The sequence below is a fragment of the Entelurus aequoreus genome, linkage group LG08, assembly GCF_033978785.1.
Source record: "Entelurus aequoreus isolate RoL-2023_Sb linkage group LG08, RoL_Eaeq_v1.1, whole genome shotgun sequence".
NCBI lineage: Eukaryota > Metazoa > Chordata > Actinopteri > Syngnathiformes > Syngnathidae > Entelurus > Entelurus aequoreus.
In genome coordinates, this window is record NC_084738.1 from 12711076 (window position 1) to 12772724 (window position 61649).

The following is a 61649-nucleotide window of genomic DNA, read 5'->3' on the forward strand; positions in this document are numbered from 1 at the left end:
TAAAGCTCTGCCCCTTTAATTAGTGCATACTAAATAATTTAACTTTAGCCTACTACTACAACCATATTATTTACCAGCAACATAAAGTGAAACAGAGGCAGAGGTGTCCTGCCACAGTCAGTAACAAATAAACAGAAAACAGTAGTTGGTCAAATACAAATAAGGCAACAAGAGAAGTATCCTACACTTCTCTTTTTTAAAGTAAATCTGAACAGCCTATATGGGCATCTACATCAACTATATGATTTGCCTGAGAAGCTGGACAAGACAACAACAAAAATTGTTTTTATTTTATTTTATTTTATTTGCGGCGGACGTAATTCTTTCGTGGCGGGCCGCCACAAATAAAGGAATGTGTGGGAAACACTGCACTTTCTAAAAAAAATATCCCACTAAAATGATCAGGAATCCAAAAGGGCTCCACTAATAAAAGTGCTAAAAATAAGTTATACTTTTTTTTTTTTAAACTTTCAACACTAAATCTCTAGATCAACTTCAGATCTATGTTTTTTGTTTGTTCATTTAGTGCCCTTTTTGTCAAAGAAAACTTTGTTTTTTTAGGGCAAACAGGCAAAATATGCAATATTTTCCCCAAAAATATTCCATAGTGGAATAATTGAGTAATTGTAGCCTTTAATATGTCAATAACTCAAAACAACATGTATTTTGATTAAGTGTTAGTTTTCATTTATGTAATTATAATATTTTTAGAATGTTTCACAGGCTGTTAAAAATGTTGCTGCCGGCTGCAAATGGTCCCAGGGCCGCACTTTGGACACCCCTGGTCTAGAACTATAACAATACGATTTTACGATCTTAAACTAATGTAGAAAGATATAATTTGATTTAAGGACCATATTTGGCTCATTTAAAATGTTCTTGAATTGAATTATTCCAATCTTTGGATCATCAAGAGTGTTGAAATTGAATGTAAGATCTTTGTTTAACGTTCGATTTAAGGACAATATTAAGCTCATCTGGCATGTTACAATTCCATTCAAGAACAATCTTCCCAGCAGGCACAAGACATTAAAACAACGTTGAGAACTTGTTGAATTAGCTCCTGACGTTGAGCAATTCGAACATAACGTTGGAACAACATGCTTTTTGACGACGTTTAAACAATGTTGAGTTCTGAAGTTGATATGACCATTGAATTTTAGTCATATCCCAACCAATATTCTACAACACAAATTCAACGTTGAAACAACATGCTTTTTGACAACGTTTATTCAATGTCAGGTTGTGACGTTGATTTAACCTTTGAAATTTGGTCATTTTCCAACCAACAACGTGGATCCAATGTTGGACATCAACGTTGTCTCAATTTAAAAATACAACTATTGTGCAACGTTGTACCAAAGTCAGTTTTAAAGGACATGTGTGGATAATCAACAATGTATCAATGTCTTGTGCCTGCTGGGTTAGGATCACTAAGAGCGAAAAATAAGTGAAATATAAGATCAATATTTGGCTCATCTCGACCAGGGGTCGGCAACCCATAATGTTGAAAGAGCCATAATAGACCGAAAATACAAAATAATTTTTTGTCTGTCGCCGCAAAAAATTAAAAGCCTTGTATGAGTGTTATAATAAAGACAACACATTATGTAAGTGCGTCTATATAAGCTATATTAGCCTACTATCAAAATGACTATGTGTCATAGGCTGACGCAAATCTTGGTTGACAGAAATGTTGAAATGTAATATTTATTCTACACATTTTTACAACATTCGAAATCATTAGTAAAATGGAGGCTTCTCAGAGGGCGAGATAACTCCTGGAAATTACTGGCTTAGAATGGCCAAAGGTGTAGATGTGTGTGTCCAAGTTTAAGGAAACGGCAGGCTATCTTCTTCTAATGGTATTATTACAATCTTTGCAAGTTGTGTAGCATTTGCTGTGGTCTGGAACAACATGGCATACTAACAACTATCAGAAATGCAGCCAATATTACATACAGATAATGTGTCATGAGACATGCAAATATAAATTGAATTAAAGCTGCAAGCAGCGATAGACGGGACCGAGTATTTACGCTGATGTTTCCTGCTTTCACCCATTTAACATATCTTTACCTGCTCATTACCTATCTTCTCTGCATCCTGGGGTCACACTGGTGCTTCCTGCCTTTACCCATTCAACATATTTTTACCTGCACATTACCTACCTTCTCTGCATAGTGTGGTCACGCTGGTGCTTTCTGCCTTTACCCATTCAACATATCTTTACCTGCACATTACCTACCTTCCCTGCATCCTGGGGTCACACTGGTGCTTCTTTCTTTCACCCATACAACATATCTTTACCTGCACATTACCTACCTTCTCTGCATAGTAAGGTCACGCTGGTGCTTCCTGCCTTTACCCATTCAACCTATTTTCACTCGCACATTACCTACCTTCTCTGCATAGTGGGGTCACGCTGGTGCTTTCTGCCTTTACCCATGCAACATATCTTCAAGTTAAATGAGCAGAAATATACCTACAAGTGAGGCATAATGATGCAATATGTACATACAACTAGCCTAAATAGCATGTTAGCATTGATTAGCTTGCAGTAATGCACTGACCAAATATGCCTGATTAGCACTGCACACAAGTCATTAATATCAACAAAGCTCACCTTTGTGCATTCGTGCACAACATTAAAAGTTTGGTGGACAAAATGAGACAAAGAAAGGAGTGGCATAAAACATGTCTTAGAAAGTCGGACAAAGTTGTACATGCAAACAAACTACGGTGAGTTCAAGGACTGCCAAAATTAGTAGGACAAAACGGCGCTCTCTATATAGTCTCTAATCACTGAAGCATGTTTAATACAAACAGTGTGATTTCTAACAATAAGGGAGGTTTTTGTCATGTTTTGCCCTCCTACAGAAAACATATTAAAACCAAAAAAATATTTTTCCCCTCATTTCTTTCCATTTTTCCATACATTTTTGAAAAAGCTCCAGAGAGCCACACTGCAAAAACTGAAATCTAGGTAAGATGAAATATCTCAAATAAGGGTGATATTTGCTTATTTTCTGTCTAATAAGATAATTCTTCTCACTAAGCAGATTTTATGTTAGAGTGTTTTACTTGTTTTAAGTGTTTTGGTCCTAAATGATCTCAGTAAAATATTACAGCTTGTTGCTGAGATTTTATGACCTATATTGAGTAAAACATGCTTGAAACTAGAATATCAACTGTTGCAAAGCTGTGTCGTCAACACTCACAAGTATAAAACTACCTTTTTAAAGTAATAATTTCTTATTTCAAGCATGAACAAAAAAATCATGATTTTGACACAATTGTGTCTCATAATTAAACCATACAACAGCCAAATGGACTTTGCTGTTGTATTTTCAATGAAACAATAGAAAACACATACTCATATAGTAGTACAGTTGGCACAGTACTGTAAACTGACAGTTAATATTTCAACATTTAACATTTGAAACAATTTTGAACAGAGATAGTTCATGCACATTCAGATAAATTCTTCAAAATGACAATTTAAAAACATTTTGTCCGGGGGCCGGGCTGTATATATGCGCACTAATTGACTGAAAGAGCACGCACTTGGCGCGATGATGTCATGTTGTCGATGGGAAAATGCATTTTTAGACCATATGATTTGCCTGAGCGGCTAAGAGACCCCGAGAGTAACAAGCGGTTGCCTTGTTGCCCTTCCATTAAGAACAATAAATTAGTTTTTAGTATAAGTTTGCATGGTTTGAAGAAATGTAATGCCGAGCGCATATCATTATGTCAAGATAATGGCACTAGCATTTACTTCATTTAAGAATATTTTTCAACATATTGAGCAAAAAGATCTCTTTTTTTTTTCTACCAAGAAAAGTGCACTTGTTATTAGTGAGAAAATACTTATTTTAAGGTATTTTTGGGTTCATTGAAGTTAGCTCATTTTACTTGTTTTGGAAAGTCTTGACAAGCCAAATGTTCTTGTTCTATTGGCAGATAATTTTGCTTAGTTCAAATAAAATACCCCTCATTTTTTTTTTTTTTTTTTTCTTTTTGCAGTGCACTAGGCCAGCGCTAAAGAGCCGCGCGCAGCTTTCGAGCCACGGGTTGCCGACCCCCGATCTAGACAATACAATTCGATTTTAGAACGATTTCAACAATACGGCATTACTCAAAAACAATATTTTACTCAAATCATCTCCATCGGGTACAACACGAGTGGCATAAAGCACGTTATTTAGCCCATCTAGAAAGATGCCAGTGACGATGGGTTCGTAGGTTTTGTCCTAGTGGGCAAAAAGGTGTGCAGGACGGGGCTGAGTGATGGGAGTGCTGGGAAGTAAGTTTGCAGAGCACATGTATTAACACGTTCATTGAGTGATTACGTTTCCTTCACACATGTTCATTTGGCCGCAGGCTGATTAATGTGACGTGACCATCCCAATTTGTTGTTCATCACAACAACTGGGTTAAAAGTAATTTCCAGCATTGCCGCTTTTTTTTTTCTCCCACTAGCTGTGTGCAGGTGTGTGTGTGTGCATGTGTGTGTGTGTGGGGATGATGATGAGACTATGTGGCTGTCTATCTGCACACATGGAGGTATGCACATAGACAAACACACACACTCGTCATCATCATCATCCCCGCTGGCACTATGGGGGGAAAAAGTAAGCCCCCCTCTTACCACTTTCATTTATCTGCCCCCACTTGCCCCCCTACGCCCCTAAGCCTCCCCCTCCTACTCCCACCCATGGCAGCCGATGTCTTTCGCAGCGTGGCGCACCATCTGTTGTGCCCCCCCCCCCACCCCTCTTCTCACAAACACACACATCTTACAATCTTACTACCCTTCTTCACCAAAATCAAATCTGCCTTTATAGTGTAGGCAGGAAAATTGCATTTTATGTACGCTAGTGGTCCATACTGTAACAAAAAAAAAAACATATCTGTTTTCATCTTCAGAGGTGATAATAATCCATCCATCCATTTTCTACCACTTGTCCCATTCGGGGTCGCGGTGGGTGCTGGAGCCTATCTCAGCCACAATCGGGCGGAAGGCGGGGTACACCCTGGACAAGTCGCCACCTCATCGCAGGGCCAACACAGATAGACAGACAACATTCACACTCCCCTTCACACACTAATAGATTTTATTTGTAAAAAGCACTTTACATTGAGTAAACAACCTCAAAGTGCTACAGTGTATTAAAATAAAAAGATAATAAAATATTTTAAAAACTAAAAACTAAAACAGCCAAATAGCTAAAACTAGTATGCATATATCTAAAAAAAAAAAAAAGGCTTTTTTAAAAAGAAGGGTTTTTAAGCCTTTTTTAAAAGCATCCACAGTCTGTGGTGCCCTCAGGTGGTCAGGGAGAGCGTTCCACAGACGTTCCTACAAATCACGCAGATCCTACAAAACAGCCGCGTCAGTGACGTAACACCATACAGCCTGCCTTTATACCCTTTTTACTTTCATACAGAATCCACTCTTACACGAAACATCCGGTATTTATTCAGTTGTGCCTTTTACACATGATAAATTGAACTGGAAATCTCATGTAAAAAATATACAACATAAAGTAGCGAGAAACACATCAATTATGAATACAGCAAAACATGTTCTAGACCAAAAATCACTTCATATTCTCTACTGCTCGCTAGTGTTACCATATCTGAGCTACTGTGTAGAAATATGGGGAAATAACTACAAAAGTACACTTCGTTCACTAACGGTGTTACAAAAAAGATCAGTTAGAATAATACATAATGTTGGATATAGAGAACATACAAATCCTTTATTTATTGAATCAAAAATACTGAAATTCCACGACATAGTGAATTTGCAAAAAATTATGCACAAAGCAAACTATAATCTGCTACCCAAGAATATACAACAATTCTTCTCAAAAAAAGAGGAGAAATATAATCTTAGAGAAAAACGTAATTTAAAACATTTGTTTGCACGTACAACACTTAAGACCTTCAGTATATCAGTATGTGGAATTAAATTATGGAATGGATTAAGCAAAGCAATCAAACTATATACTAATATGATCCACTTCAAGAAACTCTTCAAACTTAAAGTGTTTACAAAGTACAAAGAAGAAGAACCATGACAAACATTCTCAATTTATTTCATCCATCCATTCATTCATTCTTAAAGTAATCTTACTTATCTCATCATATGAAATATGACTTACTTCACCAATTATTATTATTCAATTCTTACTATTATTTATTTATTTATTTTTATTGTGATTACTTATGGAGTTTATTGTGAATAAATTGTGAACAGGAAGTGAACAAAGAGTTTTAGCAACTGTTATGTAAAGAAAAGGGGTAGGATTAAATAAGCTCTGCTTCTTCCTACTCCTTTTCGAACATGTTGAAAAGAGAAACTGGAAATTGTGATGTATCATGTTGTATGCTTGCATGTTCGAAATAAACTCAAACTCAACTCAACACAGAAACCAGAAAAGCGACAATTTTCTGCCTTCGGGGGTATCACAAGCCTCTTAGACATCGTGCAAAAAATGTGCAAAGCTGGACAGACAGTGACCATCTAAATGTCCTCCAATAAGCACGCCAGCTTGATCTTTTCTTGTATTTTAGTCAAGTCATTTAATAACATGTAAACGTGGTAGGCTACAGGGCACTCTGAGCTCGCAGCTACACAACAGCTAAGCCCACAACAGCACACAAGCGAGACATGCATAATAAGTATCCTCAATTAAACAGTATTACAGTGTCAATATAAACAAGTATTAAATAATTATAGTTGTATATTACAAAGTCTCTAAGGCAAAAACGTATTGGAAAGAATCCAGTAACAAACGTGTCCGCATCATTTAACTTCGTGTGCCATGCCCTTAATTGTATTACTATTTGTGACCACCAGGTGTCGCCAAAATACCAAATAACACTCCATTAAAGGGGCTTTTTGCAACTTGCTCACAGGTACATTTTTCAAACCAAAAATTGTAACAAGAACACCATTGGCGAGCTTAGGTTACCATTAGTGGTTTAACAGAACACTTTTTTTTAAACTCTCTATATTTTTCACAATTACTAAGCTTACGTAATAAAAAAATAAATCCTGCCCGAGCATGAATAATCGGTGTTTACGGCTGTCACTCACCCAATCAGGCACACTTCAATGTTCACTCAAAACAGACGTCGTAATTTTATTTTCTATCTATACATATTATAGAGCAATACGTACTATTTATTACTATTCTTTTGTTTTTAATTATGCTATACTTCTGTTACTGTATGTAAAAACCTGCACTGCAACAACGTAATTTCCCCATTGTGGGGTAAATAAAAGCCTATCCTATCCTATCCTATCCTGTCCTGGCCTGTCCTAATGTATCTTTAAGCATTCACACACAGCACCAATATTTGGGAACCAAGATGAAAAATCTATTTGTGGCAGCATCGGACAAATTATGTTTAGGTTTCACCTTTGCTTCTCATAGTACATACATGTGGTGCGTTCATTGACCTTGATTAAAGTTCGAAACAGAGGCGTCACTTGTTTTTAAAGACAGGGGAGGCTTAACCGCTAGTAGATGCACTAGTAATAGTAATTTCAGTAATGATGTATAATTATGATCCTTAACATCCACTAATGATAGTCCTACACAAATCAGATCATTTCTAACTCACACTATGAAGAAAAGGGACACTTGACAGATATATAATGTTGTAGAATTATTAAAACGTACATTCTGGTTTCGTCATGTTAAATTTTTTTGTCATTATATTGTAGAAAAAATACTTTTTAAAAATTAAAACAACACCAAATAATTTAAGGCAGGGGTCACCAACCTTTTTGAAACCAAGAGCTACTTCTTGGGTACTGATTAATGCGAAGGGCTACCAGTTTGATACACACTTCAATAAATTACCAGAAATAGCCAATTTGCTCAATTTACCTTTAACTCTATGTTATTATTAATAATTAATGATATTTACACTTAGTTGAACGGTTTAAAAGAGGAGAAAACACAAAAAAATGACAATTACATTTTGAAACATAGTTTATCTTCAATTTCGACTCTTTAAAATTCAAAATTCAACCGAAACAAAGAAGAGAAAAACTAGCTAATTCGAATCTTTTTGAAAAAATTAAAAAAAATAATTTATGGAACATCATTAGTAATTTTTCCTGATTAAGATTAATTTTAGAATTTTGATGACATGTTTTAAATAGGTTAAAATCCAATCTGCACTTTGTTAGAATATATAACAAATTGGACCAAGCTATATTTCTAACAAAGACAAATCATTATTTCTTCTAGATTTTCCAGAAATTTTTTTTTTCAAAGAAATGAAAAAGACTTTGAAATAAGATTTAAATTTGATTCTACAGATTTTCTAGATTTGCCAGAACAATTTTTTTTTAATTTTAATCATAATAAGTTTGAAGAAATATTTCACAAATATTCTTCGTCGAAAAAACAGAAGCTAAAATGAGGAATTAAATTAAAATGTATTTATTATTCTTTACAATAAAAAATAAATTTACTTGAACATTGATTTAAATTGTCAGGAAAGAAGAGGAAGGAATTTAAAAGGTAAAAAGGTATATGTGTTTAAAAATCCTGAAATCATTTTTAAGGTTGTATTTTTTTTCTCTAAAATTGTCTTTCTGAAAGTTATAAGAAGCAAAGTAAAAAAATAATGAATTTATTTAAACAAGTGAAGACCAAGTCTTTAAAATATTTTCTTGTATTTTCAAATTCTATTTGAGTTTTGTCTCTCTTAGAATTAAAAATGTCGAGCAAAGCAAGACAAGCTTGCTAGTAGATAAATAAAATTAAAAAAATAGAAGCAGCTCACTGGTAAGTGTTGCTATTTGAGCTATTTTTAGAACAGGCCAGCGGGCTACTCATCTGGTCCTTACGGGCTACCTGGTGCCCGCGGGCACCGCGTTGGTGACCCCTGATTTAAGGGGTTTGAGAATATTTAATGTAGCCTTTTGCACCCGTAAAAAAATCATTATTAATAAAACTAAAACATAAACATGTAAATATTATGAGTTTTCTGATGATGGAGTGCGCCATTTACTGTGCTTCCAGGTTATCACGTTGGGAAGAACGCCAGACACAATGATCGACCAATGAGTGTATACATGCGAAAGAGAACTGGTTTACAATCACATCATCTAGATATATTATTCCCGTTTTATTTAAAAGTCAAAAACCTTATAAAAGTTTTTTCCATACAAAATCTTGGAGACATTACAAGATGCATGCTGCATGCAAACATGTTGTTTAAAAAGCTGTTGTTAACTAAATTAAGTCAATAATTGGTTTGACGTGCATATAAACCAGGGTTGTCCGAAGTGTGGGGCAATTGGTGGCCCGAAGCTAATTTTTTCTTGGCCCGTGACACCTTCTACAGACAAAATAAACAAGTTTTTGATTATAAAACATACAAACAAATAAGGAAAAATGGAACTAGCCCAGGATCCCCCAAAATGGAACCTGAAAACCTAAATGGCCGTTGACCTGTGCGTCTTCTACTTGGTGTTTGATGACCATATGTACACATTTCTTGTAAGATACGGTAAGATTTTGAGTGTGCTCAAGCTATAATGTAATAATAATACTAACATACTACAAAACGCAAAACCAGTGAAGTTGGCACGTTGTGTACATCGTAATTAAAGACAGAATACAATGATTTGCAAATCCTTTTCAACATACTGTACGTTCAATTGAATAGACTGCAAAGACAAGATATTTTATGTTCAAACTGAGAAACTAAATATTTTTGGAAATCATTAACTTTGAATTTAATGGCAGCAGCACATTGCAAAAAAGTTGGCACAGGGGCATTTTTACCACTGTGTTACATGGCCTTTCCTTTCAACAACACTCAGTAAACAGTTGGGAACTCAGGAGACCAATTTTTGAAGCTTTTCAGGTGGAATTTTTTCCCATTCTTGCTTGATGTACAGCTTAAGTTGTTCAACAGTCCGGGGGTCTCCCTTGTGGTATTTTACGCTTCATATTGCGCCACACATTTTCCATGGGAGACAGGTCTGGACTACAGGCAGGCCAGTCTAGTACACACACTTTTTTACTTTGAAGCCACGCTGTTGTAACACGTGGCTTGGCATTGTCTTGCTGAAATAAGCAGGGGCGTCCATGGTAACGTTACTTGGATGGCAACATATGTTGCTCCAAAACTTGTATGTACCTTTCAGCATTAATGGTGCCTTCACAGATGTGTAAGTTACCCATGTCTTGGGCACTAATACACCCCCATACCATCACAGATGCTGGCTTTTCAACTTTGCGCCTATAACAATCCTAATGGTTCTTTTCCTCTTTGTTCCGGAGACACAACGTCCACAGTTTCCAAAAAAATTTTTTAAATGTGGACTCATCAGACCACAGAACACTTTTACACTTTGCATCAGTCCATCTTACATTAGCTCGGGCCAAGCCAAGTCGGCGGCGTTTCTGGGTGTTGTTGATAGATGGCTTTCGCTTTGCATAGTAGAGTTTTAACTTGCACTTACAGATGTACCGACAAACTGTAGTTACTGACAGTGGTTTTCTGAAGTGTTCCTGAGCCCATGTGGCGATATCCTTTACACACTGATGTCGGTTTTTGATGCAGTACCGCCTGAGTGATCGAAGGTTTGTAATATCATCGCTTACGTGCAGTGATTTCTCCAGATTCTCTGAACCTTTTCATGATATTATGACCGTAGATGGTCAAATCTCTAAATTCCTTGCAATAGCTGTTTGAGAAATGTTGTTCTTAAACTGTTTGACAATTTGCTCATGCATTTGTTGACAAAGTGGTGACCCTCGCCCCATCCTTGTTTGTGAATGACTGAGCATTTCATGGAAGCTGCTTTTATACCCAATTATGGCACCCACCTGTTCCCAAATAGTCTGTTCACCTGTGGGATGTTCCAAATAAGTGTTTGATGAGCATTCCTCAACTTTCTCAGTCTTTTTTGCCACTTGTGCCAGCTATTTTGAAACATGTTGCAGGCATCAAATTCCAAATGAGCTAATATTTGCCAAAAAATAACAACGTTTACCAGTTAAGTAGCTTGTCTTTGCAGTCTATTCAATTGAATATAGGTTGAAAAGGATTTGCAAATCTTTGTATTCTGTTTTTATTTACCATTTACATAACATGCCAACTTCACTGGTTTTGGGTTTTGTACAAAAAAGTACAAAGTGGCCCTTACAGCCTTCAACTTTTCTGTATGTGGTCCTCTCTGGAAAAATGTTTGGACACCACTGAAGTAATAATACCCGTGTGTGTATGTGGAGTGGTGACTATGTCAAGGGTGGGGTTGGGACCCTAAATAGGTAATAATAAACAAAACAAAATCCACAGAAAGTCTAAGTATATATTTGCATTGAAAAAACGTAATCTAACACACTCTTGGTACCTGAGAAGGCGAGAAGTTGTCCCCTCATTTTGTCAGTGCCTTTTAGCGGGATGGAAAGAGGGTGAGGGAGTACAGTTCTGGCTGTGTGAAAAGGGCTGTAGCGGGAACAGAGGAGGGACACGGCCTGTGTGTAACGTGGCTGGAAGACGGTGTTAAGATGAGAAAGAGCGCGCGAGATGGGAAGTGGCAGCAAGGCAGGCAGCAACACAGCAGCTGTCCACCTAATTCCTCCTGAACACAGAGCTTGTGTTTTGATTAAGAAGGCGATCTGGCCTTTAATTTCCTCATGACACCAGCTAATGCTTCATGTGTGTCTCAATCACCTTTCCTGTACGCACTCCGGGCTCGGCCAGTCAGAGCGTGGAGCGGCCGCACGTGTGAAAAACAAACACCAGACCCCTAATGGGGAGTTTTGCTCATAACTAGAAGGAGAAAGTGACGGAAAAACAAACATGAAATTGCTGATTGAGACAGTTACGGTTAAATGAAGCAATCTCTAATGAGACAGCACAAGATTTTTGTCCTTATGTATCCTTGTATCATAAAATATTTCATAACACACAGCGGATGCCTGAGACAGAATCAAACATGGAAGATTTCTGTCTCATTTGGAACTATATAATCACAAAACCCCAAACCAGTGAAGTTGGCACGTTGTGTAAATGGTAAATAAAAACAGAATACAATGATTTGCAAATCCTTTTCAACTTATATTCAATTGAATAGACTGCAAAGACAAGATATTTAATGTTCGAACTGGTAAACGTTGTTATTTTTTGCAAATATTAGCTCTTTTGGAATTTGATGCCTGCAATATGTTTCAAAAAGCTGGCACAAGTGGCAAAAAAGACTGAGAAAGTTGAAGAATGCTCATCAAACACTTATTTGGATCATCCCACAGGTGAACTAATTGGGAAGAGGTTGGTGCCATGATTGGGTATAAAAGCAGCTTACAAGAAATGCTCAGTCATTCACAAACAAGGATGGGGCGAGGGTCACCATTTTGTGAACAAATGCGTGAGCAAATTGTCAAACAGTTTAAGAACAACATTTCTCAACGAGCTATTGCAAGGAATTTAGGGATTTCACCATCTACGGTCCGTAATATCATCAAAAGGTTCAGAGTATCTAGAGAAATCCCTGCATGTAAGCGGCAATGCCCGAGACCTTCGATCCCTCAGGCGGTACTGCATCAAAGAGCGACTTCAGTGTGTAAAGGATATCACCACATAGCTCAGGAACACTTCAGAAAACCACTGTCAGTAACTACAGTTGGTCGCTACATCTGTAAGTGCAAGTTAAAACTCTACTATGCAAAGCCAAAGCCATTTATCAACAACACCCACTAACGCCGCTGGGCCCAAGCTCATCTAAGATGGACTGATGCAAAGTGGAAAACTGTTCTGTGGTCTGACGAGTCCACATTTCAAATTGAAAAGAACCATCCGGACGGTTCTAGGCGCAAAGTTGAAAAGCCAGCATCTGTGATGGTATGGGGGTGTATTAGTGCCCAAGACATGGGTAACTTACACATCTGTGAAGGCACCATTAATGCTGAAAGGTACATACAGGTTTTGGAGCAACATATGTTGCCATCCAAGCAACGTTATCATGGACGCCCCTGCTTATTTCAGCAAGACAATGCCAAGCCACGTGTTACAACAGCGTGGCTTCATAGTAAAAGAGTGCGGGTACTAGACTGCACTCTGTAGTCCAGACCTGTCTCCCATTGAAAATGTGTGGCGCCTTATAAATCAATCAATGTTTATTTATATAGCATGAAGAGTAAAATACGACAACGAAGACCCCGGACTGTTGAACAACTTAAGCTGTACATCAAGCAAGAATGGGAAAGAATTCCACCTGAAAAGCTTCAAAAATTGGTCTCCTCAGTTTCCAAATGTTTACTGGGTGTTATTAAAAGAAAAGGCCATGTAACACAGTGGTAAAAATGCCCCTGTGCCAACTTTTTAAAAATGTATTGCTCCCATTAAATTCTAAGTTAATGATTATTTGCTAAAAAATGTTTTAAAAATTCTCTGTTCAAACATTAAATATCTTGTCTTTGCAGTCTATTCAATTGAATATAAGTTGAAAAGGATTTGAAAATCATTGTATTTAGTTTTTATTTACAATTTACACAATGTGCCAACTTCACTGGTTTTAGGTTTTGTAAAATGATATGAATTTTATTCAAAAACAATATTTTGCTGATTTACTATGATTATATTAAATAATTATGCTTGGGCTCATTTTCAAACAATATGATTCGTTCCAAGAATAATATTTGTCTAATTTAGAATGGAATGATTCGATTCAAGTGCAATTTAATCTATGTGAATGCGATACCATACGACATAATACAATATTTTACTAATTTAGAGTAATACAATTTAATTCATGGACAGCATCTCTTCTAGAGCAATACGATTTGATATAAAGTTGATATTTGTTCAATTCAATTTCAGAATAATATTTGGCTCATTAAAAGCGGTAACTTTTAATTCAAGGACAAAATGTTCCAATATAATTTGATTCAAGGACTAGAAACCCGTACAACTTGCTTTTTTCATAGTTTTTTTGTTTTTTCCGTGTAAAATGCTTGGATGCTGTCGAGGGGAGAACAGAGTTAGTTTTCATAATGTTATTTACATGGGATTTTTATTTTTTTAAATAAATCAAATCAATCAATCAATCAATGTTTATTTATATAGCCCTAAATCCCAAGTGTCTCAAAGGGCTGTACAAGCCACAACGACATCCTCGGTACAGAGCCCACATACGGGCAAGGAAAACTCACCCCAGTGGGACGTCAATGAGAATGACTATGAGAAACCTTGGAGAGGACCGCATATGTGGGTAAACCCCCCCCCCCACCCCCCAATTAAGTGGAACTAAATGTTTAGGTTTAATTGCTCTGACAAGTTGACAAATACATAACTTAATGCACCCTAACGCAAAATCAGCATGGATCATTAACAGTAAACAGCATATAAATGCCGTTGGAATACTCTCTGTACCTTGCAGTTTTTAGAATAAAAACATTAAACAATCATATTATTAGCTCTCAATTTGCGGACTAGTTGTCTGCTACCTATTAGCGCTCTATTTGCCAGCTGGTGATTAACACTCTAGTTGTCAGCTAACGATTAGTGCGCCAGTTGCCAGCTAGCGATTGGAGTAGGTTTGAATATATTAGTATTGCACATTAATAAGGTACTTTTATGACCAGTTTAATATAAAACACAATTTTTTCCAAGATAGGTAAGTAGGGGGTCCCCACTCCATCAGTTTGGGAATCCTTGACCTCGATGAAGTTTAAGACCACCGATCTAAACTACAACTTCCCTTTGACATGTTTTAAGTTTTAAAACTGTTTTGAGCCTAGACTAAAATCTAAATGAAAATGTACAATTTGACATAAAACACAAAAATTCCTCTCACCTCGAGTTCAGTCGTCTTACTCTAGAGTAAGGGGTCCTCAACCTTTTTTCCACCAGTGTCCGGTTTAAAGGCCTACTGAAAGCCACTACTACCGACCACGCAGTCTGATAGTTTATATATCAATGATGAAATCTTAACATTGCAACACATGCCAATACGGCCGGGTTAACTTATAAAGTGCAACTTTAAATTTCCCGCGAAGCTTCCGGTTGAAAACGTCTATGTACGATGACGTACGCGCGTGACGTCAATGGTTGAAACGGAAGTATTCGGACACATTGTATCCCAATACAAAAAGCTCTGTTTTCATCGCAAAATTCCACAGTATTCTGGACATCTGTGTTGGTGAATCTTTTGCAATTTGTTTAATGAACAATGAAGACTGCAAAGAAGAAAGCTGTAGGTGGGATCGGTGTATTAGCGGCTGGCTGCAGCAACACAACCAGGAGGACTTTGACTTAAATAGCAGACGCGCTATCCGACGCTAGCCGCCGACCGCATCGATCGGGTGAAGTCCTTCGTGGCTCCGTCGATCGCTGGAACGCAGGTGAGCACGGGTGTTGATGAGCAAATGAGGGCTGGCTGGCGTAGGTGGATAGCTAATGTTTTTAGCATAACTCTGTGAGGTCCCGTAGCTAAGTTAGCTTTAATGGTGTTGTTAGCAACAGCATTGTTAAGCTTCGCCAGGCTGGAAAGCATTAACCGTGTAGTTACATGTCCATGGTTTAATAGTATTGTTGATTTTCTGTCTATCCTTCCAGTCAGGGGTTTATTTCTTTTGTTTCTATCTGCAGTTAAGCCCGATGCTATCACGTTAGCTCCGTAGCTAAAGTGCTTCGCCGATGTATTGTCGTGGAGATAAAAGTCACTGTGAATGTCCATTTCGCGTTCTCGACTCTCATTTTCAAGAGGATATAGTATCCGAGGTGGTTTAAAATATAAGTCCGTGATCCACAATAGAAAAAGGAGAAAGTGTGGAATCCAATGAGCCCTTATACCTAAGTTACGGTCAGAGCAAAAAAAGATACGTCCTGCACTGCACTCTAGTCCTTCACTCTCACGTTCCTCATCCACAAATCTTTCATCCTCGCTCAAATTAATGGGGTAATCGTCGCTTTCTCGGTCTGAATCGCTCTCGCTGCTGGTGTAAACAATGGGTAAATATGAGGAGCCTTTCAACCTGCGACGTCACGCTACTTCCGGTACAGGCAAGGCTTTTTTTATCAGCGACCAAAAGTTGCGAACTTTATCGTCGATGTTCTCTACTAAATCCTTTCAGCAAAAATATGGCAATATCGCGAAATGATCAAATATGACACATAGAATGGATCTGCTATCCCTGTTTAAATTAAAAAAAATCATTTCAGTAGGCCTTTAATGTATGCATTATTTTCACGGACCGGCTTTCCACGTGTGGCAGAAGAAAACAGCAAAAAATTTAGCATGAAAAATCAACTCCCCATAAGTCGTGGGAGCACGAGGCGTGTTTCTTTGCGAATTGATGGTCCCCGGCACATTGATGGCATATGCTACATACTATTGTTTCTTAACCATAGAGCTGCGAGCGCCCCTTAAAATGTAATTGTAGAGGTTGCCCCCTAGTGGGTTCCTCGGACCCCCACATACTGCCTCAGAGAGCCCGGATCAGGGGTACAACACTGTTTTATTTTCATAAAATAGTGCAAGTGTTTTGCTTTCCAGCAAAATGTCTTTTCTGCGTCTGTGTCCCTCTCTCTCTCTCTCTCTGGCTCCCACTCCAGCTCCAACCACGTGTCTCGTCCCAGCTGCTGCTAATAAAGGCGACAGGTGATTAGATAACAAGGCCCACCTGGGCCATCCACTCACTTGTCGCTGTCGTTCTGCGGCAGGCCCGCAGGCCACGCCCCCCTCCACAGTAATATATCTGTTTTTCAGCTGTGGTCCGTATAGGTCGCAATGGTACTTAGTTGTAATACACCTTTCCACCCCTTGTGGCAGTAATGACAATACAAAACAAACAGAAGTCTGGCGCTAACGTCATATAGAAATTTCTTAAGCGCAAAAATTATGACTAAAGTGGTGAAGCTGTATTTTCATTTACACTTTAATTTAATTGACTGTTTAGTTAAGAAACATATTTATCATTAATTTAGGTTATTTATTTTAGCACAACATAATACATATTGTATGTAAATTAATTGTTTATTTGATTAGTACTTATTTTTCTAATCTGCCTGACCTGAGCCTAGTGTTTATTTGTTAAATTAATGATACTCTTTGTGATTGACACATGCTTTTATATTATTTGACAAGGTAGTAAACTGTAAGTAGGTTAAATATAATTTTTGAATATGATCAAAATCAAGAGTAAGATTACTCATTCAGTGTTAATGTTGGATTGGCACCCGGGAAAAAAGGTTAAGAGCCCCTGCTATAAACAATGACCCTGCTGGGAACTGCAGATGGAAATTAGCCTTTGGCTACAAGCTGGCACATTAACATTTTATATGTTGTTCATTAATGTATTATAACAAATGTTGACTTTCTATGAGGAGTTGTAATATACATCTATAAACAAACTATTGGTGTGTTTAGTGGGACAAGCGAAAGTTAAATTGGAGAAAATGCGGTAGGTAATAATTATTTAAAGTTTCTGTGCGGCCCGGTAGCAAATTTGTCACAGGACCGGTACCGGTCCCCGGGCCGATGGTTGGGAACCACTGCTCTAGAGCAGTGATTCCTAACCATAGGAGACAATGCCCCATACAGAGCTTCTAAAAAATATCTGTTTCTCAGCTGTGGTCCGTATGGACCTAGGCCAGCGGTCGGCAACCCGCGGCTCCAGAGCCGCATGCGGCTCTTTAGCGCCGCCCTAGTGGCTCTCTGGAGATTTTTCATAAATGTATGAAAAATTGAAATAGATGAGGGGAAAAATTGTTTTTTTGTTGTTTTAATATGGTTTCAGTAGGAGGACAAACATGACACAAACCTCCCTAATTGTTATAAAGCACACTGTTTATATTAAACATGCTTCACTGATTCGAGTATTTGGCGAGCACCATTTTGTCCCACTAATTTTGGCGGTCCTTGAACTCACCGCAGTTTGTTTACATGTATAACTTTCTCCGACTTTCGAGGACGTGTTTTATGCCACTTTTTTCTGTCTCATTTTGTCCACCAAACTTTTAACGTTGTGCATGAATGCACAAAGGTGAGTTTTGTTGATGTTATTGACTTGTGTGGAGTGCTAATCAGGCATATTTGGTCACTGCATGACTGCAAGCTAATCGATGCTAACATGCTATTTAGGCTAGCTATATGTACATATTGCATCATTATGCCTCATTTGTAGGTATATTTGAGGTCATTTAGTTTCCTTTAAGTCATCTTAATTCAATTTATATGTAAATGACAGCAAATTTTGTTCATGAGAAAAATGCAGTTCTGTCATGTTACGTTTTTTTTTTGTGCCTTTATTTTGAAGAGCCCACTCTTATTCTGTTACTTCCTTTATTACTGGTGCTTGACTTCCTGCTGCCGTTCCGTCTGACAACAGCATACTCACGTTACTCCAGGACTGGTAAAACATGCTGACAAAGATATATTTCTCATATTCTGTGTGAAGTGTGAACATTAGTGAGAGGTTATTTTATTGTGCCTCGTGTTTGTGTTGTTTATATGTCACATTTAAGGAGAGTCACTACGAGCTGTGTGTGGAAGCTAGGCTAACTAGCTGAGCAAACTTAGCGCCCTTGGAAGCGGAAGGAGGTACTAATGGTTTATTTATTGTAAAACAAGTGGTTCATTTCATTGAAAACAAACGGAAAATGTCATTATTTTTATTTAAATAAGAGCTGTAACTTGTAATTAAGCTTAATTCATGTGAACATTCATTATTTAAGTTTACTAAAAAGATTTGTTTATAAGTTTAAAAATGTAAACATGATTTATGCATTGTTTGTGGAAATATGGTACGATGGCCTTTGTATTTTCTGTCCATCTTCATAGTTTTCACGGTGTCAAAATTGTGAGGACAAAAGGAGGAGAGAATTAAAGTTGCACCAGTCGAAGCTCTCTGCATCTTGTGTCATTAATCCAAGTGGGCCGCTACATTATATCTCATGACACACTATCTGTATGTAATATGGCTTTTAACTTTTTGCGGCTCCAGACAGATTCGTTTTTGTATTTTTGGTCCAATATGGCTCTTTCAACATTTTGGGTTGCCGACCCCTGGCCTAGGCGGTACTCGGTTGTTAGACACTTTTCCACCACTTGTGGCAGTAATGACACTGTCAAACAAACAGAAGAAGTCTGTAGCTAAAGTCCTGGAGAAATTTCTTTAGCGCAAAAATTATAACTGAAGTGTTGAAGCTGTATTTCCATTTTCACTTTAACTTTACCGACAGTTTAGTTAAGAAACATATTCATTATTAATTTAGTTTACCGTATTTTCCGGACCATAGGGCGCACTGCCGATGAATGGTCCATTTTCGATCGTTTTTCATATAAAAGGTGCACCAGATTATAGGGCGCATTAAAGAAGTCATATTATTTGTATTTTTTTTCTAAATTGAAAACACTTCCTTGTGGTCTACATAATATGTTCTTTAGTCAAAATGTTGCATAGATTATGTTTTACAGATCATCTTCAAGCCGCTTTCTGACAGTCGCTTCCGGATGCGCCGTTTAGTGAGCGGTCTTATTTACGTGGAGCAGCATCTCCTCATCCGTAAACAACAACTAGGCCGGAAATGTGTCCCGTGAAAAAAACGTCCGACCGGAACTCTCTAATAACTAAAGTTCCTTGGGTGAATAATGTAAACTCACTACACCGGTATGTTTTAGCGCTTTCATGGTGAGTTCACTGACAGAGATATGTAAGAACTTTACACTACTTTATATTAGAAATGGCAACAGCGGAGGATGAATGTCCCATAACAAGAAGATAGAGAAAAAGAAGCATCTTATCGACTACGCTGTGGCACGGATTACAAAGGCGGATGCACGCATTTTTTCCGGATTTATGCAGATGCCAAATACATTTCAGCAGGTACCAGAAGGTAAGAAAAGTTGCTTTTGCATAATATTGCGAAACAAAACGCCAGATAATGTCTTACCTTATACACACACCATTATAATAATAATAATAATAATAATACCTGGGATTTATATAGCGCTTTTCTAAGTACCCAAAGTCGCTTTACATGTACATGATACTCGTATGTTTAATGTGCAGACAGTCCATCAAGCGGTGCGACTTCATAGCTTACCGAAGTCGTACTAAAACATGTTGATAGATTTTTGAGCGCTGTGTGTAATGTTCTATATTTTCAATCAATCATCAATGGAACATATAAAATGTTGGTGTTGTTTACTTGAGCCATATTGCCATCATAGTGCAGTCTACTCAGTGGCCTAGTGATTAGCGTGTCCGCCCTGAGATCGTTAGGTTGTGAGTTCAAACCCCGGCCGAGTCATACCAAAGACTATAAAAATGGGAGCCATTACCTCCCTGCTTGGCACTTTGCATCAAGGGTTGGAATTGGGGGTTAAATCACCAAAACTTATTCCCGGGCGCGGCACCGCTGCTGCCCACTGCTCCCCTCACCTCCCAGGGGGTGAACAAGGGGATGGGTCAAATGCAGAGGATACATTTCACCACACCTAGTGTGTGTGTGACAATCATTGGTACTTTAACTTTAACTTGACACGTATCTCTTATGTTTGACTGCCATCTACTGGTCACACTTATCATTACACCATGTACCAAATAAAATGGCTTCGAAGTCGGTAAGCAAAACCAGAATTATTTCGTACAATCGGCGCACCGGGTTATAAGGCACACTGTCGAGTTTTGAGGGGAAAAAATTATTTTAAAGGCCTACTGAAATGATTTTTTTTTTATTTAAACGGGAATAGCAGATCCATTCTATGTGTCATACTTGATCATTTCGCGATATTGCCATATTTTTGCTGAAAGGATTTAGTAGAGAAAATCGACGATAAAGTTCGCAACTTCTGCTCGCTGATAAAAAAAGCCTTGCCTGTACCGGAAGTAGCGTGACGTCACAGGAGCTAGTATTCCTCACAATTCCCCGTTGTTTACAATGGAGCGAGAGATTCGGAGCGACAAAGCGACGATTACCCCTTTAATTTGAGCGAGGATGAAAGATTCGTAGATGAGGAACGTTACAGTGAAGGACTCGAGAGGCAGTGATGGACGTATCTTTTTTCGCTCTGACCGTAACTTAGGTACAAGCTGACTCATTGGATTCCACACTCTCCTTTTTCTATTGTGGATCACGGATTTGTATTTTAAACCACCTCGGATACTATATCCTCTTGAAAATGAGAGCCGAGCACGCGAAATGGACATTTAAAGTGACTTTTATCTCCACGACAATACATCGGTGACACACTTAGCTACTGAGCTAACGTGATAGCATCGTTCTCAAATGAAGATAGAAACAAAAGAAATAAACCCCTGACTGGAAGGATAGACAGAAGATCAACAATACTATTAAACCATGTACATGTAACTACACGGTTAAAAATTCTCAGCCTGGTAAGGCTTAACAATGCTGTTGCTAACGACGCTAAGGCTAATTTAGCAACTTAGCAACCGGACCTCACAGAACAATGATAAAAACATTAGCACTCCACCTACGCCAGCCAGCCCTCATCTTCCCATCAACAGCCGTGCTCACCTGCGTTCCAGCGATCGACGGCGCGACGAAGGACTTAATCCTTGGGTTTGGCGGCAAGCATCGGCTAGGCGTAGTAAGTAGTCCTTGTTGTGTTGCTGTAAGTATTGTACTTAGCCGCTAATACACCGATCGATCCCACCTACAACGTTCTTCTTTGCAGCCTCCATTGTTCATTAAACAAATTGCAAAAGATTCACCAACACAGATGTCCAGAATACTGTGGAATTTTGTCGAAGAAAACAAGAGGTTTTTATATCGGGTCAGATGGGGTACAACCACTTCCGTGGATTTTGTGACGTCACGCGCATAAATCACATCCAAAGGAGTTTTTCAACCGGAAGTGTGGCGGGAATTTTAAAATTGCACTTTATAAGTTAACCCGGCCGTATTGGCATGTGTTGCAATGTTAAGATTTCATCATTGATATATAAACTATCAGACTGCGTGGTCGGTAGTAGTGGCTTTCAGTAGGCCTTTAAGTGCGCCTTATAGTCCGGAAAATACGGTACTTATTTTGGCACAACCTCATTTGTATGTCAAATTTTTGACAGGGTTGCACACTGTGAGTAGGTTAGATATAATTATTGAATCTGATAAAAATCAGGGGTACGATTACTAATTTTGTGTTAATATTTAAGTGGGTCCGAGACCCCTTTATAGTGGAAAAGTTGGGCCCCGAGGTCAAAAAGGTAACGAATCCCTGCTCTAGAGGACTCTATGTAGGTGAGCTGATATCCTAATGCCATACATTTCCAACTTGAGAGACAATGCCCTCTGGTGGCATGATATAACGAGCCTGACAACGAACCCCGTTTTTTTCACCCCCTTCTTGTTAGAATATTGCGATACATTTTACAGCATAGAGGAATAACGGCTCCGATACACTCTCACGATAGAGTCGAGGCCGATTTTGACATTCTTCTTTTTGTTTTCCTTCCTAAGTCACACTCATGGTGCAGGGTTAGCACAGGCGCCGCCAATAAAGCCACAGTAAACACTGCGCGTGCGTGTACGTGCGCACGCCATTCGGGCGGCCATGTGGAGGGCGCGTGCGTGCGCGTGTGTGTGTGTGTGTGAGTGAGTGAGCGAGGTGGCGTTGCTAGGAGCGCCAGGTTGCGTGTAGACAGCGGGCCACAGTTAGACATGGCTGCCTGGCTGGCGTTGGAGAAGAAAGGAGTGGAGCAATGCCAAGAAGACCCCCCACACCCTGTACACCCCCCACCCCACACCCCACCCCGCCCCTTGGGAGTTGGGGCGGAGGAAACGATCATGTGGCCTCCATCGGAAGGGACATCCATGCTATAGGCCAGGGGTGCTCTAAAGTCAGGGTAGTGGTGGAATCCGTCTTGAGCACACCTCACTTTCACTTTTCTTCCCCTTATATTGTTTTTTACACTCTTTTCCGCTCATTCAAATCAGCCCCCCCCCACTTCACACACACACACACGCTCACACACACACTCCCCTGCTGCCTGTGTCTTTAAACGTGGCGTCGTGTGAACAGGCTATGCAAATGAGATGGTTATTACCCCACTGCTCATCAAGCCGCGCAGAGGAGGACATTAATAGGCTGATGAATATGCATGCGGATTTGTTAATTAACTTAATTATTCTGCTGAAAATGCATTCGTCTTCCAAGGACATCTTCCCCAGGATTTCAACCTGCTCCACTCATTAGTCATGCGATGTTTCATGCGGGAGGGAGGCAGACACTGGGAGGGGAGGAGACGGATAGAAAAAGGGGATGCTGTTTTGGGGGGGGAAAGTGAACAATTGAGCGTGGATGTTTTCATCACAACAGGATGCACTCCAACTGTCCATGAAGGCATCCTGTTCGCCCCCAAATATGTTCCTTAAAACACTACCCTTGTGTTATGTGTGTGTGTGCGTATGCGCGCTTCCTTTCTACCTCGCCGCCTTCCACTTCTCCCTAATTGCATATTAAAACCCTGTTAAATGAACTTTTCGTGCCAACTTTCCAACACATTAATTAATTGTTTTAGCCAATTAAGTGCCGCCGTGCAAATGAGCCTCATCACAAATGGTCCTGCCGGGGCCCCAGCCCCTCCCACCTTTCTCTCTCTCTCTCTCGCTCTATCTCGGCCTCTTCCCTCACAGCTTCCTCTCTTCCCAGCTGCCCTTACACTTCAAGGCACACGGCGCCAGGGAAGCAGAAAGTGTGCCCCCCCCGACCCCCCAACCCCTTCCCAATCTGCACCCGAGTAATGCTGCACTGTTTTCTGGACCGTGCCCAGCCTCCAGGCGTACCGGTCTCAAACTTGTAGGAGAGGTGAACACAATGGGGTTTTTTATGGTACTAGTCACCCCCTAGTCATGATTTATGGAATGCACCTATCAGCAAAAGTTGCCATTGTAGTTGTTGTTGTTCTAATGCACATGACATAACCATAGAATAACACTAAGTTGTGTTTGTGTGCCCATCTGTTTGTTCGCTGCCAGGCTACTTCCTGCTTCGTGGAGCATCACTAACAGATGGGCGGTGCCGTTATGATTCTGGAAAGGGTAAAAGGTTCCCTGGATCGTCCATCCACTGTGACTTGGAAGGTGACTTTGAATTCTGCATGATTCCATTCCAGGACAATATTTGGCTCGGCTCATCGATATCGAAACAATTCAATTTAAAGGACAATATTGACTTAGAGACTTCCTTTTATTGTCATTCAAATTTGAACTTTACAGTACAGATAAGAACGACATTTTGTTGCATTAACTCGTTGTAGTGCAGGATAAAAGAGAAATAAGGTGCAGATATAATAAATAGATTACTGTACAGATAAATATATTGCGCTTTTGCAAATGCATCCACGTTTATGGATGTATGTCATATTTAGAGATGTCCGATATCGGCCGATAAATGCTTTAAAATGTAATATCGGAAATTATCGTTATCGTTTTTTTTATTATCAGTATCGTTTTTTTTGTCTTTTTAAAAAAAATTAAATCAGCATAAAAAACACAATATACACTTACAATTAGTGCACCAACCCAAAAAACCTCCCTCCCCCATTTACACTCATTCACACTCATTCACACAAAAGGGTTGTTTCTTTCTGTTATTAATATTCTGGTTCCTACATTATACACTACCGTTCAAAAGTTTGGGGTCACCCAAACAATTTTGTGGAATAGCCTTCATTTCTAAGAACAAGAATAGACTGTCGAGTTTCAGATGAAAGTTATCTTTTTCTGGCCATTTTGAGCGTTTAATTGACCCCACAAACGTGATGCTCCAGAAACTCAATCTGCTCAAAGGAAGGTCAGTTTTGTAGCTTCTGTAACGAGCTAAACTGTTTTCAGATGTGTGAACATGATTGCACAAGGGTTTTCTAATCATCAATTAGCCTTCTGAGCCAATGAGCAAACACATTGTACCATTAGAACACTGGAGTGATAGTTGCTGGAAATGGGCCTCTATACACCTATGTAGATATTGCACCAAAAACCAGACATTTGCAGCTAGAATAGTCATTTACCACATTAGCAATGTGTATTTCTTTAAAGTTAAGACTAGTTTAAAGTGATCTTCATTGAAAAGTACAGTGCTTTTCCTTCAAAAATAAGGACATTTCAATGTGACCCCAAACTTTTGAACGGTAGTGTATATCAATATATATCAATACAGTCTGCAAGGGATACAGTCCGTAAGCACACATGATTGTGTGTGCTGCTGGTCCACTAATAGTACTAACCTTTAACAGTTAATGTTACTCATTTTCATTAATTACTAGTTTCTATGTAACTGTTTTATATTGTTTTACTTTCTTTTTTATTCAAGAAAATGTTTTAAATGTATTTATCTTATTTTATTTATTTATTTTTTTTTAAAAGGACCTTACCTTCACCATACCTGGTTGTCCAAATTAGGCATAATAATGTGTTAATTCGACGACTGTATATATCGGTATCGGTTGATATCGGTATCTGTAATTAAGAGTTGGACAATATCGGAATATCGGATATCGGCAAAAAAGCCATTATCGGACATCCCTAGTTATATTGTTTTTATTTTCCAGCGAGTTAATCCATTTTTGGGGGGGAATTGAGGGGATTGTTATGATGCGTTCAAGAGTTTTATGGCCTGAGGGAAGAAGCTGTTACAGAACCTGGAGGTTCTGCTACGGAGGCCGCTGAACCTCTTTCTAGAGTGCAGCAGTGAAAACAGTCCTTGGTGGGGGTGGGGCTGCAGATTTTCTGAGCCCTGGTCAGGCAGCGGCTTTTTGAGCTCATTTACTGTAGAATGATCTCATTCAAGAACGATATTGTTTATTGTTTATTGAATGGATCCCCATTAGCTGACGCCAAGGCGACTGCTAGTCTTCCTGGGGTCCATATAGGAGCATACAAAATTAAAATACAAAGAATACATGCATTACCAAACATTATACAATGGAAAAATAAAACATGAGATAAAAAAGCTAGTTAAAACCAGTATTAAAAATTCACGTCATGTGGGCCGCTGCAATAGGTGTATCTTCAAAGCTGTCTTGAATGACAATTTACTTTGTGAGAGATTAATGTGAGATGGCAACCCATTCCTGAATGATATACATCTATACATGACTGTATGTTTGAGGAGATTGGTCCTGGGAGCAGGAAGTGTCAAATAGCCATTGCTGGCATTCCTAGTGTCATGAATATGTGTGTTAGTTGATTTTAAAAAACTGTTTGTAAAAGTAATCTGGTGATTGATCTAAAATGATAGTTCTAAAGAACATAAGGAGACTACAATGCATCTTTTGTTCAACAGACAACCAGGACAGGCGTGAATGCGTAAATGAAATAGTGCGCAAAGAACATTTAAGTACCAGTCTAGCCGCTCTGTTCTGAACAAGTTGCAGTTTGTTCAGATCAGACTTAGTTGTAGCGGACCATATTATAGGACAGTAATGAAGATGACAGAAAACCAAGGACTGTATGACTTGACCCATTGTTGAGGATTCATTGAAATACCATCAATATGATCGGACCATGACAGTTGACTGTCTAATGGCACACCAAGCAGTTTTGCTTTTTTGAACTGCTCAATAGGTATGTCTGACATTGAAATATGAAGCTGTGGGTCATCAACAAGCATATGCCTGGATCCAAAAAGAATGCTTTTTGTTTTGTCAATATTCACAACAAGTTTACTATCATTTACCCAGCGTGACACTCTCTCCAGGTCCTGATTTAAGTTAATTTCTAGGTCATTTAAGGTAGAGGCAGTACTGTATAGAGTTGTGTCATCTGCATACGTAACCATATTGGTGTTTGTTGTAACATATATGGCTGATCTAGAATGATATTCGAATCAAGAACGATATATGGCTGACCTAGATTGATATTCAAATTTCAAGCAATATCATTAAATTCAAGAAGAATAATCATTTGCTATATCATCCCCCTAAAGTGGTATGATTCAATTTAGAAATTATATTTGCCTCAAGAATAATATTTAATTTGAGAACGTTATTTGATATAATTCTGTTCAAGGATTCTACTGTATAATGATTGGATTTAAGAATGATGTTTGGCTCATCTAAAACAGTGTGATTTGTTCCAAAAATATTTTGGGGCTGATCTATCAACCAATCAATCAATCTAGAATGATATCGATTATATATATATATATATATACGTACAGTATATACAGTACAGGCCAAATGTTTCTTATTCAATGTGTTTTCTTTATTTTCATGACTATTTACATTGTAGATTGTCACTGAAGGCATCAAAACTATGAATGAACACATGTGGAGTTATGTACTTAACAACAAAAGGTGAAATAACTGAAAACATGTTTTATATTCTAGTTTCTTCAAAATAGCCACCCTTTGCATAGATTACTGTTTTGCACACTCTTGGCATTCTCTCGATGAGCTTCAAGAGGTAGTCACCTGAAAGGGTTTTCACTTCACAGGTGTCATAGTTTTGATGCCTTCAGTGACAATCTACAATGTAAATAGTCATGAAAATAAAGAAAACACATTGAAATGACAAGGTATGTCCAAACTTTTGGCATGTTCTCTCTCTCTCTCTCTCTCTCTCTCTCTCTCTTTCTCTCTTTCTCTCTCTCTCTCAATATATATATATATATATATATATATATATATATATATATATATATATATATATATATATATATATATATATATATATATGTAATTTCAAGTAATGTCATTGAATTCAAGAAGAATATTTACCTCATGTAGATTTGATTCAAGGATGTATCGTGCATTTAGAGTGGTACGATCAAATTTCGAAACTATACTTGCCTTATCAACTACATGAACAATATTTGATTCAAAAACAATATTTGTTTAATCTAGAACACCGGTGTCAAACTCAAGGCCCGGGGGCCAGATCTGGCCCGCCACATCATTTTGAATGGCCTGTGAAAGCGTGGAAATAATACGCATCAATAAAGTAGTTTATCTTTCTGTCTTTTTTTATTTTGACAGGAACAAAAACGCCATGGGACCCATTACCTCCCTGCTTGGCACTTAGTATCAAGGGTTGGAATTGGGGGTTGGTTAAATCACCAAAATGATTCCCGAGTGTGGCCACCGCTGCTGCTCACTGCTCCCCTCACCTCCCAGGGGGTGGAACAAGGGGATGGGTCAAATGCAGAGGTTAATTTCACCACACCTAGTGTGTGTGTGACTATCAGTGGTATTTTAAGTTTTACTTTAAATTTATGTTGGACTTACCCATAACTGTGCGATTTGATCGTTTCAAAGGCGATATTTGACTTGTTTAGTATGGAACATAATGTATTTGACTCATCTAGAATTATTTGATTTAAAGATGATCATCGGTTAATCTAGAACAGTAAATTGTATTGAAGGGTGATATTTTACTCTTCTAGAACAATTACAATTTGATTAGTCGGACAATATTTAGATCATCTATAACCATATCTGCACCTCTATCCAGCCCCTCCCCAAACACTACTCTTATTTACAGTGGTGTCCCAGTTTTGGTATGCCCTGGATTTTTCAACAAAAATGTTTGCAAAAAATATGTCTCGGCCAATTATCGCACTTGACAAACTAGCCTGTTTACCTGCGCGGAATCAAGTATCTCAGCAAGGGATGTCAACATCCTTTTGGCTCAGAGGCCACATGGAGAAAAATCTATTCCAAAGTGGGCCGGACTGGTAAAGTCATTGCAAATTAACTTGAAAATGAAGACAACTTCAGATTGTTTTCTTTGTTTAAAAATAGACCAATTACATTTTAAAAATGTACAAATCATAATGTTGTTTTATTACAAATACATGTTGCGGTTAATAGTAATCTACAGTATCTTCATTTGTCGATATTCATATTTTCTGAATAAATAATGTAACAATGTTCATCAGTCAAATAGGTGGAATTGAGTCTGGCAACTCTAAAAATGCTCTCATTAGTGTTAATTTTTAATCAATCAGAAGATTAAATAAATAATACTAAAATCAAATTACAGAATGTTATTAATGTAATTTACTAATTTTCCTCAACTGGTGTACTAACAGCATGTGGTTTATTCTGTACATCATCTACAGCAGAACTTGTGAATTTAAACTTATTTCATTAAGCACACATGAACAGGGCCAGCCCGTGGCATAGGCCGTATAGGCAAATGCTAAGGGCGCCGTCCATCAGGGGGCGCCACGCCAGTGCCACAAACGTTGGAGGAAAAAAAAAAAAAAAAAAAAAGTTGGTACTATTATTTCTAAATACATAAAATAATCCCACGTTAATTAAAATGCATAGTAAAGCCTATTTAATAGAACAACATTACCCCCCCCCCCCCTCCCCCGGCACGGTGCGCCCCCTCCCTTCCCGTATCATGACTCTTTTTGGACGTCACCACATAAAAAAAATCAACACAAGATGTCAAAACGGCCAAAACTGTCAGGTGCCCAGGGGAGAAAAGAAGAGGAGAAACGAGAAAAAGACAGAGGTAGCAGGTAGGTAACGTTAGCCTACATGAAATTATTTGTCTGTTACAGAATGTGATAGTAACCTGTCTTTTTAGCATTAAGCTAATGTTACATGATTCGGCAATTGCTAATCAATAAATAGCTAGTTCTGTTTTAACGTCGGGTTAATATTGTGGAGGGGGCTAAATTGTTATGGAAAATAATAATGTAATGTTAGGTAATTACAGTACTCCCTGGTGTACAGTAATTTGTAAGTCATTCTAGTTAATGCAATATTAAAAAGCACAAATAGAGAACTCTGTAGGATCCCCTTTTTTTGTAATATAGTTGTTAAAGTCATACTGGTTTGATATCTTGTTTTGTGCAGTGCCTTATTTATATTGTAATTTTAATTTATTTTATGCAACTTGTTGACACGTTTTATTTTGTGTTTATGTATGTAAAAAATATTGTATTTCATATATTCATTTTTTGTTTTTTTGTATTCATTTATTCATCCATATTTTTTTAAATCTTGTTAACTATTCTGATTGTTAATTTGCTTTCTTTAAGTAAAAAAAAAAAAGGTCAAAGACAAAGCTATTCGGTTTCTTGTGAGTATATACACTTCACTGCCGATGTGGGGGGGCGCCACCTAAAATCTTGCCTAGGGCGCCAGATTGGTTAGGGCCGGGCCTGCACATGAATATTATTTCAGCATATTTATGTGCGCCCAGAAAACGTGCCCCCAGTACAACACGAAATGTACTGATTACCAAAAGCATTTATTTGGGTAGAAATGTCACAGGTAACATTACCAACAACTTATTTGACAATCAAGGCATTATTGTCACAATCCTTATTTTGTATTCTATCACTAATAAGCAGCGTAAGTACGTGGTGTCCAAACAGGGGTCTGTTGACACAGCACATAGCTTAGGACAGGGGTGTCCAAACTTTTTCCACTGAGGGCCGCACACGGAAAAATTAAAGCATGTGGGGGCCATTTTGATATTTTTCATTTTCAAACCATAACAAAATATATGCATTTTTTATTTATTTTACCTTCAGGGGTCCCGGGGACCATAAAGGGTCTCAGTCATTAAAATGTTAAAAATAGGTCAGATTATTATTATTTTTTAATTATTTAACGCTTACAGTAAATATCTATATCAACTTCAAGTTGATATAAAGTAATACAAATTAAAAAAAATGTTTTATGGCTTTTCTGTCAAAAACAACTTTGTTTTTTTTTTATAGTAAAACTGAAATATGCAGTATTTAGTAATTAGAGCCCTAAAAGATCAATATTGCAGGACACCATTGATTTTAATTACTTCATATTTTTGAGTAATCACAGTGAAAAGATAAATAAAAAATCACTAAATATATTTGGGATCCAAAAGGTGCCCCACTCAGAAAGTGATAAATTGTTATTAGTTTTTTTTTTTACTTTCAACACTTAAGTTACAAGATCAACTTCAGAAATATCTGTCGATTTTACGTTTGAACTATTGTTTTGTTTGTTTTATGCTCTTTTGTCAAATAAAATGTTGATGTTTTTGTATGGCAACCACACAATATATGCAATATTTTCCACATAAAACATTTTCAAGTGAAATATTTGAAATAATTGGAGCCTTGAATAGGTCAATAATTCTTATCTTATTAACCATTGATTTTTTTTTTTTTCCCAGCAATGGCAAAAAAAGAAAAATAAAGATAGACAAAAGAAAAAAAACAGCCTGCAAGGCAGTTTTGTGTCAACATTGCAACTTTTTCTCGTTAGATTTCACCTCATTCCACTTTTTTTAATGTTCTTTTATATTTTTACAATAGTATTTCCAGAATGTGTGGCGGACCGGTAAACAATTAACTGCGGGCCGCAAATGGCCCCCGGGCCGCACTTTGGACACCCCTGGCTTAGGGGATACAAAGAATTGCTATTGCGTTATCCAGTAGACACATTTAGAACAGCAGTTTCTTTCTTTCAAAAATTTCTGCTCACTTTTATACTTAGCAAAAGGATTCTGCCCGTGGGTCGTATGTTTGACACCCCTGACCCAAGCAAAGGATCCGACCGTTGGTGACTCAAGGCTGGAATATACTCTCGCATCACGTAGCTTGCGTTTCTCTTCTGGCGGCCTCTTGTTTGATTTATAGTTCTTCGGTGGGGGGTGGCGGCAGACTTGCAATTCTGTTTTAAAACACTAAGGAGCAGTGTGTCCTGAAGGAGCAACCGCAGCTTGTTGACTAGATATTTACCTTCTTGTAAAGAGTGATGACAACCACAACATCGATATCTTTGTCTGCACTTGAACTACCCAGCCGTTGTACACTACAGGCCAAAAGTTTGGACCCACCTTCTTCAATGCGTTTTCTTTATTTTCATGACTATTTAAATTGTAGATTGTCACTGAAGGCAACAAAGCTATGAATGAACACATGCGGAGTTATGTACTTAACAAAAAAAGGTAAAATAACTGAAAACATGTTTTATATTCTAGTTTCTTCAAAATAGCCACCCTTTGCTCTGTTTACTGCTTTGCACACTCTTGGCATTCTCTCAATGAGCTTCAAGCACACCTGTGAAGTGAAAAGCATTTCAGGTGACTACCTCTTGAAGCTCATCGAGAGAATGCCAAGAATGGGAACAGGTGGGCGCAATATGAAGCGTAAAACACCACAACGAAGACCCCCGGACTGTTGAACAACTTAAGCTGTACATCAATCAAAAATGGGAAATAATTCCACCTGAAAAGCTTCAGAAATGGGTCTCCTCATTTCCCAAACGTTTACTGAGTGTTGTTAAAAGGAAAGGCCATGTAACACAGTGGTAAAAATGCCCCGGTGGCAACTTTTTTGCAATGTGTTGCTACCATTAAATTCTAAGTTAATGATTATTTGCAAGAAATAACAACGTTTTCCAGTTCGAACATTAAGTATCTTGTCTTTGCAGTCCATTCAATTAAATATAAGTTGAAAAGGATTTGCAAATCATTGATTCTGTTTTTATTTACGAATTACACAACGTGCCAACTTCACTGGTTTTGGGTTTTGTAAATTTCCCCTGCAAAATAACCCAAACATGGGGCCAGACAAAGTTGCAAATTGTAGCATACTGCCGTGAGGTTGGAGAGTCACGACAGTGTGACGTTCTGTGCCGTAAATCGCTGTTTCTCTTTCTCGTTATACAGAATTGATACGGTATTATGCATTGTTGTAAATAGCCAAACATTCTCCATATTGTATGTGTGATGTATTGCAGTAGGTATGCTGGCATACTTACATCCTTTTTGAGGTATGAATATGCAATGCATGCACTTTCAGAGCAGCAGTTGAACTTTCATAAACTCAAATCTGACTGACTCTGCACTGTGCTGGAGCTCGGTCATGGCACGGTTTACACCCACCGTGAGGATTAGCGAGGGCTTAGCCAGTGTGCCAGTCTCAGTCCCTGTGCCGCCACCACCACCTTTCCCTTGGCGTGTGCACGGTCCCTCCTCACCAATTGGCATGGTAAGGTGAACTAGCCTCTGATTGATGGGCACTGTTTCAGCCCACGACGGTACTTCCCTAAAGGCCCGTGCATCCTTTTCCCCCTTTTCTCCCGGCTGCTGTTTTGGCACCGGCACCTACCTCATCTTCCAGCGAAAAGCTCTGGTGAGGCACATCAATTACAAAGAGCCACCGCCCCTCTTTTTTTTCCTTCTCCTCCTCCGCCAACACCATGCCAGTCTGTCTGCAGCCATTTCATGAGGATGCAAATAAGTGTGTGTGGGTTTTTTTAATCATGTTCCCAAATTGATCTTTGTACATGCACAAATGCCCACATGTACACACACACACACACACGTACACACACATATATAATAGTGTGCGCTCTCACGGGCAGGTCATAATGGTTGGTGGGAAAATCCTCCCCAGAGAGTCCTCACTGGCACGGGCTCAGCTGTTCACTGGGCTCAGGTGTGTGTTTGTATTTCCTCTCATCAAGTTGCTTAATTACCTATTGGAGATAAAAATGTACACATCGTTAAAAGACAGCATTGATCAAGATTTTGGAGTTTTTGCTGTATTTTTTTATTTATTTATTTTTAAATTTTTGTAGTGAGCCATAATCAAAACTGATGAAAATCAGATTGCTACAGTGCAGCAATTGTGCGCCATCTGGCGTGTCCATCAGGCATTACAACATCAAATTAAGTTTAAAAAAAAAAAATCTAAATACATAATTTAAATATGTGTTATATTGTAAACCAAACATGGAGCTAATCAGCCAACGTATTCCAGGCTAAGTTTGTAAGAAACAAAATAAAATTTGCCTTCCTCGTTTTATGAGCATTACGGTAGACTACGGAAGCCGGGTTGCAGCGGGGAAGACGGAGCTCGCACAATGGCGGCGGGGCCTAGTGTGGCTATGCAGGGTAGTCCCGCAACGGAACTTTCCCTCTCCGTTCCCCAAGGTGGGACCCAGTCCCACATGGACCGGGTCAAAACCGAAGAGGTGACGGGTAAGCTGAGACTCGGGTGTTTTTTTTTCTCTCTCCGCCGTGACCGCTAGGCTCATTGCGGCTAAAAACAATGCGAGTTGAGCTAACAATAAGTTAGCCAACAATGTACCCTCTGTGAATTATTATTTACATTTCACTACATTTGCAACATAAATATGCTGCTTAAGTGCGTGTATTCTCCATAATAACAATAGATGATGCTCTCTAGTACTTACACAGTAGTAAACATGTCAGTACTAGATGTGTAGCAGTAGGGAGTGAGTTACCTGTACTACTTCTGCACCCAAGTGACAGTAAAATCTTAAAATAACAACAAAAATGTAATAATTCTTTATTTTTAAATAAAAAATAATTTAATATCGTCAATATTTTGGGGTATACACATTAATTTGGGGGTTTCTCTTCATTTAAATATATAACAAACATTTTGGACAATTTAATTTATTGTTGATATATAGTAGGTATTACATTGATTAGTGGTTTTGTAGTTTTGGTCCTCATGTTTTTGTTTTGGTTCAAACCCCAGATCTGATTGTGTGTGTGATGTATAGTTAAAGGCCTACTGAAATTATTTTTTTAAATTTAAACGGGGATAGCAGATCCATTCTATGTGTCATACTTGATCATTTCGCGATATTGCCATATTTTTGCTGAAAGGATTTAGTAGAGAACATCGACGATAAAGTTCGCAACTTTTGGTCGCTGATAAAAAAAAGCCTTGCCTGTACCGGAAGTAGCGTGACGTCACAGGTTGAAAGGCTCCTCACATTTACCCATTGTTTACACCAGCAGCGAGAGCGATTCGGACCGAGAAAGCGAGGATTACCCTATTAATTTGAGCGATGAGGAACGTGAGAGTGAAGGACTAGAGTGCAGTGCAGGACGTATCTTTTTTCGCTCTGACTGTAACTTAGGTACAAGGGCTCATTGGATTCCACACTTTCTCCTTTTTCTATTGTGGATCACGGATTTGTATTTTAAACCACCTCGGATACTATATCCTCTTGAAAATGAGAGTCGAGAACGCGAAATAGACATTTACAGTGACTTATCTCCACAACAATACATCGGCGAAGCACTTTAGCTACGGAGCTAACGTGATAGCATCGGGCTTAACTGCAGATAGAAACAAAAGAAATAAACCCCTGACTGGAAGGATAGACAGAAAATCAACAATACTATTAAACCATGGACATGTAACTACACGGTTAATGCTTTCCAGCCTGGCGAAGCTTAACAATGCTGTTGCTAACGACGCCATTGAAGCTAACTTAGCTACGGGACCTCACAGAGCTATGCTAAAAACATTAGCTATCCACCTACGCCAGCCAGCCCTCATCTGCTCATCAACACCCGTGCTCACCTGCGTTCCAGCGATCGACGGAGCGACAAAGGACTTCACCCGATCATCGATGCGGTCGGCGGGTAGCGTCGGATAGCGCGTCTGCTATCCGAGTCAAAGTCCTCCTGGTTGTGTTGCTGCAGCCAGCCGCTAATACACCGATCCCACCTACAGCTTTCTTCTTTGCAGTCTTCATTGTTCATTAAACAAATTGCAAAAGATTCACCAACACAGATGTCCAGAATACTGTGGAATTTTGCGATGAAAACAGAGCTTTTTGTATTGGATACAATGGCGTCCGAATACTTCCGTTCCAACGATTGACGTCACACGCATACGTCATCATACATAGACGTTTTCAACCGGAAGTTTAGCGGGAAATTTAAAATTGCACTTTATAAGTTAACCCGGCCGTATTGGCATGTGTTGCAATGTTAAGATTTCATCATTGATATATAAACTATCAGACTGCGTGGTCGGTAGTAGTGGCTTTCAGTAGGCCTTTAAAAGCACTGCCTTTGCGTGCCGGCCCAATCACATAATATCTACAGCTTTTCACACACACAAGTGAATGCAAAGCATACTTGGTCAACCCACTACTCGGTAGTAGTGGGTTTCAGTAGGCCTTTAATTCCCCAAAACTAGTCTGATATTTTTTACTTGAAAAATTATTACCATGTCCTGATAAAATTGAGGGGCGAGCCATCCATCCATCCATTTTGTACCGCTTATTCCCTTCGGGGTCGCGGGGGGCGCTGGAGCCTATCTCAGGTACAATCGGGCGGAAGGCGGGGTACACCCTGGACAAGTCGCCACCTCATTACAGGGCCAACACAGATAGACAGACAGCATTCACACTCACATTCACACACTAGGGCCAATTTAGTGTTGCCAATCAACCTATGTGAGTTTTACTAAAATCAGTTGTTTTTGTAAGGTTTGCAAATACAACAATTAGGTTTTATTCATAATGACAGTGTAACAACTATCACACTCAATATGACAATTATTTAAACATAACTCCTAAACCACACATGAAAAATGGCTAATAATGCCTGAAATAATGCATCCTTGTGAGTTTTACTCGAAACATATGCTTTTTTAAGGCTTGCAAACAAAAAGAGTAGTTTTTTACTCAATATGACAGAAATGTGCTAAGAATCCTGAGATAATGTGAAAAAAGCAATAACAATGTAATCAAACATAACTCCTAAACCACACATGCAAAATGGATAATAATGCATGGAGAATCTTTGTGAGTTTTACTAGAAAAAAATATCGTTTGTAAGGTTTGCAAAGACAGAAGTTAGTTTTTTGTACTCAATATTACAGTATAACTGTCATACTATATATAAAAGTTATATTAACATAACTCCAAAACCAAACATGCAATCCGTCTAGAAATGCCTGTAATATTGTATCTATGTGAGTTTTACTAGAATCCGTTGTTTTAGTAAGGTTTGCAATACAAAAATTAGGTTTTACTCATAATGACAGTGAATGTTGTCTGTCTATCTGTGTTGGCCCTGCGATGAGGTGGCGACTTGTCCAGGGTGTACCCCGCCTTCCGCCCGATTGTAGCTGAGATAGGCTCCTGCGCCCCCCGCGACCCCGAAGGGAATAAGCGGTAGAAAATGGATGGATGGATGGATGACAGTATAACTGTCACACTCAATATGACAGTTATTTAAACATAACTCCTAAACCATACATGAAAAATGGCTAATAATGCCTGAAATAATGCATCCTTGTGAGTTTTACTCAAAACATATGCTTTTTTAAGGCTTGCAAACAAAAAAAGTAGTTTTTTACTCAATATGACAGTAATGTTCTTAGAATCCTGAGATAATGCAAAAAAAGCAATACAAATGTATTCAAACATATCCAATGGATACTTAATTGTCTTCTATCTGCAAAATGTGATGGTCGTTTTTCTATTTTGCTACGATAAACTGGAATACAACTAGATCACATCAAAAAAGAGACTTTTACGGTTCATTTCGAACATGTTTAAAGTTTCAACATTATATATCACAATTTCCAGTTTTTCTTTACAACATGTCTGTAAAAGAGTAGGAAGAAGCAGAGCTTATTTAATCCTACCCCTTTTCCATGTTATAGCAATTACTAACATATTTGTTCACTTCCTGTTCTTAATTTGTTCACACTTTAACTCCATAAATAATAAATGATAGAATTATCAGGAAAATAAATAATTAAAAAAGTTTTAATTAACCTAGTGAGATCAATAAAATTATCTAATTTTCATTAAAGTTCAAAATGTTTGTACTTTGTATACACTTTGATTTTTAACAGTTTCTTAAATTGGATCATATTAGGACTTTTTGACTTCTTTGCTTAATCCATTCCATAATTCAATTCCACATACTGAAGGTTGTAAGTGTCGTGCCTGCATACACATGTTTTAAATTACACTTTTTCTAAGGTCATGTTTCTCCTCCTTTTTTTGAGAATAAATGTTGTACATTCTTGGGTAGCAGGTTATATAGTTTGGCTTATGGATAATTTTGGCTTTTTGCAAATTCACCAAATCATTCAGTTTCAGTATTTTTGATTCAATAATGTAGCTAAAGGGTTTTGAATGTTCTCTATATTATGCTAACTGACCTCTTTTGTAACACGGTTAGTGAACAAAGTTTTCTTTTGTAGTTATTTCCCCATATTTGTACACAATAACTCAGGTACGGTAGAACTAGCGTGCAGGAGAGAATATGGAGTGAGTTTTTATCCAATACTTCTTTTGCTTTATTCAATGTTGACATATTTCTTGTCACCTTATGTTGTATATTTTTATATGTGATTTCCAGGTAATTTTTTAATCAATTATTACACACAAATATTTGGTTTCTTTTAGGCTGTCAATATCTACTCTGTCTTATTGTATTTGTTTTTGTCTTACCGAAAAAAAAATTTTGGTTTTACTGAGATTCAAAGATAGTCTGTTTTTGTCAAACCATCTCTTAAATTTTTTTATTTCTTCTGTTATCATTTGTATTGGCTTCTGTGTGTTCTCTCCTGAACAAAACGCAGTTGTGCCGTCTGCAAACAATTCAAACTTTAAGTCCTTTGTCCCCTTACAAAGCTCGTATACATATAAAGATTAAACAATTTTGGACCCAGTATTGATCCTTGGGGTACGCCGCAGGATATATTTAGCGTTGTAGACGTATGTTTGCCCAGCTTCACGTATTGCTCCCTACTGGTTAAGTAGCTTCTTGCCCAGTTTAAGAGTAGGCCACTAAAGCCATACCGTTCTAATTTGTTAATAAAGATATTTTATGAAAAACAGAAACATCAAACATACAGGCCCTACGCAAAGATGCTCCAACAGAGCTTTGAGCGCTGACTAACTGAAAGCAAATATAATAAACCAGTATTACATTAAGATTAAGTGTACACAAACATGAAGTGGCGTGGCGAAGTTGGTAGAGTGGCTGTGCCAGCAATCGGAGTGTTGCTGGTTACTGGGGTTCCATTCCCACCTTCTACCTTCCTAGTCACGTCCGTTGTGTCCTTGGGCAAGACACTTCACCCTTTGCCTCTGATGGGTGCTGGTTAGCGCCTTGCATGGCAGCTCCCGCCATCAGTGTGTGAATGTGTGTGTGAATGGGCAAATGTGGAAATACTGTCAAAGCGCTTTGAGTACCTTGAAGGTAGAAAAGCGGTATACAAGTATAACCCATTTATCATATATCATTATAATTTGTTGTTGTTTTTCCAGAAGCTGAGAAGCAGAGTCGCATTGCGGTCTTGCTGGAGAGGCTTCACGCCAAACACAATGCTGCCCGCCCGTGGCAGGAGACCTCGAAAGTTGTACGTCAGGCCATGGTAAGACAACACGATAGTACAAGATGGTAGAAGTCTCATTTTTAATTGTAAACAAAACATTTAAAGGTACCATATGTAGAAATGTAATGTCAAGTCATCATTAAATGGCCCTGATATGTCAAAAGGCATTAATAAATCATGTTCTTTTTGAATACCTCTATAATTGATAACAGTAATTCAGCCGGGATATGCTAATTTCAAAATTAGATTTACAGCCCCGAAATCGTGTTATTGTTTTAATTTTGATGTCCTGCCCTCCACCGTTTGACTAATTAGAAAACCCGTGAGTGTGTCACATCCAGGTTGCCAGTTACGCACCGCCATCGTCGTCTAGCTACTGCCACTGGTAAAGTTACTAAACATGTCAGACCTTAGTAAATCTAAAAGGCGTCGTTACGATTCTCAACTTATTCATGACAAAGCCAGAAACAAAACAAAGGTTTGTATCGGGGATGCCTTTGAATAATGGAGAAGATTTTTTTCATCTGGCGCCAAACTTGCTCATTTCCTCCTTGATAGGTTAGTAAGGCATTTACCGTATTTTTCGAACTATAAGTCGCAGTTTTTTTTCATAGTTTGCGACTTGTATATGTTTTTTTCCTTCTTTATTATGCATTTTCGGCAGGTGCAACTTATACTCCAAAAAATACGGTACATTTTCTTAATACATGTAATAAATGGAAATGGACATTTCGTATGTAAACTATATTGTCCAATACAGTATGTTCGTGCTACAAATGCTTAGTGTGATGGTGCTTAGCTCCTAGTGTAATGCTTTGCATGCTAGCCCGGTCAATGACACATCGACATACAGGCTAACGGGGGAAATATATACCCGTTGGCCTGTATGTCGATGTGTCATCCAACTGACAGGGCAAAATATTTTTTCGACAAATAAAACCTATGTGGATATGTGTAGTGTCAGTGCCTATTTCGTTCTCAATATGCTGATACGCTGAGGAAATGGGTTCCAACATTAGCAAGGCTAATTGCGGTTTCTGGTACTGTATGTGCATCAGGCACATATGGGGTGGGTATTTGCTTAGCACAATATAATGCATTACATATATTGATTTTCTACTTTGTGGTAGTAGGTATGATTTTTGCGTAACGTAGGTTGGCTCATAGAATCGCACTCTATGAGTGGAAGAGAATGCAGTGCCTCGGGTTGGATGCAACATGGAGTTATGCTGAACGAAATGTGGTGGTAATTTTACTGTTGGCCATGGACAAGCGGTAGAAAATGGATGGATGGATGGATGGGCCTAGGCCTGCCATCAAATGTGGCCTATGCGATATATAATATATTATTATACATAAAATATTTTGATGGTGGTCCGTGCGGTCCAACTAGACATTTTAGCAGGGTAAGGCCAACAATATGTAGCGACTCCCGACGAAAATATTGCTGCGTAACTTTACAAATACATTTGGCTAATCAACATCAGTAAAATGTGGCATTATTACTTAGTTAACCATCTTGTAATAAGCATAAACGAGAGAAAGAATCTACAGCGTAGGACTCGTCGATTGCCATTTGAAGTTCCTTGGAGTAGTATTTGGATGCGTATCTGGCAACCTCAGGTATGGAGAGTGGGAGAGGACTACAGAATTTTGACCGTGATTGCAGTACCATTTCTGGCCACTTTACTACATATGGCTCCTTTAAGTCATTTCCATGCAAACTGCTCAACTCTTTTGTTTCGTAGGAGAAACGCGGTATGATGAACGCTTCTGGCCACCAGCTGCTGCTCACTTGTTTGGAGACCCTGCAGAGGGCGCTGAAAGGTCAGCATGTCAACTTTGAAGAATGCTTGTGAATAAAGTCATATTCCTAACTCGTTAGAATATCGTTAATGCTCCAATTAACGTTTATATTTTTGTGTTGTGCAATATAATTGTTTATAAATTACCATATACTTGCTCTCCAAATTATTAATTAAGTTAATAATTAACTTGTTATACATCGTGTCCCGCATATTATTGTAGTAATTATACCATACGCATTGGTTGATACTATGGCAATTAAGGATGTTCTGATCAGGGCTCAATATTGCAGATTCCAAAACCAATATTGATACCGATTATGGCTGGGCGGTATATCGGTATTACAGTTAATACCGGCATATTTTAGAAAGAGATATATATTTGAGACAATACCGCCATACTGGTATCTTTTGATGTGCCGTTGTTATGGCTGTTTGCTGCCATTGCAGCGCGCCGCCGCCTGGGAGCCCGGCAGGCATCTTAGCTGAGGAAGGGTCCGAAATCGCTACTGTGCATTGCTGACACCGACGCCCCACCCCTTTCGCCTCCGCACACAGCCGAAGCTCCCGCATCGTACCTCCGAAGGCTGGCGGGGGTGGGTGGCGGCTCGTCTTTATTAACCAGAGGTAACACAAGCCGTTGAAAAGATTCAACAGAACAGCCGTCAGAGCCAACTTACTGCCGCTGCTAACTGTTAAAGCTAACAAAAACAGTTCAGCTGAAACCCTCGCTGAAGTCACATGTCGCTCGGCAACAGACACCACCTTTTAGAGGCACAAGCACGCATACGCTGCTCTCATAAACTTCTCTCAACTGCATATGACATATATTGAAAGTTTTTTTTAAAGTAACGCATTAATTACTTTCCTCTAGTATTTAAATTACATTGATTAAAGAGTAATTATGTTAGTAATTAAATAATTTTTTTTGGTTAAGTAATGAGTAACTATATAGATTTTTGAAGTAATTTTCAGAACACTGGTAGTAATAGTAATGTGTTGTTGAGTTTAAACTAAACACTTTGCATGTTTTGTTCAAATACCGATATATATTGTGTATTGCGATACGGCCTAAAAATACAGAGATGTCAGATTGCATCTATTATGTGTTAATTTTTCAATGTATTTATGGTGAGTGCTATTGACAATTTAACAATAATCAACACAATAGTCAAACACATTTCTTATCCTCTTTTATTACATACAATTGTTTAAAGAAAATAATGTAAATACGTGAGTGTGAATGTTGTCTGTCTATCTGTGTTGGCCCTGCGATGAGGTGGCGACTTCTCCAGGGTGTACCCCGCCTTCCGCCCGATTGCAGCTGAGATAGGCTCCAGCGCCCCCCGCGACCCCGAAGGGAATAAGCGGTAGAAAATGGATGGATGGATGTAAATAGTACACTATAAATAAACAAAAGCAAAAACTATTTCACATTTAAATCCTTTGGTTTTTGCCCTCAATGTACTCGTGTCCAAGGAGTTATCCCCTAATTGAAGAAAAAAAAATAGATTTAGAAAAAAAATTAATATTGACCTGATACTCTAGTATCTAAGATACTACCGTTGGTTTCTTTGTGTGTAAAATGTTTAGCCTTGTCCTCCATTGATACTTAAGATACTATGACATGTAGTGTATTTGCTGTAATGGAGGTGTTTTTTTATTGGTTTAGAGTAGCCACTCCACACTGTGTATGGGGACATATAATAATCTGGTAGCTTGTCAATCGGTGGACTAAAAATAAATAATTGTCAGCCAAATCACCTAATCACTGTTTGTCATCCGCATTAAAGGAAATAATTGGCAACTGCGATCACATACATTTTTTAAGAAAATCGTCTGATACTGATTGGTGGTAAAGCATTATGTACTTTTGTATGTTTGGGTTCCGGGAAATAATTTTGAGTCTTGAGCTGAAAAATGATAAACTTTTTTTTCTACACATTTTTGGCAAGTGAGATTTCATAACGAAAGTATTTTGTCTCCCTTTATTTTCAGTCTCATCTTTACCCTCCATGACAGATCGTCTTGAGTCCATCGCAAGACAAAACATGTACGCACCAAATTTTCATTTTATCTGTTGACATTATAATTATTATTTAAAATGTAACTACTTCCTAGTCGTGTTTTTTAATTATGACTACTCTTGTCTGTGCAGGCTGGGCTCCCACCTGAGCCCATCTGGAACCGAGTGTTACATCACCTCAGATATGTTTTACGTGGAGGTGCAGCTCGACAGCGCTGGTGAGCTTGTGGACGTCAAAGTTGCTCATCAAGGAGAAAACCCTACGGTCAGTCCATTACGTAAAAAAATTCTACATATTCAGTTTGGCTCAAGGTGCTTACAGAATGTTTGTTACAGAGCTGCCCCGAGTTGATTCAACATCTAAGGTAAGCATTATTAGCATTAAGACTTCCCCAATTAAATAGTTATTTGATGTTTAATGTGTTGATGTTGTTTTATTTGATTTGGCGCACTATTACTTTTCACAGACTCATGTGTGCGTTTATAATTTTTTACACATGTAATTATATTCATTATGTGGCTTATAATAAAGGGAGAAGAACTTTGAGGAGTTTTCCAAACATCTTAAGGGACTTGTTGACCTTTACAAGCTTCCCGGAGACAAGTAAGTATAAATAGGACAACACTTTATTGTGTCACTTTGTTGGAATGTATTTGTGACTGAAGTTTCTGTCTGGCAGTAAATTAAAAACCAAGATGTATATCGCGCTGCAGTCTCTGGAGCTCGATCTCACTAAGATGATGCACATGTTCCGGTGAGTTCACATTTGACCCAACATACTCTTACCATCTATCACAGTGTTTGTCACGGACCTTCAATGTACATCTGGTGTTGGGTTGGAGAGGTTGGTTGGGGCTAGCGGCTAATGTCGCATCACAGTGCAGCTTCTAAATAACTAATCCACACCTCAATGGCGGCAAATAAACTATATTTCTTACAAGTATATTATCACTGAAGAACGAGGAATAGCTAAACATGCTACATTACACACCGTAGGAAGATAAGATAACCTTGAGCTCTTGAATGTAAACAAAAGTGGTCGGATTGATACAAATATTGACAGTAACGATACCAAGTATAGTATCGTATATGGTCGATACTACATTGGTTAGAGCAATATTTCTTTTTGTCAAAAATATTTTGTCTGTTATTGTTTACAACTGCAGGAAGTAAGTACCTGGAAAAAGGAGGACTTTAAGAGCAAAAAAATAATCATTTAGATCATAGTCACTAGTAGGAAATCATTTAAATATTTTTTGATATTGTTACACTCCCATCATGTGTTTTTGTCTGATTATAAATGTGATCAAAAATGGAATCATTCAGTGATCTTGAAAATTTTAAGTATCAGTATAAGCATTGGTATGGCCAATGCTGCACCTGTAACTACTTGGTATTGGATCGATACCCAGATTTGTAGTATTGCCCAAAACTAATGTAAAGTAGCTAAACAATAGAAGAATATGTGCTTATTACATTTTAACAGAAGTTTAGATAGAGACAAGTTACAACAGAAAGTAGATAGATATTAACAGTAAATTAGCGCATAGATTAATAATAGTTTTGACAAAATAGTACAACTGGAAATGATGCAATATTTTACTACATACGTCAGCAGCCAAATTAGGAGCCTTTGTAACCCGTTTAGTGTTTGTTGTGAGAGCTTGGTTGATTGTTAACCACATAGAATTGTAGTTCATCAAGGTTGTGTGTTAAATGACCTGTTACAGGATTTAGTGAGTAGGACTGTCATTCTGTTTGATGACAGACCATTCCAGTTTCTACCTTTCAGCTTGCAAATTGAGGAGCACCTTCCTGTGAAGAGTAACAATGCCATCTACTGTGCAGAGTTGTAACTACAAGCCACTCAGACAGCCCTATTATAGGCTGAATCCCTATTCACCCGTGTCTTAGCTTTTTGTCCTCGGTTTTGCGCGTTGACGTCAAGCAAGCAGTGTCCCAAGTCTTGTGCAAGTTTATAGTCCGCGAAACTTGGAACCAAGTGTTGGGGGGAAAAAGGCTGAGCTGAAAGCATATACATCAATGTTAGTATTTCAAAGCATCAGATTCTCACAGTAATTAATGCCTGACCCATGTAAATATTACCACGTTTTTAATGTTGTTTTTTTTTAAATCGCTCATCATCTAAGCTAAACACCACTAACTAGTAAACTACGTTGTCATGAGAAAGGCAGCAAGCTGACTTTAGAAAAAATGACTACATTTTATGAATGATTAGACAGCTAATTTTCTTTTAAAATGAACGTTAGCGATGTTTAGAATGTTGTGTTTAATTTTTAAATCGCTCATCAGGACAATCAACTAATGCAACTAATTTACATATTGTAGCTTTTGAATACTTTGACGTTCGCTTTTTATAGCTAATACCTGAAGTCTAATGTAGTACGTTGCAGTGTAGTACTGTATGTTTACTGCCTGCGTCACAGACACCAAATAGCTTGAGGTGATGAAGTAGAGGGAAACGGGTGGCGTCTCATTTCTTTGGGGTATTTTTTACCACTTCATCTTGGGAAGGGAGAAGGGGAGAAGTGTGATTCAGCCATATTGAAATGTTGTAATGTTTGTGAGTGCCAAATCTTTCTGTGGCCGTCAAAATGTATCTGTGAATGTAAAGGAAAGACTATATCAGTGTTTCTCAAACTGTGGTATGTGGGCTTTATCTAGTGGTATGCCAAATAATTGCTTAATTCAAGGGTTCCCAAACTTCATCCCACAGGGTTTATTTTTACTACATGAAGTGTGTAATTTTGCATATGTGTTGACACTTGATGGATGAGGTCAACTGCGATTATCATTGACCAAGTGCCTTCCGCAATTTCAGTGTGCGCAGACTCAATATGCAGGTACTAATTCAGGCAACCTTCCCATTTCATGGTCCAATTAAGTAATCAAAAACCAACACAGAATGTTAATACATGGGATACAAAAACACACAACTTGCCCACTGAACTATGTGGACATTATAAAAAATGTCTAATAGTACCATACACAATTGAAAAATACACCCATTTAACAAGCCTGATGGGTGATATGGAAAACACTCTCCACACTTCGACATGTTTGACACATTTTAGTTGCTTGAGGGACATCAATAGAAAATGGATGGATGAATGGACATTTCTGATTGATTACAAAACGTTGAGGTTGTCATGGAAATAAAAAAGGTAGTAATAGTCAATGTTTTATCGTTTATACTTCCTATTGTAGTGATGAGATTGTCGACGTGTTGTTGTTCAGCCTGTTCACTAAAGCTTGTTTTAATTCATGCTTTACCAAACTGACATGTCTCTGATAATATCCTAATGATATTGTCAAACTGACAACTTACATTTTTTGGACAAAGTGACAGTTGCTACCTGCTGTGTCGCAAAAAAAAGTGTCCGTGCGTGTCCGTGCGTGTTGTTGTGTGTGTGTGCGTGCCTGTGTGTGCGTGATGCTCACGCGCGGGTCCACATGACAGCATATTGGCAAGTTTCCCCGAAGATTGGGCTTTAATGCTAATTGTACTGAATTTTTACATGTTTGGCAAACTTACCTCTTTAATTTGGTATTACATATACAGTATATGCATACTTAAATCATTGTGATCGCCGTTCCGTGGGAAAGCATTTGTTGATCTCACACACGCACAATAACATAATCATTTGGAGTAATAGGAAATACGTTTTTTCCTTGACTTGTAACTACAAGTTACTGTAACCTTTCTCATACAGTTCTGAAGTGAAGTTAGTGTCGGGATTTAGATATTGAATCCATTTAGATTCTTCATCTAATTACATTATATTTATAATTACATTACAGGCAGTATATGTATGTGTTTGTATATATATATATATATATATATATATATATATATATATTTTTTTTTTTTCTCTTTAGGTTGGCAACCAATGCTAATATAGTGGAGACCATTCTACATGGTAGTGTGGGCCTGCTGACAGCCAGAAGTGGTGGCCATCTTGTGTCCCTTCAGTGTTATGTCTCCCCGTATGACATATTTGAGGAGGTAATGGGCGTCCACCCTAACCTGACAGACGCTAATGGTAAGCACACAGAGACAGTGATACTCATCTTCTGCTTTGGTGCTATTGCTTGTTCTTTTAAAACCAACTCTTTACACAGTGCCACGCTCACTGGGTGTCAGCGTCTCGGTCACCATTGAGGGGGCGCCCAACACCTGCAAGCTTCCTATTGCGCCACTTATCACCGGCTCTCACCCAGTGGACAACAAAGGGTAAGGGGTAGGCTTCTAATAGCTTCCTACACTTGTGATTTAGGGCTATATAAATAAACATTGATTGATTGATTGATTGTCTGCTATTTGTATGTTAAATTAGATAATTTTTATCGTTTTGTTTTTTTAATAATCATTCACTATATGAATGTGAGATGTTTTGTCAGGTTCAAAAACTGATGGCATCTATTTAACAAGACAAGAAGCAAGGAATTAAACAGAGACAGAATTAAATTTGGCTCAATTTTAGGAGAAACGTCTGGGTACAGTCTCCAGCTTGCTCTGGCGAAAAATTGTACGCCTCCTCTTTTTATTTGGACTTTCCCTGTTTACATAACAACATCTGTTTCTAAAGGAATGGGGGGTATGTAAACAGCCATTGTTTTCGGTCACATTAACACAAAAGAAAAAGATGCCTCGGGCTTGGACTGGTCCTGGATCGAGCTTGGGCAGGTCTTGGATCAAAATAGATAACCCCTCCCTTCTCCTCCCATCGTACACAATGGAATTTTACCAGCCTTTGGCTTGGTACAACAAAGACAGCCTCTTGTCTGTTCACTGGGAACTCAGAGAACGGAAAGTTTTTTGATAATTTACATACAATTTTTCTGACATTTTTCTGATGTCATCAGAATTGATTCTTGCACACAACTAAGGTTTTCTAGTCTTATTCCAGTTCATTGGAAAAGAGGAACACATTTTTAAGCTTAGCTTAAAAAGTAGGCTACTCATTCACACACTGAAATCTTTTAACCAAGGTTTATTTAAAATAAATGCAATACATAAACAACAGATGCAATATACATGTACCGGTATATATCTTGATATTTACCACTCCGGTTTACTGTAAAACAGCACACCCTGTATGTTCAATGTTGAATAGCTTAGATGTGTTTATTTAAGTTAAAATCGGGGTATGATGTTTGTAATTAGGAAAATACTTTAATGTGTCTTGTATTTAATGTTAGCATTTAAGCTAGCTAGTGCGCTAATTGCTAACGAGCAGCCACCTTAGCTGATTGCTAGTTAGCCTAAATGCTAACATTAATACAAGAGACTCTAAAAAAGAAAGAAACTCCCGACAGTTATTATTACTGTTTCAAAATAGAATTATTACTGTTTCAAAATAGAATTATAACCCCAATTCGATAAACTCGCGGACTGGAAAAACTGCTCATTTTCTGGAGAAGAAAGTTAAATGCTAGCTGGCAGCTAACAATCAGCGCGCGAGCTGCAAGTCAGCGTTCAACACGCTAGCTGCCAGCCAGTGTCCAGTGTGCTAGCAACCAATCAGAGCGCCAGCTGCTAGCCAGCAATCAGCGCACTAGCTGCCAGCTAGAGATCAGTGCACTAGATTTCCTCTCCAAAGCTTATCAAATTGAAATCACTCTTTTACAATCATTTTAATTTGAAACGGTTGTACTAACTTTTGGGAGGTTTAGTGCGGTTTATTATTAATACCAGCAATCATTACATCCCTACAGGTTGGACACACTGTACTCCGCTTACAATAAATTGCATGGATGCACAATGCTTTTTGTTTCAGAACGCCTTCCTTTTCCACGGCGAACAACTCCAACTGTGTGGACCTGCCAGCATGTTTTTTCCTCAAGATGGACCGCCCCATGCCTTTCTCCCTGTCCTTTATTCAGAGACTGGGCAATGCTACAGGTAAGCCTCCCCTGAAATAGTTATTTTGTGTGTTCAGGTGTTTATGCAGGGCAAAAAATACACAATAAAATGCTCTGTCTGTGTGTATTTTCCAGCTATTCCCGTATTTGAGAGCACCCCCAGCTTGTCCACCCTGTACCAGCTAATAGTCCAGAGCCAACTGCAGCCCATGGAGGAGGGCAGCATCACTCTGCCACCTTCACATAACATGCACTTCTACTCCGTAAGTCGCCTCAGACCTGTAGTATTGCATCTTATTGGGATATAGTAGAATGCAGTGTAGTTGTCTGTGTGACTCATCAAGGTAGTAAGAAGCCGCTCTGTTCTTCCAGGTGTTGCCAGACCAGCAGCACTGTTACTTTCTGAACGGCGACGCCCCAGTGCAGGATGGTCATTCTCTCCAAGGCGCCTTGGTGACCAAGATCCCCTTCCGCCACCCGGCTCAGGTGCCCCTCCTGCTGGACATCATCCGGCACCAAGCAGCCTTCAACACCTTGATTGGCAGCTGTGTGAAGCGGGCTTCCATTAAAGAAGGTGCGGACCTCTAGCCCCAACGTAAATGTAGTGATATCTGAGTTAGGGCTGGACAATTATGGCAAAAATAATAATCATAATTATTTTTGATTGATATTGTAATCACGATTAATTACATGTTTATTCATTCTTTTGAAAACATGAGTATGTATTGTACCACCAAAACTCAACATTAAATATATTTGTCAAAAAACCTGGATATAAATTAGTAACGAATAAACCCCAACAAGTAAAATGATAGCAATAACAATACATTTAAATAACAATAGCAATAAAAATAAAAACAATTAAGTTTTTCAAGTTTGTTTTTGAATTAATTTTTTTACCTTTTACACTTATTTTATCACCATAAAGTGTGTGCTTTTTGTGTCAAATAAAATTGAATACAATGTTTGTTAATTAAATGCAAATATCCCCACATTTTTTGGTGCAATACGTCTTTGGACAATTTTGACCAATATTTTAGGTCAAAGCATAATAATTGTGTAAGTGTTTCAATATGTGCTTTAAGTACATTATGCTTGAGTAAAGTACTTTTTTGAAACCGCAGTCAGACCTGATGTGGCACACCACGCTATTATTGTGAAAGGGGGGTAGTGTGCTGTGCTGTTGTTCTCACCTTTACGAGTAAAGACATGACTTGAGGCTGTAAAAAAAGAGAAAGCCTCTCAAATTGCCACCACCTTGTGTAGAGTTTTAGCTTCGTAGTTTAGTCGTTGTTTCAAGTGGCCGTCTGGACATTGTAGAGTTCAGGACGGCAGGCGTTTGAGTGTGTTGGGGATTAATGAGCGCTACCGGACTCATTATTTTCCCAAATAAATGTCTCTTCTATTCACAATTACAAAATTTCACTTACATCTATGTCAATTTCCCTGATATTATTTTGCGTTTATCAGCGGATTACGTTTTTTATTGGCCAATTATATGACTCTGTCCGCGGTTATGTGAACCCGGAAATTATATGCCTTACTTATTCTATTGAGTTTAGTGATTATTGATTTGGCATTCTAGCAATGTGTCACATAAAAATAGCAACCATGGTTACATCCCAAACATCTAATAGACGTGCTCTTTTTTCACTTATTCGGTCATCTGTTTCACTGTCACAAACTCTGGAATTTGCATGCACGTTGCGTGGCTCATTTATCTTTTTTTCCCCTGATTATTATATTTTCATAATCGGGAGAAGCCATAATCAAAATAAACATTTGATTGATTGTCCAGCCCTAATCGGAGTGTTTTAAATTTGCTTTCAGACAACGTAGGCCTTCTGCAGTTTGAGGTTTGTCCTCTGACGGACTCCAGCTTCAGCGTCTCTTTTCAACATCCTGTCAATGAATCATTAGTCTGTGGTAAGTGCCCACTACACACACCCCAACATCCTTCTCAAACTTGTATGTCAATCAATGTTTTTCTCCACAGTTGTAATGGATGTGATAGATTCCAGGCAGGTGTCCTGCAAACTATACAAAGGACTGTCAGATGCCCTGATCTGTACTGATGTATTCATTACCAAAGTGGTCCAAAGGTAAAAAATACTTACTAGAGTGCTACAGTCCCTATTTCAGTCCCTCCAGTAATTCACAATGTCACTATCGCACAAATTCAACCCATCCTGCGAACTACGTGCAGCGATTTTTCCAATGCAGCGAAAATTCCCTGCACATTTTGGCCAATCAGCGTCATTTCGCCAATTGAATTTGACTCAAATTCAAACATGCATATCTAATCAAACTTATGTTTCTTTCTTGTATACACGAAGCAGGAACAGCAGCAATATATCAACTCCTTATTTCTCAAACGCCACAATTGTAGTCCTCTTGCATAGCTCAGACCTACTTCTTGTTCTTATTCACAGCGCTCAGCCTTCTGGGCAATGTAGTAAACATTTAGCAACACACCAGCGTTCTCACTTCCAAGTTTACATGTATTTATATATTTATTTAACCTTTATTTGAGTTGAAGTGTGATGACAATCTTTCATTTTCTCTCATTTACCAACAAGAATTACCACTATATATCGCTTTCAACAGTTCACAAATGCTCTTAAGGTGCGGTGGTAAACGTGTTGGAAGATAAATAAATGTTTAAAATGGACAAACACTTTTCAAAACAACAAACAATAAGAAAGCCTTTGATGGTTTCTTTTTGTAACCATAATGATTTATTACTTTTATTAGTTATAATTCATCAAAACAGTACAGTAATTTTACAATGCCCTGAGTATGAGCTTTCACTGACATATAATGTCTACTTTTAATACTGTAGTTGTATTTGAGTTTTTGTTGAAATTCTGTGCTTTTTAAGTTAGGTTAGAGCAGGGGTCACCAACCTTTTTGAAACCAAGAGCTACTTCTTGGGTAGTGATTAATGCGAAGGGCTACCAGTTTGATACACACTTAAATAAATTGCCAGAAATAGCCAATTTGCTCAATTTACCTCTAACTCTGTTATTATTAATAATTAATGATATTTACACTTAATTGAACGGTTTAAGAGGAGAAAACACGAAAAAAAATGACAATTAAATTTTGAAACATAGTTTACCTTCAATTTCGACTCTTTAAAATTCAAAATTCAACCGAAAAAAAAGAAGGGAAAAACTAGCTAATTCGAATCTTTTACAAAAAATTAAAAAAACAATTTATGGAACATCATTAGTAATTTTTCCTGATTAAGATTAATTTTAGAATTTTGTTGACATGTTTTAAATAGGTTAAAATCCAATCTGCACTTTGTTAGAATATATAACAAATTGGACCAAGCTATATTTCTAACAAAGACAAATCATTATTTCTTCTAGATTTTCCAGAACAAAAATGTAAAACAAAATTCAAAAGACTTTGAAATAAGATTTAAATTTGATTCTACAGATTTTCTACATTTGCCAGAATAATCTTTTTGAATTTTAATCATAATAAGTTTGAAGAAATATTTCACAAATATTCTTCGTCGAAAAAACAGAAGCTAAAATGAAGAATTAAATTAAAATGTATTTATTATTCTTTACAATAAAAAAAATAAATTTACTTGAACATTGATTTAAATTGTCAGGAAAGAAGAGGAAGGAATTTAAAAGGTATATGTGTTTAAAAATCCTAAAATCATTTTTAAGGTTGTATTTTTTCTCTGAAATTGTCTTTCTGAAAGTTATAAGAAGCAAAGTAAAAAAATTAATGAATTTATTTAAACAAGTGAAGACCAAGTCTTTAAAATATTTTCTTGGATTTTCAAATTCTATTTGAGTTTTGTCTCTCTTAGAATTAAAAATGTCGGGCAAAGCGAGACCAGCTTGCTAGTAAATAAATAACATTTAAAAAATAGAGGAAGCTCACTGGTAAGTGCTGCTATTTGAGCTATTTTTAGAACAGGCCAGCGGGCTACTCATCTGGTCCTAACGGGCTACCTGGTGCCCGCGGGCACCGCGTTGGTGACCCCTGGGTTAGAGTCACAGTTGGGCACTTACAAAAATAAATAAAAAAATCACAAGATGATTTCAATGTTACTTAATTAAAATAAGCTTCCAAACATTGCAACTTGTGCCAAAACTTTTTGAAAAAGCTGCCTCAAATTCAGGCATTTTAGGCCGCAGCTATCTAACAAAAACAAAAAACTGCCAAATCCTGGAGAGACTGCTATTTGGTTCAACAAAATCCAAGTCAGTTAAAAAAAAATCCCATTGCCCATCTCAGGGTAGCATCTAAACATTATCACACAAGTCTAAAATAAAACCAAGGTCTAATTACAAGCATATGGTGGCTAACGCACCAGGCTACTTCAACAAAACCGCGACTAGCAGCCTACCAAAATAAAAGTAGTATCCAAAGTAAGCCAAAAATTGATTAACAGAGTGGTTTGTTGTAGTATCAATGTAAACATTTGACGCTGTTTCCTTCGTCTTAGATGTATGTCCATCCCTGTGACGATGCGGGCCATCCGGAGGAAAGCGGAGACTATCCAGGCAGACACTCCAGCCCTCTCTCTGATAGCACAGACCGTAGAGACCATGGTGAAGAACAATCCACCACCATCTGGCAGTCCCACCTACAACATGGCAAGCGGAGACGTAGCAAACCCAATGGGACTGTTGGGACTCACAGGCGGAAGCACACCTACGGGAGCAGGGTCCTCCGGTGGGTCCAATTTTGCCGGTCAAATCACATCTCTCTTGGCGATGTCTCGGAATGAAAGACCGGTCCAAGGAGCAGACTGTCAAGCTCAAGGCGGGATGAGCGGGCAGCAGCAGTTACAACAACAGCAGCAGCAGGGTCAAGGTCATTCAGATGACTTCAACAAAGTGACGCAGAACCCAATCCTGACGAGTCTTCTCCAGATAACGGGAAGTGTCAGTTCTAGTCCCAGCTCCCAGAACGCACCCCAGCCCCATCAGACTCCGCCTTCGACGTCGTCACCCGCCAGCAACACTAAGAATCATCCCATGTTGATGAACTTGTTGAAAGACAACCCCTCGCAGGATTTTGCCGCGTTGTACGGCTCCAGTCCTTTAGAGAGGCAGAATTCGTCATCAGGGTCACCTCGTACTGACAGCATGGGTGGGGCTTGCCCTGCAGGTGGCACAAAAGGCAAGAAAAAACGCCTTCGAGTGGGAGAAAAGGGTGCCGTGATGCCTGGGACTCCTGGTGCAGGGGGAGCAGGAGGCGCTTTAGGCATGAAACCTCAACAGGGGTCCTCAATGTCGCAGCACCTTCAACATCACGCTGTCACACACGAGGATGACTTCCACCGTGAACTTCTTTCTATGGACGTCGACGCATCCCAGAACTCCATCTTTGACGTTAACCTGGCAGGTGACGGCTTGGACACGCCCCACAGCATCACTCCAGCTCCGAGCCAATGCGGAACGCCGCCCTCTGGGCCCAGCATTTCTTATCCGCCGTCTCACGTTCAGCCGCAGCAACAACCACCGCCGGGTGTCGTACCGCCCCGCATGGTGCGCCTCTCCAGCTCTGATAGCATCGGACCAGATATCACGGAAATCTTGTCCGATTTGCCAGAACAAACCGGCAAAGCCAGCGGTGGAAATCAGCATCCCATGGGCGGGGGTGTGGATGATGGAGGGCCACTGGGAACCCCCATCCGTGACTCTTCAAGTTCAGGGCAAGGCAGCGCTGTGTTTGACTCGGCGGACATCTTCAACACCAACAGCAACGAGAATCCTTTTCCCGATGCTGCTGACTTGATTGCTGAGGTGGCCACCACACCCACCAGCGACGCGTCCTCCACTAACTTTTTCCCCGATGCTGCCGACTTCAACCCTGATCTCCTGAGCTCAGGTCATGGCTGCTTTGAGGACAGCTCACCAAGTGCTGATGGAGATCTGGACCTAGTCAAGGGCTTCGGCGGGAGCAGTCAGCAGAATACGCCATCAGGTACACCCCAGAATCCCACACCGCATGGACAAAACACCCCGGAACCTTCGCTGAAAGACCCTTTTGATATGGGGATGTTTTTCGTAGGCAACAGCGGCTCTGGTAAACCTCTTCTGGGACAAGGTCCTGATCTGGGAGACACACATGTGGGAGGCTCACAGAGCCCCCTCATGATGGGCTTGGGGTCGGCATGTGTTGATTTTAAAAGTACAGACTCCAAAGTCAAACAGCAGAGCCTCATACGGCAAAAGGACGAGAACGGAGGCAGTGGGAGTAGCAGCTCTGGAATGGGAAGCATGTCAACGGAAGGTAAACAGGTCAAACGTAGCAGGACTCCATCTAGTGAGGGCAAGTCCAAAGATAAGCCCGCTAAGCGTAAAAAAATGGACCCTGACGGGAAGTCGCCTTCCCACAGCTCAGGAGGACGACCGTACACACCTCCCAGTGGTGGCTCTGGCTCTGGCGGGAGCCTGAGCGGCGGCGGTTCCAAGTCTCCGGGGAGTTCCGGATGTTCACAAACGCCACCTGGCGGCGCCACGCCGCCCATTCCCAAAATTACAATTCAGCTTCCTAAAGGGACGATAACTGGTGGGAAAACCTCCCACAGCGGCTACACATCCAGCAGCTCAGCGTCAGGCGGCACAGGAGGGGCAGGCGGGACCAGCAGCAGCAAAAGCCACCATTCCCATTCATCTTCTGGGAAGATCAAGTCCAAGGAAGGTTCCATGACTCAAGGCAACAGTTCCAAGTCAACAAGTTCGGCAGGAAGTAGCGGAGGATCATCCCAGTCTAAAAGTTCCTCCCAGGGATTGGGAGTTGGCAAACCGGGATCTTCACCAATCACCAAACATGGACTCTCTGGTGCAGGAAGTAGTGGAGGTGGAATTGGGAGCAGCAACAAGATCAAAACTCAGGGCGGTAAGCCTCCTGGTTCGCTTATGAATCCCAACATAAAGCCCAACATCTCCCCTTCTCACTCCCGCTCCAGTAACTCAAGTGAGAAGTTGTCTTCCCCCATGAAGATCCAGCAGTCCCAGGTACCGGGAACACCGCCTTCTTTGAAGGCCAAATCACCAATGGGAGGCAGCTCTGGAGGGTCTAAGTCTTCTTCCAGTGGAGGTATGAGCTCCCAGAAGCCAATGACCTCCTCGGCTTCCACTTCTTCTTCCTCGTCGTCATCCAACTCGTCCTTGTCTTCATCTGCTTCAATGGGCTTCTCCGGAGGTTCCCAGTCTCAGTACGGGGGCGGTGGAAGTGGAGGAGGAGGAGGAAGTGGAGGTGGGGGAAGTGGAGGAGGTGGGAGTGGCGGAGGGGGAAGCAGCAGCGGTAGTGGGTCAGGTCAGAACAACGCCAACAACCCAAATGCCAAGGGAAAGTCTCCAAGTCGAAATAAGAAGCCCTCTCTGACGGCCGTCATTGACAAACTGAAAAGTGTGGGCGGTGGAGGGGTGGGAGAGGATGGTTGTGAAGTCGGACCACCTGGGGGCGGACCAGGTTCTGGTACCCCGGCTGGCAGTGGTCCCGGAAACGTCCCCAACATTGGCCCTTCAAACATGGGTGCAACAAAGCACGCAACATCCTCGCAAAGTGGCGACTACAAGCGGGAAAAGTCTGATAAAGAAGGGAAAGCGAAGGTGTCTGTTTCAGGAGGTAGCAGCGGGGATAAAAAGATGATGGACCCCAAAACAGGCGGTGTGAGCGGGACCGGCCTGGCCAAGATCATCATCAGCAAACCCGATGGCGGCTCGCCCAGCATCAAGGCCAAAGTCACCCTGCAGAAAGGAGGCGAAGGCCCCGGCGACTCCATGCGACCGCAGATCTCCAGCCTCAAAGCGTCCCCCCTCTTCAGCGGCTCCACCCCCAAGCACGACCGCTCCTCGCCTAGCCACAGTCGCTCGCCAGGACACACCCCGCTCAACCACGACAGCGAGAGCGAATCGGGCAGCAGCTCGGTGGCAGAGAAGTCCCACCAGAACAGCCCCAGCTCTGACGACGACCAGACGGTGCGACCGCTACCCGCCCAGGAATACATGAGCTCCATGCCGCTCAGCTCAGGAGAGAAACACAAGAAACACAAAAAGAAGAAGCAGAAGGAGAAGGAGCGAGAGAGGGAGCGAGATCGGGAACGGGAGAAAGAGAAGAAGAAGTCGTCCATGTCGGTGGGGCCGTCCTCGCATTCAATGAAGGCAGACAGCTGGTCCCGATCCCCCATCTCTGCTTCCGAATCTTCTTTGTCTATGCTTAGTTCGGAGCGGGCGTCCCGATCCAGTCCCTTGTATATGAGAAACGAAGACGACGACCTCATGGACTCAGCTCTCACTGGAAACCTTTAAGTGTTTTGTATTCATCTTTTATTTTGTTCTACAAGCATTTTAACCTCATAGAAACTCGTATTTATTTATGGTCACAAACTGAGTCATCATCGGCCTGTTTTATCTGACACACCCAAGTGTTTGGATTGGGATGACAAGTATTCACTCATTTTAGGATAACAGTATATTTTCACCGACCATGTTGCCTCCATTGTTAAAAAAAAAAGAAGAATAGAATAGAATAGTTTGAAATGTTAAAAAATTGATGGCGCTGTGTTCAGTATAGGTTTTGATACAGTTGTGGGCGGATGAGAATACATTTTGTATTGTTTATTTTAATGAGTGCATTAAATGTCTTAACGTGAAGGATTTTCATGTATTAACGATTTCTCTTTGTTTGTTTACAGAGCAGCCAAATGAGAGCGTAGAAAATAAGTTGTGTTGTTTACAAGCGGTAATAGCTGGTAAGAAAAGCACCTCAGAACAAAGTTATCCACAATCCTCATGAAGGATTTAATGGCTTTACCACAAAATGTAGTACACTAGAGGGCAGCAGTGTCAAAGTGTCATAATAATTAAATTACACGGGTATTCGACAATCCAAGAAATTTAAAGCAATTTCCCCAGTTATTTTTACAATTTAAGATCAGGCCTGCAGGACTACAGACTCAATTGTTATCTGGGCCACAATTTTCAGAAATATCTGTTTTATAGGCAAATGTCAATCCCTGGTCAGAGATCTGAATGCTCTGCTGTTTTTAAACACGCACTACAAAAACACTTGTCAAAGACTATAAAAGCACCTACTACAAAAGGGCTAGTCAAAAATCGTCAATATGACAGAAGACCGTTACAATTTTTTTTACATCTGCAAAAACGCTGGTCAAAGATTCTATTCTCTATGACAGGATCACACTGCTGTTTTTTTAGCACTTGCTTAAAACACGCTTGTAATAACCCTGTGTAAGGCAGGAATGGGCTGCTGTTTTTAAGTACCTACTTCAAAAACACTAGTCAAAAATCCTCTTTATGATAGAAGCCCTTCACATTTTTTTAACATCTGCAAAAATGCTGGTCACAGATTCTCTATGACAGGAGCACACTGCTGTTTTTATCACTTGCTTAAAAAACCCCTACTAAAAACCCTTTTTAAGGCAGTAGTGTGTTGTTTTTAAGCACCTACTGCAAAAACGCATGTCAAAGATCCTCTAAATGACAGAAGCCCTATACTGTTTTTTAACATCTGCAAAAACGCAGGTCACAGATTCTCTTTATGACAGGACCACACGTACCGCAGGTTTTTAGCACCTGCTTCAAAAATGCTACTAAAAACCCTCTATAAGGCAGGAATGTGCTGTTATTTTGAAGCACCTACTGCAAAAACTGCTGTTTTTATCACTTGCTTTAAAAAACCCTACTAAAAACCCTTTTTAATGCAGTAGTGTGTTGTTTTTAAGCACCTACTGCAAAAACGCAAGTCAAAGATCGTCTAAATGACAGAAGCCCTACACTGTTTTTATTAACATCTGCAAAAACACTGGTCAAAGAATCTCTTAATGACCGGGACACATTACTGTTCTTAGCACTTGCTTCAAAAACGCAAGTATAAAACCCTTTTCTAATGCAGGATTGTGCTTTTATTTTTAAACACCTACTGCAAAATTGCGAGTCAAAGATCTTCTATATGACAGAAGTCCTACACTGTTTTTTATTAACATCTGCAAAAACACTGGCCACATATTCTCTTTATGACAGGAGCACATCTGCTGTTTTTTAGCACTTGCTTCAAAAATGCAACTATAGACCCTTTATAATGCAGAAGTGTGCTGTTGTTTTTAAGCACCTATACCAGGGGTCGGCAACCCAACATGTTGAAAGAGCCATATTGGACCAAAAATACAAATAAATAATCTGTCTGGAGCCGCAAAAAGTTAAAAGCCTTATGTAAGTGTTATAAAGAAGGCAACACATTTAAGTAAGTGTCTCATAGGGTCAGATAACTCCTGGAAATGACTGGCTTAAAACGGCCAAAGGTATAGATGTGTGTGCCCAAGTTAAAGGAAAGGACAGGCTGTCTTCTTCTAATGGATTTATTACAATCTTTGCAAGCTGTGTAATGTTTGCTGTGGACTGGAACAACATGATTTGATTGATTGATTGAGACTTTTATTAGTAGATTGCACAGTTCAGTACATATTCCGTACAATTGACCACTAAATGGTAACACCCGAATAGGTTTTTCAACTTGTTTAAGTCAGGGTCCACGTAATCAATTCATGGTACAAATATATACTATCAGCATAATACAGTCATCACACAAGTTAATCATCAGAGTATATACATTGAATTATTTACAATCCGATAACATTTGCTGTGGTTTGGAACAACATGACACATGATCAGAAATGCAGCCAATATTACATTCAGATAATGTGTCATGAGACATGCAAATATAAATTAAATACACAGAGGACATAAGTAAAGGAAATTAAATGAACTCAAATATACCTACACACGAGGCATATTGATGCAATATGTACATACAGCTAGCCTAAATAGCATGTTTCAATGGATTATTAGCACTCCACGCAAGTCAAAAACCTCAACAAAGCTCACCTTTGTGCATTCACGCACCGCATAAAACGTTTGGTGGACAAAATGAGACAAAGGAGTGGCATAAAACACGTCTTTCTGTGGCAGAGAAAGTTGTACATGTAAACAAACTACGGTGAGTTCAAGGACCACCAAAATGAGTACCGTATTTTTCGGACTATAAGTCGCAGTTTTATTCATAGTTTGGCCGGGGGTGCGACTTATGTGTGAAATTATTAACACATTACCGTAAAATATCAAATAATATTATTTATCTCATTCACGTAAGAGACTAGACGTATAAGATTTCATGGGATTTAGCGATTAGGAGTGACGGATTGTTTGGTAAACGTATAGCATGTTCTATATGTATAGTTATTTGAATGACTCTTACCATAATATGTTACGTTAACATACCAGGCACGTTCTCAGTTGGTTATTTATGCCTCATATAACGTACACTTATTCAGCCTGTTGTTCACTATTCTTTATTTATTTTAAATTGCCTTTCAAATGACTATTCTTGGTGTTGGGTTTTATCAAATACATTTCCCCAAAAAATGCGACTTATACTCCAGTGCGACTTATATATGTTTTTTTCCTTCTTTATTGTGCATTTTTCGGCCGGTGCGACTTATACTCCGGAGCGACTTATACTCCGAAAAATACGGTAGGACAAAATGGCGCTGGCCAAGGATAAACACAAACATATTAAACAGTGGGCTTTCTAACAATTAGGGAGGTTTGTGTTATGAGGTCCTCCTACAGAAACATTATTAAAACACCAAATATATTTTCCCCCCCATCTTTTTCCATTTTTGAAAAAGCTCCAAGGAGCCACCTATACAAAAACACTCGTCAAAGATTCTTTATGTAACAAGAATGCTTTGCTCTTTTTAGGAATGAGAGAAAACAAATGTGTCCCATGTCATTCACAGTTAGATAGCACTGGCTATCGTGGTGCAAAAAACGGTATGAAAAAAACAAGGTAGTCAAGAAAAATCCAGTTTTTGTGTTATGCGCTGGTCCCAAATGACAGCTGACCTATTGACCCATAACCTTACCTGGCCCCAGTTGTGCCGAGCGTGCAAAAGTGGCGGAAATTAATCGACACTTTTCATAGCAGCAAATAATTGCACTCACTCAGCTAAAGTGGCGCGAATACGAACATCGTCATCAATTCTGCCAATGCTTTTCCTTTACCCGGCACAAAGGCCCCCTCTGGGAGGTCTTCTAACCTTTTTTGCATGGCGTGTGCAGCTATATCACACCCTACCAATGACATAAGTATTTTTCTCAACACATATTGATGTATGAATATTTTAATACAAGCTCCCTATTTAGCAGCTGAAATCAAAAGGTGGTGACTGTCATGCCTGAATGGCAATATGGATACACGATATAAACATTGTGATCCCATGCAGGGAAATGTAGGCCACGGCCGCAAAAGTCTTCAAAGTGATGAATAATAGAAAGAGGAATGAGAAAATAACAAGGCTGTAGCATATTCACGTGTTACATCATGAAAGAGAATTGTCTGCTATCAGGAATTAGTGGCTTTGACCCACATGCACTTTTTCTAATTTCAACTTTTGCTTTTTGTATGTAGACTAAGAGCTTTTTTGTGACCCAAGTTGCATGCAAATCATTTTAATATTTTCAAAAGTAATTACAAATGGAGATGTTTCTAACTGATGTATTATGCATATTCCCCCTTAGTTCCTGTTCATCATTACAACTTAATTGTGTGCAGATTTTAAACATGACATTAAACAAGCACCATGATAAATATGACTGGTGCTCAGTTACGAGGGATTTGTTGCATCCCTGTTGCGTAGTTGATCGGCTTTTAACATGTGGCTGATGTTTAAATATGCATTTTCTCCTTAATCATTTCAAAGTTAATTATCCTAACATAATTGCATACAGTTTTTTCAGCATTTTCTAAAATGTGACT

At 39.1% G+C, this 61649-nt stretch overlaps 1 protein-coding gene across 2 annotated transcripts; it reads left to right on the top strand.

The window, feature by feature from the left end:
• Positions 1-33801: 33801 nt before the first annotated feature.
• med1 (mediator complex subunit 1) lies at positions 33802-57492 on the top strand. Of its 2 annotated transcripts, none has more exons than XM_062055550.1 (16): positions 33802-33954; positions 39042-39145; positions 40855-40933; positions 42910-42964; positions 43070-43202; positions 43274-43302; positions 43470-43541; positions 43618-43692; positions 46839-47002; positions 47082-47193; positions 48740-48864; positions 48960-49087; positions 49197-49398; positions 50655-50750; positions 50821-50926; positions 53302-57492. In XM_062055550.1, exons 1-16 carry the CDS (start codon positions 33837-33839, stop codon positions 57119-57121), a joined length of 5418 nt encoding a protein of 1805 aa, XP_061911534.1. In that variant the 5' UTR covers positions 33802-33836; the 3' UTR covers positions 57122-57492. The 2 variants fall into 2 exon arrangements, with proteins under 2 accessions (XP_061911534.1, XP_061911533.1); XM_062055549.1 differs by having other exon boundaries at positions 39039-39145; positions 53302-57491.
• The last annotated feature ends 4157 nt before the right edge of the window (positions 57493-61649 follow it).

Coding starts and splice junctions, on each gene's coding strand:
- med1 (XM_062055549.1), top strand. CDS start 33,837: ATGGCGGCGGGGCCTAGTGTGGCTATGCAGGGTAGTCCCGCAACGGAA. Junction 43,542..43,617: donor TACAAGCTTCCCGGAGACAA/GTAAGTATAAAT, acceptor TCTGTCTGGCAG/TAAATTAAAAACCAAGATGT. Junction 49,399..50,654: donor GCGGGCTTCCATTAAAGAAG/GTGCGGACCTCT, acceptor ATTTGCTTTCAG/ACAACGTAGGCCTTCTGCAG.